General features: G+C 39.5%; 1 protein-coding gene, 1 non-coding gene and 2 pseudogenes across 2 annotated transcripts; 2 read left to right on the top strand and 2 right to left on the bottom strand.

Moving 5' to 3' along the window:
- Positions 1-20839: 20839 nt before the first annotated feature.
- On the top strand, positions 20840-21766 carry LOC118677487 (olfactory receptor 5K4-like). The gene has a single exon (XM_036352622.1). The coding sequence runs from the start codon at positions 20840-20842 to the stop codon at positions 21764-21766; it is 927 nt and encodes a 308-aa protein (XP_036208515.1).
- A 7517-nt stretch (positions 21767-29283) lies between these two features.
- Positions 29284-31516, bottom strand: LOC118675268 (annotated as a pseudogene).
- Positions 31517-40091: 8575 nt separating this feature from the next.
- LOC118678043 lies at positions 40092-40222 on the bottom strand. The gene has a single exon (XR_004974719.1).
- A 7909-nt stretch (positions 40223-48131) lies between these two features.
- LOC118675700 lies at positions 48132-56286 on the top strand (annotated as a pseudogene).
- Positions 56287-72089: the final 15803 nt, after the last annotated feature.

The following is a 72089-nucleotide window of genomic DNA, read 5'->3' as shown; positions in this document are numbered from 1 at the left end:
ATTGTCTTTAGTAACATTGGGCAGAGAAAAAGTGTGTTCTTTTTCTAGTTCCTTGAGTTATAATGGTAGGTTATTTGATATTTTTTTTGATATTTCTTTTACTTGATATATACATTTATTGCTACAAACTTTCCTCTTAGAACTGCTTTTCTGAATCCCATAAGTTCTTTTCTGTGTTTACATTTTTATTCGTCTTAAGATATTTTTAATTTCCCTTGTAATTTCTTTTTTAATCTATTGATTGTTCAGGGGTATGTTCCATAATTTCCATGTATTTGTAAATGTTCCAGGTTTCCTCCTCTTAGATTTCTAGTTTAATACCATTCAGGTCAGAAAAGATAGTTGATATAATTTCTATATTCTTGAACTTGTTGAGAGATTTTCTGTTACCTAAAATACAATCTATCCTAAAGTGATCTGTGTGTACTTGAGAAAAATGTGTATTTATTGCTGTTGGATAGAATGATCTGTATATGTCTAGTAGGTCCACTAAGGCTATAGTATTGTTCAAATCCTGTTTTCTTATTGATTCTCTGTCTGAATGATTTATCTATTGTTGAGAGTCAAGTATTAAAGTCCCAACTATTATTGTAGTACTGTTTATTTCTCCATTTATGTCTGTTAGCACTTGCTTTATATTTAGGTTCTGTGATGTTGGGTGCATAAGCATTTACAGTTATTACATGTTTTTGATGAACTGATTGCTTTAACATTATATAATGACCTTCATTGTCTCTTGTGACCATTTTTAGCTTACATTCTATTTTACCCGATGTAAGTATAAATACCCCTGATTTATTTTGTTTACCATTTGTTTGGAATAGTATATTTTATCTCTTCACTTTCCACTTATTGCAGGCAGCCTATCATTGGATCTTATGTTTTATTCATTAAGCCATTCCATGTCTTTTGTTTAAAGAATTTAATCAATTTATGTTTAAAGTAACTATTTACTGTTAAGATCTTATTATTGCCATTTTGTTAATTGTTCCATGACTGTAGATCCTTTGTACCATGCCTACTTTCTTTCTGTCTTCTTTGTGATTTGATTACATTTTGTGGTGGTATACTTTGGCTCCTTTATCATAATCTTTTTTGTATCTACTACTGGTTTTTCCTTGTGGTCTCCACACGTCTTACATAAAATGTCTTTTGTTATACATCCTATTTTAAGATGAAAACAACTTAACTTTAACAGCATAGAAAACTTTATACTTTTCTCTCCCTTCTATAATGAGCATTTCCTTCTGTGATTGTATTTCCTAAGTCCTTTAGGCTTTCTTCATAATTTTTCACACTTTTTCTTTTTGCTCCTCCAACCAGATAATTTCAAATGATTTGTTTTCTAGTTCATGGATTTTTTTTGATTTTTTTTGCTTAGTCATGTCTGTTGTTGATGCTCTCTAGTAAATTCTTTATTTCTTCACTCATTGTACTCTTCAGCTCTAAAATTTGTTTTTTAATAGTTTTTATTTCATTGTTGAATTTCTCATTTTGTTCATGAATTGTTTTCCTAATTTCATTTAGTTTTCTGTCTGTGTATTCTTGTAGTTCACTGAACTACTTTAAGAAGATTATTCTGAATTATTTGTCACATGATTTATAGATTTCCATTTCTTTAGACTCAGTTACCGGAGTTTAAATTATTTCTGTTGGTGTGCCATGTTTACCTGATTCCTTGTATCTTTGCATTTGTATCTATGTATTTAAGTAAGTGGTCCTCTTTTACAGAATTTATAGGTCTTTTGGTGAAGGGAAAGACCATCCCCAGTAAATTCATCTTGGGATACTGGATGGATCAACTGATAATATCCATGGACAAGTGGAGCTTGTTATTGGGGTCTCTAGTTGGGTGAGGCCACTGTCCATGCTTTGGGGTGGTGGTGGTGGTGGGGTGCTATTGGCTGGTATCTGTGGTTGGGTGGCCTGCAGCTGGGTTCTGTGATCAAGTGGTTCAACTAGGTGAGCTCCCTGGTCAGGTGTGGCTGCTGGCTATATTCCATAGTCAAAGCTACTAGCCGGGCTATGCAAATGCCTCTAAGCAAGCAAAGTCTCAAGCTGTGTTCCCAGGCATAGCAGTACCACTAGTTAGATTCTATGATTGGTCAGGGCTGTGGGCCATGCTCCATAATCACTACTGGTCAGTAGGGGCATGAGACTGCACTCCTCAAGTGAATAGTGCATGCCTGGTCTCCATGTTGATGTGGGTCCAAAGGCTGGACTTCGAGTTAGATGAGTACTTTGTGCTCTGTGGTCAGGAAGGCTCAATGTCAGATTTCTTGGCCAGTTGGTATTTCAGGCTATGCTCCACGATGTGGCAGGATTATTGACGGGCCCCTTGTGTAGGTGAAGCTGCAGGCTACGTTTAGCAGCAGGCCAAGACTACATGCTGGACTTTGCTGCCAGGCGGGTTGTAGGCTGCACTCCGTGGCCGAGTGGTACTGTAGGATGGGCTCCAAAATATCCAGGCTCACTATTCAGGTTCCCTGGTTATGTGGGGCCAATGGCCATGCTCAACAGTAAGACAGAGCTGCTGGCTTGGCTCTCTGCCTAGGCAGTCCGTAGGAAGTGCTCTATGGCTGACAGGGTCAGTGGCCACATTTCCAGGAGGGTTGAGAATGCCAGATCACATAGTTATTTAATTAATATAATAAATGTCAAATGTGCTTTGGATTTGGTGATTAGGATATGAGTAGTGAGGTTGGTGAGAGAGAAGTGCCAGTGAAATGGAGGGGCAGAAGCAGAATCAGTACAACCCAAACTCCTCCTTCTATTCCTAGTATCTCCCAGGCTCTAGCTAACCTGATTTAATCTCCATTCCTTAAATATTCCCTATTTTTAAAGCTTCCATGCCTTTACCTTTAATCATGCTGTTTCTTCAGCCTATGATATCTTGCCACATATTTTCTGTTTACTGAAATCTACTTTATCCGTCAAGAAAAATAGGGAGGCTTCAAAATAGCAGCAGACTAAGTGAATGTTTCCTGCAGCTCCTCTCAGAGCCAAACTGCAATTAAACCTGAATTTGGGAGCATTCACCCTGAATTACCAACTGAAGACTAGATGAAGAGGAGACTTTTAACAAGAAAGGGCAGAAACCACCTTGGGACTGGTAGGAAGGGCAGGGCTTTGAGAGAGGCTGGCCCAGTTCCCATGGGCAGCAGGCTGAGGATAGGAAGGGATATCTTGGCTGCAGGGGTGGTTTTTCCTAAGAGGAGTGAAGCCTGTACTCCAGACTGGGCTTCCCAGGCTGCAGCACCAGAACAGTGAACAGCAGCCCAGTAGCACCCAGCCATGAAAGGCGGCTGGGCCTCTACCTGCCAGGGAGAGATGGAGCCTGTTAGAGACAAAGCCACTTTTTTTTTTTTTTTTTAACAAGAGTAGAGGATTTTTATTTGCAATCACTCACCCAAGGCTTCAGTGGATGGAAAAATAAACAAACGGGACTATATTAAACTAAAAAGCTTCTGCACAGCAAAATACAAAACAAAACAAATAAAAACATACACCAACAAAATGAAAAGAGAACCCACTGTATGGGAGAACATATTCACCAACGATACACCTGATAAGGGGTTAATTTCCAAAATATGTAAAGAATGTATACAACTCAACACCAGGAAACAAACAATCCAATTAAAAAATGGGAAATGGATTTGAATAGACATTTCTCCAAAGAGAACATACAGATGGCCAATAGACATATGAAAAATGCTCAACATCACTAATCATCAGGGAGATGCAAATTAAAACTACAATGAGGTACCATCTCATACCTGCCAGAATGGCTACCATCAATAAATCATCAAATAACAAGTGCTGGTGAGGATGTGGAGAAAAGGGATCCATAGTGCACTGCTGATGGAAATACAGACTGGTGCAGCCACTATGGAAAACCTTATGGAGTTTCCTCCAAAAATTGAAAATGGAACTGCCATTTAACCCAGCAATCCCACTTCTGGGACTGTATCCTAAGAATCCAGAAACACCAATCAGAAAGAATATATGGGAAGGGGAGAGTGGCTGTGACTGGGAGCCCAGCCTCACCTCTACCGAGGGAGACCTTGGACACCACTTGGGACCCTATAGCCACAACTCCCAGGGATCAGCTTCCTCAGCTACGAACCCACAAACACTGAGACCCCAGCCTCCCCGGCCATGGGCTCCTAAAAAGTTTGTCCAGGGGGAGACAAAATGGTGGCCGAATAGGCAGATGGGTTCTGCGCTTTCTTATGGAGCAGATAGAAGAAACAGCTGAATCAAATAACATCTACCAGGCATTAGCAAATTAAACACAGCTGGAGAGACAATCCATGGATGGAAAGGTCACAGATCACCCGGAGAGAGGTGGGATTGGGGATCTGAGCTGGAAGGAGAAACGCGTGCAGCCGGAACTAGAGTCTCAGAGGCAGACCGTGCTACACCAAATCCAGTGTAGCGCTCCACTGTGGAGGGGGCTCCACAGGGCTGCTGGCAGCAGGGGACTCTAGATCTAAGCCCACAGCCGTGGGAGGCTGCGCCCAGAAAGGCAGCCTGAAGTTCTGCACTGGCTGCTCAGTGCCAGGGAAAGAGATGAGCAGTGGCGTGGCGGCTCTGTCTTTATAATTTCCTTGCTTTTACTCTCTAAACCCAGTGCATAGGCTCTCTCAATTACAAACACTCGCCGAATCTGCAGCGCAGGGGAAGGCGGTTCTGTGGAAGCTGGGTAGCGGAATAGGAAGAGATGATCAGGAGGCCAGCTCTGGACAGGCTGATCTCTCCAACCCTGAACAGACATTTCTCTCCTGAAGACTAGACCCCTCCTAGCAATGCAGCCGCACCCAGCCTTGAGCTCGGCAGGAAAACAAAGATTCTAAATATCCCCAGGGAGCCCTGGGCACTGGGTAGAGGGGCCATTTGGTACCAGAAACTAATACAGAAACACTGCCACTTAGAGGCCGTGTCAGAAATAGATGCTTGTGTAAATATGACTGAAAGCAGGCAGAAAAACAAAGTGGGCAGATTGATCCCGCCTGTCTGAAGACAAGGGGATGGCATCTGACACAGAGGAGCAGTGGATAGTTGGGAACTTCAACACAGTGCTGACTACCTAACAGGAAACTGAGACATGGCAGGCAGAAGAGTAGAGAGGGGTCTTAAACAGCCTCCATGGGACATTAAAACCAAGCTGAAGCAATGAACTTCACTTTCTTATTTTTTACTTAAGAAACTAATTTTTTTCTCTTTTCTTTATTTTATTATTTATTTATTTATTATTATTATTATTTTATTTTTTTGGAATAGTGTTCTACATTCTACTTTTATTTTAATTTTTTATCATTATTTTACACTATCTCATTTTTTCCTTTATGCCAACCCTTTCTTGCTCACTTCTCCCTTTTTCATCCTGTTTCTCTTCTCCTGTTCCTGCTTTAGCTTTTCTCTCTCCTTTCTTTTTACTCCTTGTTAAAATTGATCTTCTTTATCTGCTTTATCGATGCATTACTATTATAGTAGTCTCTTTTAGCTTACTCATATATCTAATTTCCTTTCCCCTGCTTCAAGTCCATGCACCCTTATCTTTTCTCTTTCTTCGCTAGTCAATTTTTTTCTCTTGTTGTTGTTTGTTTGATTGTTAGTTTGTTTTTTTGTTTTTATTTTATTTTTTTATTTTATGCTTTTGTTTTTCCTCTTCTTGCTTGTTCTCTTCTTTTTCTAAAGCTTAATTAGTTTCACTCACCAAACTCAGGCCTATCTGCTCTCTACTATATTTTTTCCAAAAATAGATGAATATATATATACTAGAGGCCCGGTGCACAAAAATTTGTGCACTTGGGGGGAAGGGGGGGCCCCTCAGCCTGGCCTGTGCCCTCTCGCAGTCTGGGACCCCTCGGGAGATAACACCCTGCTGGCTTAGGCCTGCTCCCGGGTGGCAGAGGGCAGACCCAATCCCTAGGTGCAGCCCCTGGTCGGGCTCAGAGCAGGGCCAATTGGGGAGTTGGGGCGCCGCCCCCTGTCATGCACAGAGCAGGGCGGATCGGGAGGTTGCGATGCCACCCCCAGTCACGCTCAGGGTAGGGCCGATTGGGGGGTTGGGGCACCGCCCCCTGTCACACTCAAGGCAGGGTCGATGGGGAGGTTGCGGCGCCACCCCCTGTCACGCACAGAGCAGGGCCAATCAGGGGGTTGGGGCGCTGCCCCCTGTCATGCACAGAGCAGGGCCCATCAGGGGGTTGAGGAGCTCCCCCCTGTCACTCAGAGAGTAGGGCTGATAGGGGAGTTGGGGCACCGCCCCCTGTCACACACAGAGCAGGGCGGATCAGGGGGTTGGGATGCCACCACTCTCACACTCAGGGCAGGGCCGATGGGGAGGTTATGGCTCTACCCCATCACACACAGAGCAGGGCCCGTGGGAGGGGTGGGGGTTGTGGCGCCACCCTCTATCACCCACAGAGCAGGGCCGACCAGGGGGTTGGGGCGCCGTCACTCTCACACTCACGGCAGGGCCTATGGGGAGGTTATGGCTCTACCCTGTCACACACAGAGCAGGGCCCGTGGGGGGGGGGGGGATTGGGGTGCCACACCCTGTCACACACAGAGCCGCAGGGCGATTAGAGGTTGGGGAGCTCCCCCGTATCAGGCACAGAGCAGGGCGGATAGGGAGGTTGTGGCCCCACCCCCTGTCACACACAGAGCTGCAGGGCAATCAGGGGGTTTGGGCGCTGCCCCCTGTCACGCTGATCCCGGTGCTGGGAGGCATATTACCCTTTTACTATATAGGATAGAGGCCTGGTGCATGGGTGGGGCTGGCTGGTTTTCCCTGAAGGGTGTTCTGGTTCAGGGTGGGGGTCCCCACTGGGGTGCCTGGCCAGCCTGGGTGAGGGGATGATGGCTGTTTGCAGCTGGTCACACACCCTTCAGGGTTGGGGTCCCCACTGGGGTGCCTGGCCAACCTGGGTGAGGGGCTGAGGGCTGTTTGCAGCTGGTCACACACCCTTCAGGGTGGGGGTCCCCACTGGGGTGCCTGGCCAGTCTGGGTGAGGGGCTGAGGGCTGTTTTCAGGCTGGCGGGTGACGGAAGCTCCCAACCGCTCCTTTTTTCTTTTTTTTAAAAATTCTGGGCCAGTTTTAGCTCTGAGGCTCCAGCTCTTAGGCCTCCGCTGCTGAAAGTAGGTAATTGAAACAATGTATAACTCCAGCTCTTACTCCAGCTCTGAGATCCCAGCTCGCTAAAAGCTGGTTTCTGGGCTTTTTTTTAGCTTCTATATTTGTTAAAATGTTTCAAACTGCAGGCTCAGAGGCCATCAAGGCAGGCGGGGAATGTTGGAATCCTCTGTCACTGAAGCAAGCAAGCCTCATGTTAGTTTCAAGCTGCCTGGCTGCCGGCCGCCAACTTGGCTGACCGTTAATTTACATATCTCGCTGATTAGCCAATGGGAAGGGTAGCGGTCGTACGCCAATTACCATGTTTCTCTTTTATTAGATTATATATATATATATATATATATATATATATATATGAACTTTGTATATATATATATATATATTTTCTTATATATTTTAATAATTTTTATTTTAAATTATTATTTATTATTATTATTGATTGAGTACTTTGGTTTTTACTTTTCTTCTTCTACACTCATTCTCTTTCTACCTCCTCTATACTGAATCATGGCCATTCCCCCATTCATTCAATTCCTTTACCTTACCTTCTGGAAATAAGCTCTGCCTCTTCAGATTCAGTTTCCCTCCTTTTTTTCTGGGTGTTTGTTGTTTGCATTTTTTTGTTTTGCATAGTTGTTGGTTTTGTGGAGTTCTCTTGCCATATACATATATTTCTTTCCCCTTCTTTCTTCTTCTTTTTCTTTCCTCTCTTACATTTTTTCCTTTGCTCAATATCATTTTTGTGCTCTTTTCTCTCCCCTAATTCTCTTTTCTCTGGTGGTCACCTTTATTTTGGATTATTGGTATTGTGAATACATTAGTGTTGGATACATTGTTGTATTATTGAATTGTCTTTTGTGCCTTTACGTCAATGTGGTAGAGAGTGAGCCACATGAACAGACATCCTGAGAGGAATGAAAATGAGAAGACAAAGAAACAGCCCCCATATGAAAGAAAAGGATGAATCACTGGAAAAGGAAGTAAATAAAATGGAGGCAAGCAATTTGTCAGAGAAAGAATTCAGAGCAATGGTCATAAGAATGCTGAAAAGGATGGAAGACAAATTCAACAACTGTGTAAGAGCCAAGAGGAAATGAAGAAGAACCAAGAAGAAATGAAGAATGACATAGCTGCAATAAAGAACACAATAGAAAGCATCAACAGTAGACTAGAAGAAGCTGAGGACCACATCAGTGTGCTAGAAGACAAGGTAGGAAAAAACATCCAAGTAGAGCAACTGGAAAAAAAAAACCCAAAACTTAAAAAACAGGAGGAGAGCCTAAGGGAGCTTTGGGACAACACAAAACAAAACAATATCCGCATAATAGGGGATCCAGAAGGAGAGGAAACTGAGCAAGGAATAGAAAACCTCTTTGAAGAAATAATGACAGAAAACTTCCCTGATATTGGGAAGAAAAAACTCACACAAGTCCAAGAAGCTCACAGAGTCCCAAATAAGATGAACCCAAAAAAACCGACATCAAGACGCATCATAATTAAATTGGCAAACACCACCAACAAAGTAAGAAGCTTAAACGCTTCCAGAAAGAGACAGAAAGTTACCTATAAGGGATTTCCCATTGGACTATCAACTGATTTCTCAACAGAAACTCATCAGGCCAGAAGGGAATGCAATGAAATATACACAGTGATGCAAAACAAGGGACTGAATCCAAGAATACTATACCCATCAAGGCTAACATTAAAAATTGAAGGTGAAATCAGGAGCTTCACAGACAAAAAAGGCCTAAGGGAGTTTATTACCACCAGAACAGCAATGCAAGAAATCCTAAAGGTACTGCTGCAAAAAGAAGAAATAGGAAGGGAAGAAGGAACACAGGCATAAAGAATAAAAATGATGACAAACTAGTACCTATCAATAATAACGTTTAATATAAATTGATTAAATGCTCCAATCAAAAGACATAGGCTAGCTGAATGAATAAGAAAACATGACTCATATATCTGCTGTCTACCAGAGACCCACCTCAGGACAAAGGACTCTCACAGACTGAAAGTGAAGGAATGGAAAAAAAAAAATTTCAGGCGAATGTAAATGAAAATAAAGCTGGGGTAGCAATACTTATATCTGACAAATTAGACATCAAAGTGAAGGCCATAACAAGAGATAAAGAAGGCCACTTTTTAAAAAATATGTTTTATTGATTTTTTTTTTTTTTTACAGAGAGGAAGGGAGAGGGATAGAGAGTTAGAAACATCGATGAGAGAGAAACATCGATCAGCTGCCTCCTACACACCCCCTACTGGGGATGTGCCCACAACCAAGGTACATGCCCTTGACCGGAATCGAACCTGGGACCTTTCATTCCTCAGGCTGATGCTCTGGCCACTGAGCCAAACCAGTTAGGGCAGAAGGCCAGTTCTTAATACTAATGGGAACAATTCAGCAAGAAGGTATAACTCTGGTAAACATGTATGCACCCAATACAGGAGCACCCAAATATATAAAAATACTTCTGGAATATATCAAGGGAGAGGTAGACAGCAATACAGTCATAGTAGGGGACGTTAATACCATATTGACACCACTGGATAAATCCTCTAAACAAAAAGTCAGCAAAGAAACATCAATCTTAAATGATTCAGATGGAATTAATTGGCATCTTGAGAACATTTCACCCCAAAGCCACAGAATATACATTCTTCTCAAGTGCACCTGGGTCATTTTCAAAGATAGGCCACATATTGGGACACAGGCAAAATCTCTTCAAATTCAAGAAGATAGAAATTATATCAAGCATCTTCTCAGATCACAATGGCATAAAATTAGAAATCAACTACAATAAAGACAATGAAAAAATTCAAACACTTGGAGGCTGAATAGCATGCTATTAAACAATGATTGGATTACCAAAGAGATCAAAGAAGAAAGAGAGCAACAAGAAAAGCCCAAGGTAAGCAGAAGGAAGGAAATAATAAAGATCAGAGCAGAGATAAATGACATAGAGACCAAAAAGAAAAATAATACAAAAGATCAATAAAACCAAGAGCTGGTTATTTGAAATGATAAACAAAATTGATGAACCTCTAGCCAGGCTCACCAAGAAGCAAAGAGAGAGGACCCAAATAAATAAAACCAGAAATGAAAGAGGTAAAGTAACAACCGACCCCACAGAAATACAAAGGATTATGAAAAAATACTAGGAACAACTCTATTCCAACAAAATGGACAACCTACACGAAATGGACATATTCTTAGAAAAATAAAAGCTTCCAAAACTCAATCAGGAAGAATAAAAAACCTGTATAGGCCGATAACTACCAAATAAATTGAAGCAGTAATAAAAAATCTTCTAGCAAACAAAAGCCCTGGTCTGGACAGCTTTACAGGAGAGTTCTACCAAGCATTCAAAGAAGAACTAAAATCTATCCTCCTTAGACTATTCCAAAAAATTCAGGAGGAAGGCATACTTCCAAGCCTATGAAGCCAGTATTACCCTAATTCCAAAACCAGATAAAGACACCACAAAGAAAGAGAACTACAGGCCAATATCCTTGATGAGCATAGATGCTAAAATCCTCAACAAAATTCTAACAAATTGAATCCAGCATTACATAACAAAGATCATACACCATGACCAAGTGGGATTTATTCTGGGGATGCAAGGATGTTACAATATCCACAAATCAATAAGTATGATACATCACATAAACAAATTGAGAGAAAAAAATCACATAATCATATCAATTGATGCAGAAAAAGCATTTGATAAAATCCAACACCCTGTCTTGATAAAAACTCTCAGCAATGTGGGTATAGAAGGATCATGCCTCAACATAATAAAAGCCTTATACAACAAACCTACAGCCAACATCATACTCAATGAGAAAAAACTAAATCCATTTCCCCAGGAACAAGGATGCCCACTTTCACAACTCCTGTTCAATATAGTACTGGAAGTGCTAGCCATAGTGATCAGACATGATGAAGAAATAAAAGGCATTCAAATTGGAAAAGAAGAAGTAAAACTGTCCTTATTCGCAGATGAAATGATACTGTACATAGAAATCCCAAAGAGTCCATCAAAAAACTACTAGACTTGCCGTAACCAGTTTGGCTCAGTGGATAGAGCGTCGGCCTGTGGACTGAAAGGTCCCAGGTTCAGTTCTGGTCAAGGGCATGTGCCTTGGTTGCGGGCACATCCCCAGTGGAGGGTGTGCAGGAGGCAGCTGATCGATGTTTCTCTCTCATTGATGTTTCTGGCTCTTGGCTCTCTCCCTTCCTCTCTGTAAAAAATCAATAATATATATATATAAAAAACAAAACAAAAAAAACTACTAGACCTAATAAATGAATTTGGCAATATAACAGGATAAAAAATTAACAGGATAAAAAATTAATTGCCTTTTTATATACCAATAATGAGTTCATAGAAAGAGAAACTAAAAAAAAATCCCATTTACCATTGCACCAAAAATATTAAGATACCTAGGAATAAACTTAACTAAGGAGGTAAAAGACCTATACTTGGAAAACTATAGAACATTGGAAAAAGAGATGGAGGAAGACATAAACAAATGGAAGAACATACCATGTTCATGGATTGGTAGAATCAACATCATTAAAATGTCCATACTACTCAAAGCAATTTATAGATTTAATGCAATTCCCATTAAAATACCAATAGCATATTTCATAGACCTAGAACAACCTCTCCAAAAATTCACCTGGAATTAAAAAAAAGACCCCGAATAGCCACAGCAATACGGAGAAAGAACAAAGTTGGAGGGATCAGAATACCAGATATCAAGCTATATTCCAAAGCCACTGGTCTCAAAACTGCCTGGTACTAGCACAAGAACAGATATATAGACCAATGGAACAGATCAGAGAATCCAGAAATAGACCCAAGCAATTATGCTCAATTAATATTTGACAAAGGAGTCAAGAGCATACAATGTAGTCAGGACAGTCTCTTCAATAAATGGTGCTGGGAAATTTGGTTAGATACATGCCAAAAAAAGAAATGAGATCACCAACTTACACCAAACACAAAAACAAACTCAAAATGGTTAAAAGACTTAAATGTAAGATGGGAAACCAGAACAATCTTAGAAGAGCCATAGGCAGCATAATAGCAGATATATGTTGTAGCTATATCTTTACTGATACAGCTCCCAGGGCAATGGAAAGTAAGGAGAAAATAAACAAATGGGACTACATCAAAATAAAAACCTTCTTCACAGCAAAAGAAACCATCAACAAAACAAGAAAGCCCATTGCATGGGAGAACATATTTCCCAATACTATGTCAGATAAGGGTTTAATCTCTAAAATTTACAGAGAACTCATACAACTTAACAAAAGGAGGATGAACAATCCAATCAAAAAATGGGCACAGGACCCAAATAGACACTTTTTAAAAGAGGACATACAGAAGGCCAAGAGACACATGAAAACATGCTCAAGGTCACTAATCATGAGATGCAAATCAAAACAACAATGCAGTACTATCTCACACCTATCAGAATGGCTATCACCAACAAACTACAAGTGCTGGTGATGTGGAGAAAAAGGAACCCACTGCAGACTGGTGCAGCCACTTTGGAAAATAGAATGGAGTTTCCTCAAAAAGTTAAAAATGGAACTCCCATTTGACCCAGTAATCCCACTTCTAGGACTATATCCCAAGAAACCAGAAACACCAATCAGAAAAGATATATGCACCCCTATGTTCATAGCAGCACAATTTGCAGTAGCTAAGATTTGGTAACAGCCTAAGTGCCCATGAGCAGATGAGTGGATTAGAAAACTGTAGTACATCTACACAATGGAATAATATGCTGGTATAAAAAAGAAGGAACTTTTACCATCTGCAATTGCCTGGACGGAACTGGAGAGCATTATGCTAAGTGAAATAAGCCAGTTGGAGAAAGATAAATATCACATGATCTCACTCAGATGTGGGATAATAATGATCAACATAAACTGATGAAGAAAAGTAGATCCAGAGACAAGGTGCAGGGGAGGGTGGGGCTGGGGGTTAGAGATCAACCAAAGGACTTGCATGCATGCATATTAGCATAACCAATTGACACAGACACTGGTAGAAACAGCGAAAAATTACCTATTACCACAACACAAAACCTATTTTTTGTGGGGTCATGACCTCGGGGATGGGAGTGGCTGGGGGGGTTGTCAATGGGGGAAAAAGGACACATATGTAACTTTAAACAATAATAAATAAATAAACAAATAAGAAATAATATATGCACCCCTATGTTCATAGCAGCATTTTTTACAATAGCTAAGATCTGGAACAGTCCAAGTGCCCATCAGTATTGAATGAATAAGAAAGCAGTGGTACATTTACATAATGGAATACTATGCAGCTATAAAAAAGAAGGATCTCTTAGCTTTTGCAACAGCATGAATGACCTGAAAATTATTATGTAAGTGAAATAAGCCAGTTAGAGAAAGACAAGTATCACATGATCTTACTCATATGTGGAATCAAATATATAGAATAAACTGATGAACAAAATATATCCAGAGACATAGAAGCTTAGAACAGAATGCAAATCTCAGAGGAAAGGCAGGGGACGGTGTGTGGTGGGAAGTGATCAACTAAAGAACTTTTATGCATATATGCATAACCCATGGACATAGACAATAAGTGGTGAAAGCCTGAGGTTGGGGGTGGTGGTGGGCTAGAAGGGGTCAGTGGGGGAAAAAGGAGACCTCCCATATAATAAAAGCCTAATATGCAAATCAACCCAAAGGCAGAACGACTGGTTGGTGGGGAGTTGGGGCTGGCGAGCGGGCAGCGCCAGGCCAGCCAAGGTGCGTGCCAGCAGGCAGAGGGAGGGGACAGCGATTGGGGGATAGTGACAACCAGTCGTGGCGGAGAGGTGATCAAGGTGAGGGGCCAGTTGGCGCTGTTTCCCCATCAGCCTGTTCCCCTGGGGAACGGGCCTAAGCCATCAGTCAGATATCCCCTGAGAACTCCCAGACTGTGAAAGGACGCAGGCCAGGCTGAGGTTATACACCCCCGCCTCTGAGTGCACAAATTTCATGCAATGAGCCTCTAGTCTAATCTAATGATAGACAAACATGGTAATTGACCATACCTTTGCTACACCCCATTGGCTAATCAGTGCAATATGCAAATTAACCGCCAACAAAGATGGCGGCTAATTTGCATAATGCAGGCACAGTGGGACAGTGCCATCCCACCTGCCCCGCTGTCATCCGGGCCTGCTATCTGCGACCTGGGGCGGCGGGCGTCCCATGTGTGACACGACCCGGGGCTGGTGGGCTGGACCACGGCGATCAGGCACCCACCCCGCCCTCATCCGGCTCTCCCGCGGGGGACCCGGTGAGGCAGGACGGCAGTGCGCACAGGGGTGGAGCAGCCAAGGTTGGGCAGGGCAGGACACCAGGCTTCCACCCAGCCCCAGTCACTCCGGGCAGGTGAGCAGCATGCACTGGCTTCCCGCCCTGCCCAGTCCACTCCGGGCCTATGGGCAGCACGCAGAGAGCCTCTGGACAGGGGAGGCAGGCCGGCAGAGGGCGGCCTGTACTCCCCACATAGCTGGGGTGGCAGCCCTGAGCACGCCAAGTGGATCCTGCAGGCCGAGCTGAAGTAGCGCCTGCAGGCCATCAGCGCTGAGGAGTGGCTGCACAAGTCCCGCCTCCTGGCCCAGAAGGTGCAGGATCGCAGGGACAGCCACCGTGATGGGCCAACTGACGTCCTCCTGGCCACACCATGGGGGTTTGGGGATGTGCAAAGCCAGAGGCCTCCGGTGTGCACATCCCCCCCTGGCATGCGAACATTCCCCAGCACACTGTCACACTCCTGCGCCTGCAACAGTTGCAAACCAAGGCGTGCACAAGTTCCCCCCGCCTCTCCACTGCACTTCCATCAACCCGGCATGCCTAACACCCCCGCAGGATGTGCACACATCCCCTCTGACACGCTCACGTCCTTTGGAGAGTGTCTGGGTGTTCTGGGTGCTTGAGGGTGGGCGCCTATGAGAAGACAGTGAGAGGGCGGAGTGATGACACCCTGTTCCCGCAGGAGGCCAGTGCAGTGATGAGATCACCTCTCAGGGTTTAATGCAGGTGCTGAGGCAGGAGCAGGTGCAGACAGACACACCTGGTGGGCGCGGGCGGCCCTCACTGAGGTGCCTTCGGTCAGCATTCTAGATCAAGAACCCAGAGGCAGAGAGGAATTCCGTCCTCTCAGTGAAACAGTGGGATAGTCGGGACGACTGTAGAGGAGGAATGTGCACTTTGGGTGCCAGCACCCATGAGCGAAGGCTGCCCTGACTGAACCTCGCTTGCTTGGGGCCTAGCGTACTCCTGCCAGGCAGCGGGTGACAGGATGTGCTTTTCCGAATTAATGAGAGAAAACGTTGATTCTCCTGCTGCCCACGAAGGTGGAAAGTGAAGTGGGGAGACATGTGGGGAGTGAGAGAGGTTCCCTTTCTGGGGGTTCCAAATCTGCTGTTGGTTTCTTTCACCACTGGCTAGAGATATACAGGGTGTCTCCCCAAAATGTATACACACTTTGAATACCTACTAATTCCAATGGTTTTAAGGATGAGAAGAAAGAAACAACAATGGAGCTGTTATATGTTAAAAGTGTGGGCATAAACAGGCAGTCAGACATTCCCTGAGGGGTCTCAGATTGGAGAGGGTGGAGGCCAGACTGAGGGGCCCCCCCCCCCCCCCCCCCACCACAGTGCACGAATTTCGTGCACCGGGCTACTAGTATAATCTAAGAGAAACATGCAAATTGACCGCACCTCCACTATGCCCAAGCCACACCCACCAGCCAATCAGAGTGATTATATGCAAATTAACTCAACCAAGATGGCAGCCAGCAGCCACAGAGCTGGAGCAAGCAGGAGGCTTGGTTGCCCCGGCGATGGAGGAAGCAAAGCTTCCCGCCTGCCCTGGCCGGCCCTTGCCTCTGCTCAAGGCTACAAAGTTTCAATTACAGAAGACAAATAAATCCCAGATACCTGCTTCCAGCCAGCCTCCACTGGGAGCTTGGGTGGCTGGGGGCTGTGGCCAGCCTGCAAACAGCCATCAGCCCCTCACCCAGGATGGCCACACCCTCATGGGATGAGGGTCTCTGCTGGGGGGCTTGGCCAGCCTACAAACAGCTGGACCCAGGCTGGACAGGCACCCCAGCAGGACCCCCCTCTCTGAAGGGGGTGTGGCCAGCCTGAAAACGGCCCTCAGTCCCTCACCTAGGCTGGCAAGGCACCCCAGTGGGACCCCCACCCTGATCCAGGACACCCTTCAGGGCAAACCAGCCGGCCCCCACCCATGTACCAGGCCTCTATCCTATATAATAAAAGGGTAATATGCAAATTGACCCTAACAGCAGAATGACTGGGAATGATGGTCACTATGACACACAATGACCACCAGGGGGCAGACGCTTAATGCAGGAGCTGCCCCCTGGTGGTCAGTGCACTCCCACAGGGGGAGCTCTGCTCAGCCACAAGCCAGGCTGATGGCTGCCAGTACAGCAGTGGTGATGGGAGCCTCTCCTGCCTCCTCAGCAGCACTAAGGATGTCCGACTGCAGCTTAAGCCTGCTCCCCGCTGGCAAGTGGACATCCCCCAAGGGCTCCCGGGCTGCCAGAGGGATGTCTGACTGCCAGCTTAGGCCCAATCCCCCAGGGAGCAGGCCTAAGCCAGCAGGTGGTCATCTACCGAGGGTTCCCAGGCTGTGAGAGGGCACAGGCCGGGCTGAGGGACCCCCCTGAGTGCACAAACTTTTGTGCACCAGGCCTCTAGTAAATAAATAAGAATCATAGGAAATCTCATTTCTTTGCAAAGTCTTATCCTGGTCTCCTAAGTTATGTCCTTCTTTGTGTTCCTATATACCCTGTATACCAGCCGTGGGCAAACTACGGCCCGCGGGCCAGATCCGGCCCGTTTGAAATGAACAAAACTATTGAAAAAAAAGACCGTACCCTTTTATGTAATGATGTTTACTTTGAATTTATATTAGTTCACACAAACACTCCATCCATGCTTTTGTTCCGGCCCTCCGGTCCAGTTTAAGAACCCATTGTGGCCCTCGAGTCAAAAAGTTTGCCCACCCCTGCTGTATACAGTAGGTCCTCGCATTATGTCTGTGTTCTGTTCCTAAGGCGTGACTTAACATGATTTTCACTGTAAGTTGGAACCCATTTACATAATCACCTATGTCACTCACATGGAGCACATACACAGCAGTAATGAAGTGAAACAGTAAAAAAAAAATTAAAAGAAAGATAACAATTCTTGACCTTTACTTGTGGTAAGTAAATAATAAAAAACATAAACATATATGTACATGAACTGTACATATGAAATGATGGAACTTTTTTTTTATAAATAAATGGGGGATGGCAATGTAACCACGAAATGCTGTACATTGAGTCTGACGTAACCTGAGGACTGTCTGTATAGTTCTTTTTTGATATTTAACTCAGTCTGAGCTGCTGTATACTAGTATATAGTTGTTTGAGTAATTTACTCTCTGGATTGGTAGTTGTATGATGGCAGGATTATTTTTGTTTTTGCATATACTGTATATGCAACTTCCTGCCCAACTCCACCTCTATGGAGGGGTTCTCTCTACTTAATGTCTGACCCAGTGACTTGTCTTTTTATAATCACTCTATGTTAAATTTAATTTAAACGAAATTTCTGCATCCAATTCAAGACACATTTTTTGAGAGCCTACAATGAGAGGTTTGCAAGTATGGAACGTCAAAAAGAAAATTCAGCTGAGAATAAATAAGCCTTTCATACATAGGAAAATGGAATGAATGATTATACAAGTGAAGTATGATTAAGAGCTCTTTGTATGATAAAGGCAGTTAATTATTTTGCAGATCAGAAAGTTAAAGGTATCTTCATGAAGGGAATCAGACCTCATATAAAAATTAAATAGGACTTGGGTAGAGGAATAAGTTAGGGAGGTCAAGGGCCTTTTAAATGAGAAGTGGATTGTAAGAAAAATATTCTGAGTTAGGATTTAAATTTAGTGCATCAAGGAATAGAGAAGTGATGGGTATGTTTTTGGAGATAGATTCTTAAAGATTAATGGTAAAAAATAAAGTTATATTGGAAATAAGCCCAGTCCCTGGAAGCCTTGAAATACTAAGATAAAGGACAAAGACTTGGTTTGGAGAGTAATGAGGGTTCCAAACAGTTTCAGTCCATAAGAGCATATCTATAGTAGGAGAAGGATGGATATGGAAGACTAGTTAAAAATTTCTCTTATGATACATAAGTGAAGCTAAAAAATACAATGTTAGAGTTGTTTCAGAGGATGATTCAATAGGATGGTCATATTCATCAAAGGGATTATAGGAGAAGAATGTAATCACATTTTTGCCCCTTTCCCACAAATCCAAATCTCCCTTCACATTTTGGTTTGAATTCCACTTCATCCACTAAGTGATTAATATGATTTTTTTCTCCACTATAATTTTCAAGTAAAGAAGATGAGAGAGAGAGAGAGAGAGAGAGAGAGAGAGAGAGAGATCTCAAGTGTGTAAAAAAAGTCAACATGATCCTTAGCTGACTTTAGTGATGGTCATTTGATTTAACCCCAGAATCTCAACGAACATTTATCATTAATTGATGCTCTTTGGTTTACTTGTGTTTTGGAAACCACGTCTCTCAGGTTAGGAGTCTCTGCTGAAATACCATGATGCTAATGCCAAGGAAATCCCTTTAGAATCAATGGAAAACTTTAACTTTGCCCTGAGGCTAACATAATTATTGTCACTGACCTATTGGTAGAAAGAATATCCTAGACTGACATAATTTATTCCCAAATGTTTTAAAGACCAAGATTTTTATTCTTAATTTCTCTAAAAACAAACAACATCAGGTGGCCAATTAGCTACTATAAAATGTTTGATAGTAAACTCAAAATACGAGGACTGATTTCTAATTTATTTATCTTATAGCATTAAAATGCAGAAATACACATTTCCCTAAAATACTTCAGCATTTTTAATTGGTTTTGTATTTTATTCACTTAAATCTTTTCTTGGCCTGTCTCTAAACTGAAGATACTATGGAAAGCCATATGAAACATAGTAGTACATCGGATCATTCTGTCCCATTCTGAGTTAAAAATTACCGTTGTCTTATCAGTAAATATACAGGTAAGGCTGTACCTGACTTTGTAAAATAAATATGGGATGTAAAGTAAAATTGATTTCTAATTCAGTTGAATAATTTGTATTTTACATTGGGGGATGGAGAATGAAGTTTTACTCATTATTCTGATACCTTTATCTTCCACATAAAATAGTGATTATTAAAAGTTAAACCAATATGACAAGTATTATCAATTGATTTACCATTATGTGTTGCTAAAGTAATAAGCTGTATTTGCATACTTTTACTAAGTTTTTCCAAAGTACTATAATTCTAAAAGGTATTTTTAAAGTGTTATGGACGTAAAATACAAAGGACAAACTTATTTTATTCATTTTATTATAAACCTCTATGATAAGAGTCCAGAAGATTATACCATACTATGTAAGCAAATAGAAAAATAGTATATTAAATTCAGTGTAAATAATGATAAGAAACAGAAAAAAAACCTAACCAAAATATATTTGAAAAACAGCATATTTCAATTAACCATTGTATACTTTTCTTCAAAATTGTCTATTTAAAAAATGAGGCCAAATATTTTTAGCAATATCTGGAAGAAAAGAAAAATGATTTTGGCATTCTTAAAATCCCATGTTTCTTGTAATGGTTGCTAAACTATCATAAATTTATAAGAAACTTGGGTGATCATTGAATTCCAATGAACATATGGTGGATTAGGAGTAAATGAGTTTATAAATGTAAATAATCATATAATAAATGCAGAACCTCCATGGAATTCACCAAAAATGCAGACATTAGTTATTATATAAGAAGTTTGAGAGCATACAAGATAGGAATATGAACACTGTAATTGGAGACTTAGTTTCCAAATCTCATAACCATAGACATCCATGTACCATTCTTAAAACAGAGACAGAAAGTATTAGAATAAACAGATAATAATAATAATTTCTTGGGGAATGTGTTATATTAATATAAGATTTAGAATGTTGAAATGAACATAAAAATGGTATAAATAATAACTTATATTCTTATCCTGTATTAAAGATGAGTAGGTCTTTCTTTAAAATATTCCCTGATAAATCTAGCTGTGAAGAGATACTAAGCTAGAAAACTATTTAAAAAGCTTACAGTGATTCTGTGTAGTTTTTAATATTAGACATTTAAAATGTCTAAAGAGCAATTTATTTTCAAACACCACATCAGTCCCATAGGAAAGTATTTTAAATTTATTGTTTTCCTGGAGAAAAAGACATCATAAGGAAATGTCTTTTAATTTTGTAAATGCCAAATTATATACTCTGACTAGGAATTTTCACATCAGCATTGGATAATTCATGCAGAAAAGCTACTCTGTCTTGGGAATCCAAGCAGGCATTTCTAGATAATCCTGTGTACACTATCTGTCATATTTTTCTTCTCACAGACTTGACCTACTGTGTGTGTGCTAGTTTTCAGGAGACAGCGTAAGAGGAGTGAAGAGAGTTTTTCCTTTTTGTGTACGGAAATATTAGACGGGAGAATTAGACCCCTCTACTTCTGAATCTAATTTCTCTATGATTTCTATCTCAGCCAAGAAGCCAAGAATGGCTAAGGAAAATCACTCCTTGACAACTGAGTTTATCCTCATAGGATTTACGGATCATCCAGTGCTGAAAAGTCTTCTGTTTTTATTGTTCTTTGCCATCTATCTGATCACCATGATGGGTAATCTTGGCCTGGTGGCATTGATATTTATGGAGCGTCGTCTTCACACACCAATGTACATCTTTCTGGGCAACCTGGCTCTGATGGATTCCTGTTGTTCCTGTGCCATTACCCCCAAGATGTTAGAGAACTTCTTTTCTGAGGACAGAATGATTTCCCTCAATGAATGCATGGTACAATTTTATTTTCTCTGCCTTGCTGAAACTGCAGATTGCTTTCTCCTGGCGGCAATGGCTTATGATCGCTATGTGGCCATATGTAGCCCACTGCAGTACCACACCAGGATGTCAAAGAAACTCTGCATTCAGATGACTATAGGGACCTTCATAGCTAGTAATCTGCATTCTATGATCCATGTAGGGCTTCTTTTAAGGTTAACTTTCTGCAGGTCTAATCAAATTGACCATTTTTTTTGTGATATCCTTCCACTCTATAGACTCTCCTGTACTGACCCTTACCTCAATGAATTAATGATATATATTTTTTCAATGCCAATTCAAATCTTCACCATTGCCACTGTCTTAATTTCTTATATTTGCATCATTTTTACTGTTTTCAAGATGAAATCCAAAGAAGGGAGAGGTAAAGCATTTTCTACTTGTGCATCCCACTTTCTATCTGTCTTGATATTCTACATTTGTCTTCTCATGTATATTCGACCATTTGAAAAAGGGGATAAAGATATACCTGTGGCAATTTTTTATACAATAGTAATTCCTTTATTAAACCCCTTTATTTATAGCCTCAGAAATAAGGAGGTGATAAATGTTCTGAAAAAAATTATGAGGAATCATATTCATAAATGAACATCCTCAATGGAAAATATTTTAATTTATTAAAATAGTTTTCTAGATATGGGACATAGAAAAAGGAAAATAGGTTTTTATATAAAATAATAATCTCTAAATCACTAGATCATTTTTCCTAAAAAGATTTATGACTGGAATTTCAAAATCATCTGTCAAATCTTAATCCAAATTCCACCATTACCAAGTAAAGCAGGAGGAAACTCAAGAAACTTTCATTATCAACCCTCATTACTCTCATGGAATTGTGTCAGACTATTGTTCCAAACCTCAATAAATAAACACAGCATCAAATTAAATGTTTAAATGTATAGAAGAGTCTGCCTTGATTAACTTTGTCTAATCAACGGAAGACATTATATCTAATCCTATGTAAAGTATTTGAAACATTTAAAATTTCCTGGCAGGAGTCTGACCATTTTCATTCAGAAAAATGATCTGGCAGACACTCATAGATTAGTTTGAGGGGAGAGAGACAAGAAGCAAATTAATTGCAGAATCTATTTTTAAAGTAATGAAATTTAATCTAGATAAGACCCACAAATGGGGAGAAACACACACACACACAGTCATATATATACATTTTATAGAATAATTAATGAATTATATATAACAAGTTGGCTATAGTAGATTAAGATCTACTTTAGCCTAAAGTATGATTAAGGTCCTTTACCTTTTTACAAGCACCAATCAAGTTACGTATTATGGAATATAGAACAGCTACTTACATAGTAAACACTCAATAAGCATTTAAAAACATTAATAAGGTCATTGTTTATTTTTTATATTTTTAAGTAATAGTGAAATTAATTTTTTAAAATATATTTTTATTGATTTCAGAAAGGAAGGGAGAGGGAGAGAGAAATAGAAACATCAATGATGAGAGAGAATCATTGATCGGCTGCCTCCTGCACCGATCCGGGGGTTGAGCCTGTAACCCAGGCATGTGTCCTTGGCCGGAATAAAACTCGGGACCCTTCAGTCCACAGGCCGATGTTCTATCCACTGAGACAAACTAGTTAGGGCTGAAATTAATTTTTTCTGTGTTTATCGGCCATTTTTACTTCTATGAATTATCTGTTCATTTCCTAATTTATTTGTATAATTATTTATAGAGAAAAATATTAAAGTGTTGAAGCTATTTGTGGAAAATTATTTCTGTGTATTAATATTTGTTATTTAGATTAGAATTGATAAATATTTGATATAGTCATATATGTTGATTTTTGTATTATATGATCTTTAAGGTTTTTGTTTAGAATTTCTTAATCTGAGATTTACTATTAATCAATATTTATTTTTCTCTTTTTTTCTTTTCCTCCTCCTGCTCCTCGCTTTTTTTAATATATTTTAAATTTTTGCACTTTACTTCTGATTCTGCCTGAAATTTATTAACATATGGCATGAATTGAAGATGTAACTTTATTTGGCTTGTTTCTTCAAATATTATCCACAGATTAAATTAACTCAAATAAATATTCAAGCAGGACTTTTTTGAGAACCTGGCAAAATAATTCTAATTTTTTCTAGAAAAAATAATAACCAATAAAACAAATAGACCTGATGTATGTAGTTTAAAATATGACAAAGTTCCAACAATTAAAGCAATTTGATTTTAAGTCAAAAATCAGTAGATAGATAAATTAAAAATACCAGATTATCCACATTTTATTACACCCATATAAAATAAGAAGAGCATCACTAATCAACGAGGAAAGAAAATGTTGATAAGTGAATGGTCCTAGATAAATTGGTTAGCTGTTTATCTCTTCTGTTTGAGTTAAAATTTATGTTTCCCCATTCAGAGATATTTGATAAACGTAATTTTATTTTTATCTTTCCATAGCTTAAATTTTTATGCACAGCACTCTTACTCAATTGGGATTTGTTTTAGAATTTCTTAAGTGAGCCCAGCTGGCATGGCTCAGTGGTTGAGTATTGACCTATGAACCAGGAGGTCAGGATTTGATTCCCTGTCAGGGCATATGCCAGGGTTGCAGACTCGATCCCCAGTGTGGGGCGACAGGAGGCAGCCGATCAATGATTCTCTCTCATCATTGATGTTTCTATCTCTCCCTTTCCCTTCTTCTCTGAAATCAATAAAAATATATTTTAAAAAAGAGAATGCTGTTAAGTGAGAATTAAAATTTTATTTTTTTATGGCTCACCATTAGTTAAAAAACATTTAACTCTTTCTTTACTCGCTGATTTCTTATGACTTCTTTTTGCTCATAGTCATACACTCACAGGTCTTGCATGTGCAGAGAGGTCTATTTCTAGTTGATTAGTTTGCTCAACAAAAATAAAAATAGACAGTCCCAATATCTACACTTATATTTTACTAGGGAAGAGAGACATTATAAGAAGTAATTAAACTAAGCAGATATGACTTTTATGATTGGAAAAGGGTCTTCTGCTCTCACCATAGTCTGAATGTTAAGATTCTGTAAGTTTCAGATATAAAATTCTCTAGTCTATCCTTTTTATTCTCTCCTTTCATGTGACTCCATATATTTTTTATGGCTTTTAATATCATCAATATGAAGATGACTCATAACGTACATTTCCAGTTCTGACATGTTCTCTAGTCTCCTGACTCATGGATCCAGCTGACAAGCAGGACATAGTTATTCAAATGTCTCAGACATCTTAAGATTAACATGATCAAAAAGCAACTTTTGAATTCTCCCCAAAGGCTGGTTCTTCCTGTCTTCTCTGTCTTGATGGCGGCAGCCTCCAATCAGGTGGGCAAGGAAGAAATTCGGAGTAATTTTCCATTTCTCTTTGCTATCACATTTAAACTTTCACAACATCTGTCAACTCTGTCTCTAAAATATATCTGGAATGTGCCCGGATCTCTCCATTTACATTACCTTCACACAACTCCATGATGCCATGCCCCCTGCACCTGCATATTCCCAAATGATTCAGGCTAGTCTCCCTCTCTGTTGCTCCTTTTATTTTATTTTTACTTTAACACTGTTAGTCAGAGACCAATTTTTAAAGTAATAGTAAAAGGTGCATCCTAAAGTGGCTAGTCTCTGCTCACCAGGACCTCTGCATTTTAGCTACAGCCACTTTGTAATTGTTTTAGCTATTTCTCTAAAAATTTGCCTTTCTATTTCTTAGTTACGGTAAATTATATTTATTTATTAATTAATTCCTCCCTATTTCTCTTATCCTTGATGGTATATCACAATTTTCAATAATTAAATAATCAATTTTTATTAGGGACATGCAAATATTTTTCACCACTGAAACAGTGTATACCATGCTCATATTTTCTTTTCTGTATGATTCTTGTGGGACTTTTTAAAAGTTAGTAAAACTTTATCTGCCCATTTGTTCAATTACATCCATCATGCATCTATCAAATATCTCAAACACTCAGCTGTATCAAATAATTTTTTTTTTTAATCTTAGAGACTTTTTCCTGGTCCCCTATTCTCCTGTTCTGGTCTAGAGAGATTGTTCTCTGGGCCCAGTGCATTAGCTGTCCTGCTGAGACTTCCCTTAGCTCATTTCTTGTGTTAAACTGTTCTCAAGGTCTATTTCCTCTTCGGGGTTCATGCTCATGTTTTGCTAAGAAATCCTAGTTGCCCTCTTGCCAGTCAAGTTTTGGAGTCTGGACATGTTGCAAAAAGATCTTTATTCTTCCTTCACACATGATTAATAATTTGGTTTCTACAGAATTCTAGATTTGAAATAATTTTCCTTCTAACATTGAAGGCATTTTCCCTTTATATTTTAGCAAGTTGTGCTACTTTTGAGAAATTGCATGTCCTTCTGTTGTCTCTCTGGAAACCTTTAGAAATTTCTTTATATCTGGATTTATACAATCTCAGAATACTTATCTTTGGCAATTTTTTCATTCATTTTTCTACATAGTGATGGAAACTTTATTTTTTTTTATCTTTGCCTTCTTGGCTCTGTTTTTTCTTTTCTTTTTCCATCCCTTCCCTTTTCCATTTGTTCTCTTCCCCTTTCCTTCTCTACCCTTCCCTCTCCTTTCCTCCTGTCCACTTCACTTTCCTCTACTCCTTTTCCCTCCCTACCTCACTCCCCTGCCTTACTCTTTCGTTCCCTCTTCCTCTCTTTCTCTTTCACTGTATAGATTCAAAGCTTTATTTCCTCAATGAAGACAAAACCAAAAGTACAACAAAATAGATTCAATTCCCACAGAAAAAGCAGAATTAACATATCTAAGTACCAGTTTTCAAAATAAATTCTTTTTCTAATATCCTATGGGGATTATTAATATTTTAAGTATTATCATTATGAACCCATTGATTGTATTATGTTTTATCAGCCTAAATGCATTATAATTATTATTCCTTATCTCAAATTTGGTATGTAAAAACTTAAAAACTTCAAGATGGTTTCTGAGACCTTCTGATATGACTGCAGTAGTCTCTGATTTCTTGTTCTCTGGTATAACATGTCTAAGCTAAACTTGTACATTTCCTGCCTCAGAATGGGAAATAGATATTTTTCTGAATAGGCCCAATAAGCAATAATGTTCACTAGTTTCTGGTCCATACTTCCTCTGTTATTTTTTAAAAATAAAAAAACACACAAACATACATGCATATCTACAACATTTTATTTCCCCTTCTTTCTCACTCAAATGATAGCACGCACACACACACAAACAGGCGCACATTTTGTGCCTTAAATTTTTTTCTTTTACTTTACAACATGATTTGGAAATCATTCCATATCATAGGTACTGATATTTCTCCTTTTTAAATATGGTTACAAACTATTTCATTGTGAATTTATTCAACTGGTCTCTTATGAATTAGTTTTTAAATTATTTCCTATACTTTATCTGACACATCTTTAGTTATACATTTATTTGGAGCTTTTTAAAATCACTTTTAGTTTTATGTAAAATATAGAGCTGAGTTTCCTTTTGGCTCAAATCTGAAAATCTTTTCATTGTAATAGTTAAAATTATCCCTTCACATTAATTTCCATGACTGGTGTGTTTGGTCTAAATGCTCATATTATTTAACTGGTATTTACCAATGGTATTATGTTATCTTTATTGTTTACTTAAAGGCTTGTTTTATTTACGTTTTATATTCCTTTTTTGTATTTCAGATGGTTTGAATTATTGTTACCTTTATACATTTATTGCATATCCAATAAGCTAATAATTTCGTTTGTTAGCTTTAAATAATGTCATTTGATTATGAATAGTATTTGTGTGGTAATCAATGAACTTATTCTGTTCTTCTACTGCTTATTTTGAAATTTATTATTTTTTTTACTTTTGGGGTGAGGGCTGGATGGAGGTGGGGGAAAGGGAGGAAAAATAGGGGGTATCTGTAATATTATCAAAAATCCTATATAATAAAAGCTCAATATGCAAATCAACCAAACAGCAGAATGACTGGTCGCTATGATGCACACTGACCACTAGGGGCTGCCCCCAGCCTGCAGGCTCCAGGCCATCCAAGGTGGGTGCCAGCGGGGGCCCCCCTGATTGCCCCACTGGCTGGTCCCACAGATTGGCCCTGATTGCCAGCCAGGCCTGGGGACCCTATTCATGCACAAATTTTGTGCACTGGGCCTCTAGTAAATAAAATAAAATAAAGCAAAAAATATATCTTTTTTCTCCTTAAAGTTTTGCTCACTATGGATCTTGCTCACAGCAATTATTACTGTGGTGTACTAATAGCTATTTTCTATTTCCCTGATGCTTTCTACATGTATTAATTGAAAAGTAAAGCTTACTTAGATATAAAATCCTCAACTCACTTTTTTCCTTGAGCTTATTGAAAATATTGATCTTCAGTTATCTTGCTTTGTATGTTGTTGTTGAGATGCTATTCTGATTTCCTTTCTACGTGAAGGTGCAGATATATATTTTTTAATTTGAAGTATAATGCTTTTACTAGGATATATCTTGGATTTTCTTTTCTGCATTAAGTATCATAAGTATGTTTCAAAATGTATATTAGTCTTCTGTTATTCCCCAAATTTTCCTGGTTTATAATTTTAAATATTATTTGTATTCCATTATTTCTTTTCCTTTTCAGGGACTCCAATTTTATGTGTGATATATCACCCTTGCTAATCTTCCATACCATTATACTCTAATTCTTTTCACCCATTTATTTGTTTCATGTTCATTCTCTTAGTTATTTCCTCTCTTTAATGACCCATATATAATAGAATCTTTTACCCTTTGAGAATCTTGCAATTTAATTTTAATTTCTGAAATGATTGTCTTTTACTCCATTGTTTAACACAATTAGATAATTTTCATTTTATATATTTCCTTTAGCCCATGTGTGTTTTCATTTTTGATAAAAGGCATTTTTTCAGATCTGCAACTGATGGTTTAAAGAAAATGAGTTTAGGTTGAGATGTTATGTTAGAATTGTTCCTTTTCTATGGTTGTCTTTCTTGGAAGAATTTTAATCAAATAAAATATTTCTATTTCTATTTTCAGTTTTATTCTTTTATTGGTTTTGTGTGAAGGTAGCCTATCATATTTCTGAATTTTTGGGGGAAATACCCAATCTTTTCTGGATCAGCAATAATAGATAATCTATTTATGGAGGAGTGAGGGATATTATAGTTTACTAAGTTGTTAGTGAGAGTACTCTCCTCTACTGGTGCAGTGATTTGCTACTTAACACATGGTTTATCTTTGAGGCATATGGTTAGATGTGTCTTCTGACCTTGCGATTTTTCTTTGTTTTTTTTGTTTTGTTTTTTTTTTGTTTTTTTTTGTAGCAACTTGTTTGAAATCCCAAGAAACAGACTCTGAAATACATATGTGCATGTAAAAAGCTTGTTGAGAAATACCCTTAGACTCTTTACTTATTGAGGGAGTGGAAAAAGTAAGATTGGGCAGACAAATTGAATGTAATCACAACAAAGACCGTAGCCAATCCCTCAGAGAAGTGAGGGTTCAGGATTTCCCTTTAGAGTTCCTATGCCTTAGGCAGGAGCCTGGAATTTATACTTTCTATTGGACTGTCATTGGATGGAGGCTGCCCTCAAGGACAGCCTTGAAGAAAATTCTTTTCAGCTAAAGATATTTCAGAGAGATGGAATCAGTTGAAAGCTATCAGCTATTCGCCCTCTTACAACTGGGGAAATAAAAGTGGTGTCTGGGCTACAAACCACAGATCCATTATAGGCAACCTCTTACGTTGTTCAGAGGTACTGTTTCTTATAGTAAGTTCTGGGGAAAGTCCCTCCCTTCCCCACTCCAAGACACATTTCCATAAAAAGTGATACACAAATTGCTTAAAAGGATGAATTTGTTGTAAGGATACATGGGAAACAGAATGGGGGTTCTTAGAAGGACAATATCCTGCTCAGAAATATGTGCAGACTACATAAGAAACTGGGAAAATCTGCCTAATTTTGCATGGAAGAGATACTAAATAAACAGAATGCTTCAGCCACTTGAGGTCATACAGCTTTGTTCTTTGGAGTTGTCATTTGGAATTGGTTGTTGACCCTAGAAAAGAGGATTCAGTGAATTGGCAGGGGCAAAATAAATAAATAAATAGGAAGAAACCAAATAGAACAATTTCCAATCTATTTCCCATTCCCTTCATATTACCTGTATGTTTCCTTATAAGTATAAGTAAGCTTCAGTCACCCCAGGTTACTATCCTTTTTAAAATTTTTATTATTAGATTTTGTTCTTCCAAGCTTCCAGGCTATTATCATGCACTTCTCCCAGGCTTCTTTTCCTTACGTTTTCTGCCAGTTATTATTCTACTTACCTTGCAAGGTTCATCCGAGATGACACTTCCATTTGGGAAATATTTCTTCCTCCATTCACTTCTTTCACTACTAGAGGCCCAGTGCGCAATTGAAATTGCGTGAGGAGGTGCCCGCCTCCTGCCTTCTGCTGCACGAGGAGGCTCCCAGTGGGGCGCTGGCCCAAGAGGTGCTCCATGCACCTCATGGTGACCGGTCATTTGGTCATTTTGGTCATGATGCCTCTTGGCCTTTTATTATTATGATGCTTTTTGTGTGTGGGTGCCAGGTGTTTATCTTCCCCCACAGCCTCACACCCCAATGGGACTGCTCACATGCACAACACACATAGGCATTGGCACCAGTAGTGAGAACAGCACCCTTGACCTCTGAGGAGAAGACAGGGCTCTCTCTCAGTCCTTGGCTCCATGGTGGGAGATGGGAGAGGAGGATGGCTTCTCTTTCCTGCCTTCAGTGGAGACTGAGGGGACCCATAAGCAAACTCCACCTCTTCTAGCTGTCAGCGAAAGAGAAACCACTCTGGTGAGGTTTCATTCTAATTACTAAAGTAAGTGGAGAAGGGATTGGCCTGGTCCTGACCAACACAGGGGAAGGCGTGAATGGGTAAAGAAAGAGGCCATGAAAGGGGGCAGGTGACACCATTAGATGTACGTGCAGGGACGGGAGGGCAGTTATTAGGCTTCTGAGCTTTGTAATCCCTTGTGGAGCATGAAAGGTAGGGAAGATGAATGAGGCTTATTGTTTGACTTTGATGATGTCCACGAATTTGAGTTTGAGAAATGCACCACCCACTAGGAAGCATCCACACAGACTGGCTTGGCAGCTCCTTTCAGGCTGCCCCAGCCACATAAATATGCAGGTGGTCTGAGTGATTGCATCAGAGATATTGGACTTAAGCCATCCCCAGAGCTTTCGGTGTACTTCCTGGGCCTGTTGGGGTGCTGCAGTCTTGCCTGTACCAATGGCCCACTCAGACTCATAGGCCAGAAGAACCTTGTTTCAGCCCTTCATGTTATCTGCAATGACCTTGGTTTGTTCAAGTCGACCTTCTCAGGATGCCAGCTTTCCTCTCAGCTAGCTTCTCCCCAGTGTAGGTGATCACTCCAAGTCTCTCAGCCAGGGCATGGGCCACTTTCTGCCCAATTAGCTCATCTGATTCCCCAAACACAAGCCTTCTTTCCAATTGCCTCAAGACCATCCTGTAGCTCCACAGTCTTGGATCAAGCTAGAACTGGCCTCTCCAGTAAAGGCCCCATCAGTCACTTCGTAGCAGTTCTGAGCAGTCACGGCAATCTCGGCATCTAGCTGCTGCGTGGTGAAGTCAACGTAGGTGGTGGCTGGTGCACAAACCTCCTCGGTGTGGGCCACGTTCAGAGTGCTGATGAGTTCCCCCAGACTCATCTTCCATCCAGTCATCTTCCAGGTTCCCCTCATGAAAAACCTAGTGGGGGGTGCCATGGCACCGGAGCCAACACCCTGAAGGTCAGGATCCTCCTTTACTATGGTTTCATATAACGTGTTTGCACTTTTTAATGTCACAGCCTCAACTGCACATTATTTAGCAATGTAAGTTCTTTCTCTCCATTAGATTATGAGCTTCCTGTCAGGAGCCAAAAGTAAAAACAAAGAACTTTCTATCTTCACCATGTTCACATTCTGTGTCCACTCTACCCGTTGTCTTTTCCAATACCCTGTGTATTGTGAGTACTTGATTAAAAGTAAACAAAATTGAAATTCTAGCAATCCGCGTAGCATATATTGAGGATCTAGCTCAGTGTATTGTCAAGAGTCCAAAAGTTATAAAACGTGATCAGTGAGTTAAGCAAGACTTTTACAATCAAGTGACATAGAAGTGACACTGGATAAAGTTGCAAATGTATTATAAAAGCAGATAAGTATCATGTAGTTCAGGGGAAGGGTAATACGGTACTTAGACCAGACAGACAAACAACCTTCCGGACGTCCAGACGTCCTTCCGGACAAAGCCGGGCGAGGCAGGGCCAGCTGCTGTGGTGGCAGCGGGGGCTGAGGCAGCCGGGGCTGCGAGTGGGACCCTCTGCCTCGGTGAGCCCACAACCCGCGCCAGCCGCCAACCCTGGTTGGTTCCTGGTCCCACAGCGCAGCCCCCGCCTCTGCAGACCCGGCAGTCCCAGCGCCACCCTGCACCCCGGCCTGGCCTGGAGTCCTTCATGGGCGTCCGCAGGACCAGGCACCCACTCGGCGGGAGTCAGCGGCCGTGGTGGAGCAGCTTTCCCTCCCGAAGTCCTGGTGGAGAGCCAGGAGCGCTCGGCGCTGGCGATAATAATAGCTCCTGTTTATCAGCCGCTCACACTGCCAGGCTGTGTGTTGAACCCTTCGCGTGCAGTCACCCTCGCCTCAGCCCTGTGAAGTCGCCACGATTGTTAGCCTTATTTTTCAGAGGCAGCATTTGAGATACAGAAAGGTCAAGCGACTCGCAGTCAGAAGGTGGTGAAGTCAAAAGGAAACCAGAATTTTCTTGACACCCAGCAGCTGCTGAACATAAAGCTGTGACACTCACCGAGGCCTCCCCATGTCAATAAATCGCTCCCCAGTAGAAATAAAACAGCGGTAAAGAAGAAGGGGAGCGTGTGGGTGAGAAGTGTGGAGGAAGCGCTGGTGGGGCACAGTATTCTCTGCAGACTCCCTGGTAGCGGGACAGCTGCCGGTGGTCAGTCAGATCAGCTCCCCAGAGGATCATGAGGGGGAAGGTTACCATCCAGAAACCCTCTCATAGCTCATTAAGGCAGAGACTTTAATTTATTGTAGCTGCTAACCATTGCACAGCTCACTGGAGATGCCCTCAAGTAATTAAAACTAAAGGTCTGAAATCAAAACTTATTCTGTTATCCCCGTTATTGATCTTTGAAGAACTTTCACTGGTGTGAAAAGAACCCTCTGCAAGCCAGCCCATGCACATGCGCATTCGAGTCTGATGCAGCTCCACTCCATCCACCCCAGGGAACCGCACCACCATCCACTGGTTTGCTTCAGCCAGAAACTTCAAGATCATCTTTGACTACTCTTTTGCTTGACTTTAGGTGAACATAAATGTTTTCACTTTTTATTATGAAAAATTTAAAAATATAGATGAAAGGAGAAAGAACAGTGTAATGAACCCTACTTATATACCCATCACTCAGTTTCAACAATGATCAACTCCTGGACAAGAGTTTATTATTATTTGACTAATATCTATGATATATGAGTCATGTACCAAGTTCCAAACTAGGCCTTAGGGATCCAAAGATGTATCAGATTTGACTGTAACCCAATCTGGAGGATATAACATCTGGCTTTGGTCCTTGATAGGTGAATGAGTTACCCAGAAAAAGAAAAGTTGTCCTTATTCATTTATTCTCTTTCAACAAATAATTATTATGTGTGAGGCACTGTCCTTGGTGCTAGGAACACATAAAGAAACAAGGCTGTGTTTCTACTTTCTTGAAGCTTGAATAATGGGAAAGAGACATTAAGCATGTGATTAGGAATGTGATAAGTATCTTTTTTTAAAATATATTTTTATTGTTGACAAATTTACAGATATCTCCCATTTTCCCCTCTTACTTCCCTTCCCCTACCCTCTACCTACCCACCCCCAGGTCTTCACTACTCTATTGCCCATGTCCATGGGCAATGCATATTCTATATAATAAAAGAGTAATATGCAAATGGACCAAACGGCAAAACAACTGGTCACTATGATGCACACTGACCACCAGGGGGCCACCGCTCAATGCAGGAGCTGCTCCCAGCCAGCAGGCCCGATTAGGCGATCAGGGTCTGCCAACCAACCTCTTGGTCCCTTCCCTCCCCTCCCCCACCAGCCAGCAGGCTCCAATTGCCTGATGGCGAACAGGGAACTGGCGGTGGATGGCCCTGATCTCAGGTCAGGCCTAGGGACTGTACCTGTGTACAAATTTCATGCACTAGGCCTCTAGTTTTCATATAACAACAAAATGGCTGTCATTAAGGAGACCAGAGATAAGGGTTAGCAAAGGGAATGGAGAAAAGGGAATGCTAGAGCACTGTTGATGGGCATATTGGTACAGCCCTATAGAAAACAGGATGAAGGTCTCTCAAAAATTAAAAATAGAACTATTATATGACCAAGCAATCCCACTTCTGGGTACCTATCCAAAGAAAATAAAACTATGATTTTGAATAAATCTGCACTCTCATGTTCTTTGCGACATTATTCACTATGGCCAAGACAATGAAACAACCTAGGTGTCCATCATGAGATGAAGGGATAAAGAAAATATGATATATAAATATATCTTTCTCACATTTTGTACTCCCCCCCCCCACACACACACATAGTCCTCATTTAACATGGATAGGTTCTTGGAAACTGATTTTAAGCAGAACAATGTATATTGGAACCAATTTTACACTAGGCTAATTGTTATCAATAAGAATTTAAGTTCTTATAGCATATTTCTGGTCACAAAAACATCAACTTCTAAATAATGACCCAAAACCCTTCTAATATTAAACACTGAAATAAATGTGAGCTCTCATACATTTAAGACAGATTAATGAAAATACTTAGTCAGTTCAGCTTACGAATAGCTGAAGCCTCTCCCAGCCACTCAGGGGGTCAGGTGGGACCCCACTCTGGACAGGACGCCCTTCCATCGCAGGACAGTCACACACCGACACTCTCTCAGACTGGGACAATTCAGACGGGCCAGTTCACCTCATGTGCACATTTTTGGGGTGTGGGAGAAAGCCAGGTCCCCCAAGGAAACCAATGAAGACATGGGAAGAACTTGCAAAGTCCACACAGACAGTGGCCTCCACCAGAAATTTTTTCTCATTAACATGATAAGGAAATGATGTTGGATGAAATGAATTTAATTGAGGACTTGCTGTGGGTATTATATATAATTATATATAATAATTACATATATGTAATATACACACAATGGAGTATTATTTAGCCATGTAAAAGAAAGAAATCCTGCCATTTGAAATAATATAAATGGACCCTGAGGGCATTATGCTATGTGAGATAAGTCAGAGAGAAAAACATATACTGTATGAGATTGCTTACTAGTATATGTAGAATCTAAAAAAGTGAACTCATAGCCCTGGCCAGTTTTGCTCAGTGGTTACAGCCTCGGCCCCCTGTGCAGGTTTGATTCCAGGTCAGGGGCATGTGCCTCTGTTGGAGGGTGCCTGAGGGAGGCAAACAATTGATGTGTCTTTCTCACATTGATGTTTCTCTCCCTTCTCCTCCCCACCCCCCTCTCAAAAAAAAAAAAAAAAAAAAAAAAAGGAAAAAATATCGTAGGGTGAGGATTAAAAATAAAATAAAATAAAAAAAGCTGAACTCACAGAAACAGAGTAGAATGGTTGTTGTCAGGGGTTGAGGATTGAAGGAAATGGGGTGATGTTGGTCAAAGGGCACAAACTTCCAATTACCAGATGAAAATGTACTGGGGGGTCTAATGTACTGCATAGTGGCTATAGTTAACAAAACTTTTATATAGTTGAGTGCTGCTAAGAGAATAAAAATTAAAAGATCTCACCACACACAGGAAAAGGGTAATTAGGGTAAATGGAGGTGTTAAACAACCTTATTGTTGCAATCATTTCACAAATACGTATTGTATCGAATCATCATATTAGGCAGCTGAAAACTATACAATGCTGTATGCTGCTTATAAAGCTGAAAAAAATATAATGGTACATACAAGTATGCATGCTCCTGAGGCTGTTCTTCAGGGGAGAGGCTCCAGGAACAGGCAGCGGTGGTCTCCTGAGATGAATTCTAGCGACCTCACTGCTGCCAGGAGGAACTGGCCTCTCGGGTTTGCATAGAACAGCGCGTTTAGGTTACGGTGACCTTGGACCTTGGCAGACCTCCGAGCTGACCCGGGCATCTGCCTCCTGGCAGGCCAGGGACTGGGCGGCCCTGAGCATGCGCAGTTCATTCCCGGTTTGGCCCGCCCCTGCACAGCCTTTGGGCTCAGCCTGATTCCCCACACCTGGCAGGGCCCCAGGGGTGAGGTGCTTCTGCACTGTGACTCTAACTGGGATGTTGGGGGAGGCCTGAAGGAGGATTGGGTTTTGCTTGATAAGTCTGTCTCACATCCACAGGCTGCTTACAGAGGGTCTGGGAGGAAGGGCCTTCCATGCCTAGGGCACCCAGGTGTTTCTCAGCCCAGGCATTTGTCACTCTAATCCAATTCCCAGTTTCTAAGGGCCAAACGTCTAACCAAGTCTCCAGTGAGAACAATTACATTTTACTAAAAAATTCACTGGATGTTATTAGATCATGCAAATCTCCCCAGCTAACGAGTTAGTTAAAATTAACCAAGTCATACATAGACATTAATAATTTTAGCAACATGCTCTGTAAAATGAAAAGACACAAATGCAGGAAATAAGAAAACAATAATTATAACAAAATTACTACTCTAGTACAATAAAATTTTATAAAAGTGTCCACTATTAGTAAAAAGCGTTTTTTGGTTGCCTGTCATACAGTGTTTCATTTCCTTCCTTACTCCCTTCTTTCCTTCCTTCCTTCCTTCCTTCTCTCTCTCTCTCTCTCTCTCTCTCTCTCTCTCTCTCTCTCTCTCTCTCTCTCTCTCTCTCTCTCTCTCTCTCTCTCATTTATTCATTGCTAATCCTCATCCCAGGATATTTTTCCCATTGATTTTTTTAGAGTGGAAGAGGGGTGGGGGAGAGGGAGAGAGAGAGAAACATCAATGTGAGAGAGAAACCTCAATTTGTTGCTTCCTATACATGTCCCGACTGGGCTGGGGATCAAACCTGCAACCCAGGTATGTGCCTTTGACTAGGAATGGAACCTGCGACCCTTCAGTGCGTGGGACAACACTCTAACCACTGAGAAACACCAGCCAGGGCTCACATGGTATTTCTATTTTGAAATAACTGTTCACTGGTTTGACCAACCTCTCTTACATATTAATGAGGCAAAATTTTTACATTTTCCTGTGGTACCAGTTCAGTGTTAATGGTACACTTCTAACCACCTATTTGCTGCAAGCAACACCCTACTCTACACTGCCACCGGACTCTCTCAATTAATACTCCATCTGATGGTAGTACCATCTCAGAATGGATGGTCAGTTGTAGAAAAAGTAAATTTTACATATTAATCAAAATATGGAAAATAATTTGAAAAAAATTGACTTTACTGATCTCAGATCTGTGGCCCCCTTGTGCAAAGTCTAAAACATATGAGCTGAGAATCACAGGATACAGTCCTGAGTGTAGTAGGAGGGACTGACATGAGAGGTGTTATAAGGGAAGAAGCCATGAAGCTTGATGGCAACTTGCTGACGAGTTGGATATAGAAAGTGAGGATAATGGCAGGTGTCATAGGTGGCCCTGAAGGTTTGAAGCTGGGTATATTGCAAGTCTCCCCGTTGCTCTTAGGACACACTTGGGAATTTTGACCATGTGATATCTGATCCCTGACTCCTCACTTACCACCACTATTCCCCCTAACTTACTGTGCTGCAGTTCTCAGAAGCCACTGGGCTACTTCCCAACTCAGAGCCTTCAGAAGCCACTATGGCATAAATGTTATTTGTCTCACTTGCTCCCTGTTATCTGGTTAATTCATATACTCAAGGCTTTGGCTTATATGCTGTTTTCTCTACTCCCACCCCAGACTAGGGAAGACCCCTATTTTAGGTGCCCATAGCTTACTGTACTTTTCTTCATAGCACTTAATACAGTTGTAATGATTTGTTAATGTGTCTCTATTCACCACTAGATGATAAGCTCCATGAGGGCAGGGACCATGTTTGACTTGCTCATTGTCTATTCCAAGAGATTAGCATAGAGCATGGCACTTAGGCAGCTGACACGGTTCACAAAGCATGGGAGGATATTTGAGTGAACACGTGGTACCTACAACCTGGAGTACTGTCCCCTTCCTTCCTCCCCTGCCATCTGGGTAACTCCTGTGAGCCTCCAGAACTCGGTGTATGCGCTGTTTTCTCAGGGATGCTGTTTCTGACCAATCTCTTTCACATGGTGTGACAGCAGAAGGGAGTGAGGAGGAAAAGCTCCTTCACGTTCAAGGTAACTTCCCTTTCAGGTATGGCTAGTTTGAGGCGAGGGTTAGATACTAGGCCCACAGACCTCATTTATGTGGAGTGATTAGAGCTGCCAATGAAGACTTGGGAGCCAGTCCCATCCAGTTGTGAGTTACTAATTTCTAAGAGAGAATAAATGATTAGAGACGGTCAACAAAAGATGCCTATATTGAGATGGAGAGAAGCAGTTTTAAGAATGAGAGAATGTTTAAACTTTCAAATATTTTAGATAGGTCAAGGAGAACAGAGGTCCTGGAAAGATAATTGGACTTGAGGGATGAAGCACTGGGGAGTGCAGCTTTTACAAAATGATGAGATTGAAATGTAGGTTGTAGGCAATTAAAGAGAGATAATGAAAATAGCAGGTATAGAATGCTTTTTAAGAAGTTTGATGTTAAAAATTGGGAAAACCAGGAACTAAAGAGTATAAGGTCAATTAAGGTTTTCCAAAATAGGACAGAACTTCACTACCTTTTACAGTGGCAAAGTCTGAAATCAGTTGAATCTTTTGATCAACTGTTTTTTGTTTTGTTTTTAAGAAATACTATCTCTTTAGCTTTTACTGCATTACCCTATCTCTCTTCCTCTCTCTTTTGCTCCCTCTCCTCTCTTTTTTCCCTCCCTAGCCCTAGACTTGTGCTGTCCGTAGGTAGCCACTAGGCACATGGCTACTGAATACTTAAACTGTATATAGTCTGAATTACATGCACTATAAGTATTAAAAAATCACAACAGATTTTGAGGACTTGGTATGAAAAAGTAATGTAAAATATTTTATTAATAATTTTATATTGATTATCTGTTGAAATGATATTTTAGATGTATTTTACTAAATAAAATATATATTATTAAAATTATCTCACATTTCTTTAACTATCTTTTAATGTGGCTACTAGAAAGTTACCTATTACATCTGTGGCTTACATTATATTTCTCTTGGCAGCCTTGCTCTAGACCAGTGATGGCGAACCTTTTGAGCTCAGCGTGTCAGCATTTTGAAAAACCCTAACTTAACTCTGGTGCCGTGTCACCTATAGAAATTTTTTGATATTTGCAACCATAGTAAAACAAAGACTTGTATTTTTGACATTTATTTTATATATTTAAATGCCATTTAACAAAGAAAAATCAACCAAAAAAATGAGTTCGTGTGTCACCTCTGACACTCGTGTCATAGGGTCGCCATCACTGCTAGGCTCTATTGCCTGGGTCCTCTCTCTCAGCTTCAGAAACCACCTCTAGGTAATTGACACATAAATATATATCTTTACATTAATGTATGTTCAGACCTCTCCTCTGAGCCCCAGACCCTAATATTCAGTTGACAATTAGACATCTTCTTCTGGAAGTCTCAAGAGCACCTCAAACGCAGCACATGGGAAATCAGACTTATCTTCTGCTCTCCTTTCCCCAAACTTGATCTTCTTCCAGTATTTCCAGACTCAGTGATTACCATCATCACCCTGCTGCATAAGCCAGAATTTTAGATCCTTCTTCTTTGAACCTTACGTCCACTCTTTCATGAAGTCCTGCTCATTTTATATCCTAAAGATTTTTTCAATTTGTCCATTTCACTCATTCCACCACCTAGGACAGGTCACCGTAATCACTTTCCTGCGAAATTTCCATACCCAATTTTGCCAGTTTCCAATCTATTCTTCATGCTTCTAGCAAGAATTAAGTTATAAAATGTGAATCTGATCATGTCAGCCTTCTTTATAAACACTTCCCATGGATTCTTATTGCTGTTAGAATGAAAACCAAAATTTGTAATATTGTTTACAATAACTCCACATAATTTGTCCCCTGCCCACCTTGCCACCCTCCCTTGTTTTGCCTAATTCGTTTTGCCTCACTGACCCTCTTTTAGTACTTTGAACTGGTCATATTCCCTCCAGAAATAGGGCCTTTGTATATGGTCTCACAGCTCTCCCACTTCTTCCCCTGATAAATGCTGTTCAGCCTCCAGATTTCAGCTCACTCATCACTTCTTGAAGGAAAGCTTTCTGTCACCTCCCCCACTCCGCTACCCACCACAAGTAGTAATGACAGTGACAGTGGCAGTGATGATAGCATTTATTGAGCATGTATGTAGGCCCCCTTCTAGTGCTTTACACACAATTCATTAAGCTTTAAAACTACCTTTTAGTTCCATTTTCAGGGTATAATCCATTATAATACCCATTTTTATGAGTAAATTGATGCACAGATAGATTAAATAATTTTCTTATGATCAACTAGAAAGTAGTATAGCCAGCATTCAAAATTAGGTATCCTGGTTCTAGAGTCCACAGGGTTAACTACCACATTATATTGCCTTTTAAGACTAGGCTAAACCTCCCTATTATAAGTTTCATATCTCCAAAAACATTGCCTTGATAATAGTAAAGTTGTAATTTTAAATTCATCTGGGTGATTATTTGGTTAATGTCTGTCTCCTATAACTGCCCCCCCATTTTTTATTTTACAAATGTCTAAGGTAGGAAAACAAGGCTGCCCAGCTCGTTGCAGCCCTGATAATTATTCTCAAGGGTTGATCTTGGCTTCCAGCCCTAGCTGAGGAGAAAGAAGCTCCATGCAGCCCCATGGAAGAGAGGCCCCCCCCCTAATTTTTTTAAGGGGAGAAGAGGCAGGTAACATATATGCTTTTGTTTATTGCTTAACCATAGTGCCTAGTATTGTAGCTGGCATAAATTAGAGACTTTATGGGAGGGAGGGAGGGAGGGAGGGAGGGAGGGAGGGAGGGAGGGAGGGAGGAAGGGAGGGAGGGAGGGAGAAAGGGAAGAAGGGGAAGAGAAGAAGAAAGCAAGTTCCATGTCTCACGTTATTTCTCTATTGAGTATAGCTTAGCCAACCACTTTCTATCTCTTAATTCCTACATCTCTCTTAGGAATTCTGACTTTTACTCTGACAACAAATTCAGAGATCCAGTGTGATATGTGCCAAATGATTTTAGCAATTACTTGATTAAGAATAGCTGATTTGCCCTAACCAGTTTGGCTCAGTGGATAGAGCATTGGCCTATGGACTGAAGAATTCCAGGTTCGATTCCAGTCAAGGGCATGTACCTTTGTTGTGGGCACATCCCCAAGTAGGGGGTGTGTAGGAGGCAGCTGATCGATGCTTCTCTCTCATTGATGTTTCTCTCTATCCATCTCCCTTTCTCTCTGTAAAAAATCAATAAAATATATTTAAAAATATTTTTAAAAAAGAATAGCTGATTCATTCTATATTTATTTTAGGCAGAGGATGTCAAAATTGGATCAACTGTTGAGTAATCTATGTATAACATAATTATGAGTGCCAAGTTCTCTAAATACACCCTATGCTGCAGCCATACTGGAGACTATTTTCTTACTCAAGAGCTTTCATGACTGACACTTTGCTTAGCATTCCCTTTCAAATCCTTCTGAGAAAATATCTACATATTTTTTAAGGTCAGGGTCAAATGTCTTCTCCTGGGTAATCTGTAACAAAACAACCACTATTGTTTTTTTGTTTCATGTGTGTGCACATGCATGTTTCTTATATACATGCTGGGCCTAATTATAGAACATTTTGACATGATTTCTCTTTTGAGGGTATGGTATATCCTTGTAGTTAAGTTTGGAAGCTCCCCTGAAGGAGTGGGCATTTCTAGTGTGAAACCCGTCTTCTTTCTCTCACACTCTTGGAAATGGATCTCCCTGGGCTGGGCCATGCCTGAATTCCCCCATGTCTGGGAAAAGACAGCATCTGCTTTTCAGAGATAGACTTGGAGATATGTAAGGAGGCCTTGCTATTGGGAACCATAAAGGCAAGATGAGTAATTCATTCATACAAACCAGATTGTCGAGATCAGCAGCCTTCAGACTATTTCAACACCCTGATCTGTCACAATCAGTTATGAGATGCATGGTAATTAATGCATTCCTAAGGATAAAGTATCATAGTTTAATGTGATTTACTTTTTTATATGACTAGAGTGAATTACAGATTATCTTAATAATACCTTCCTCACTCCTTTGCATTGTAATATGTTATCTTGAATGGGAGAAAAATTAAGAGAAATAATAGTTAAGCCAGTAGAAAATTGTTCATTCATTACATGAAGAAGTCCATGGAAGTGTGTCACAGTCAACATCATCTGCCAACTTGCTTTCACAGTGGAGAGAAAGGCTTGACAACTACTCTTCTAGCTGTATGTTACTACATTTTTTTTCCATGACTAGTAAATTCATGTATAGATGTTCCTTCTTAACCTTCGCTGTGTTTTAGGGAATTACTTGGGCCAGAGTGAATGGGAGAGCAGTGCTTTCTTGAAGTCACCATGACTTGGGCAGCCGTGTTGACTACTTCCCAAGGGGAAAAATGAGTATCTGGGAACAGGTATATGGGCTGTGAAGATTTGCTTTTCCCACAAGAAGATTTGCTCTCCACTGCCAAACTAAAGTGTTATTTTATTATGGAAAAGGCATTTTTTTTTACAGAAAGCTTTTTAACACTCCCCAGGCAAATTAATTCATTCCCATCTGTTCTCCGTAGTTCTGAATGTATGATTATACTGTAGGTCCTATCACTTTGCATAGTGATATTTGAAAATTATTTGTTTACATGACTGCCTCCCAGTATATTGAGAAGTCGCAGCAAACATTGATGGGACCTTATACTGCTTTGATTTACTATTGCTTAATCAGCATATGCTTGGCATTGTAATAATCACTATCAACTCTTGATCACTGAGTCAAACGTGACCAGAAAAATAGACAAGCATTCATCACATTAAATTTGGAGTGTCTTTTGTTGTCTTGTTGTTTTTCTTATAACAACCTTAGTTTAAGATGCTATTCTTTATTCCACATTTTTAATCATCCATGGATAAGGGGTATTCAAACATTTGTTAATTAATTTATCATTGATGCCATACCAACATACAAAATGTAACATAGGGAATAAAGCAATGAGTCACACTCAGAGTTGTTTTTTTGAAACAGATTTGATAGCATCAGCCCTGGACAAATTTATTCTGGGCCTACTAAATAAAATTCAAGCTCTTTGATTTGGCATTTGGACCTCATCCTTTTTAGGAATCTTCCTGTAATTTCTACATTACGGCATTCTGCTCCCATCAGGTATTTTTTATGCTAGGTAATTTGGCTTAATATAAACCAGGGAGTCCCAGAGGCTTCTCGCCCAGTACCTTCTCTTTTCTGCCTTCCTAATATTTCTAGATTATTTTATTCAGTTCCAAGTCTCTCCTCTCTCTCTCTCTCTCTCTCTCTCTCTCTCTCTCTCTCTCTCTCTCTCGTAACGATTCCTAATCTTTAGCTATGTCTTTTATATTCAATTGCCTGTTCAACATCTCCACTTAGATAACTGATAAGCATCTCAAACATAGCATGGATAAAATAAAACATATTTCTAAATCCAGAACTTCCTCCCCCACACCCTCCTAGAAAGCATTCCTTCTCTAGTCTCCTTCAACTCAATAAATGCTAACATCTTCCTTTCAGATGCTCAAGGCAAAAAATCTAGGCATTTTCCTTGCTAGCTCTTTTTATCCCCTCACATCTGCCTCTCAAATGTAAATCATCAGCAAATTCTATTGGCTCATCCTCCAAAAAATAACCCAATCCCATCTACATTTCTCCATATCCACTACTAATTCTGAACTACTGCAATACCCTCCTAGCTGATCTCCCCACTTCCACCCTTACCATTCACAGTCCATTTTCTGAACAGTTGATGGAGCGTTCCTTTTTAAAATGTTAATAAAGTAATGCTATTTCTTTGTGTGTGTGTTTTTTTTTTTTTTACATTTTTAAAAACAATATTTAAAAAAAAACAAACTTGAACATCAAGAGCAAAACTCTGGCTATTAAAATAATAACAAAACAATGCCAATGCAACACAGCAATAAGAGAGAAATCAAACTACTAATTTGTTAACATTTTTAGCTACTAAATGAAAGTTTCTTTTGCTGCTGGTGTGTATCTACTCAGAGTCCTCAGACTTGGCTGTGCAAGACTTTGCAGAAGACTGGCAGCTAACCAATGCTAGCATAGCCAGAAACGTGGTTGAGGAAGTAGCTTCCACTTCTTGCTTTTCTACTATCTGCTGGGCTTCAGTCGTTAACTTCTTCAGATGATCCCATGTTGGCACCTCGGTTTCTTGCATAGCCTTCAGTTTTCTTCTTCTTCCACTTTGCTGTCATTGGGGCAACTTTCAGTCTTTTGAGTGAAGGGACAAGGAGCTTCTCTGGGTCCATTGTCGTGACACACGTAATGCTCTGGTACCCAAATTGGCTGCACTGCTCATTCTTACTACTTTAATCTGTTGCACAGGGCACTTCTCGGAGACACCCCCTCACATGACTTCCAAGCGTTCCCCTGTACTCAAGTCCCTGGATCTGGGTTGCCAGATGTAAATATGTCTCTCTTCTCCATGCCCAGTGTGGCTGGAGAGTGGTCTGGTTCTTGAGTAGGGGCAGCTGGGATTGAGAAAATGAAAGAAAGAGACAGACACAGAGATGGAAGAAAAAAGCTGGGGCTGGGTGGGACCACTGTCCTCTGACTGGGACAGAGATGGAGACAGGGACCCAGAGATATTTCCTTGTTTTAAAAAATTCTGTCTTGGTTGGCAGAATAATGGCCCCCCCCCCCCCCCCCAAATATATTCTCATCCTAAATCTCTGGAAGTCATCATATGCTATGTTACATGGCAAGAGGGAATTAAATAATCCTGGATTACCCAGTGGGCCCAAAGTAATTTTTTAAATGGTGAGAACAGAAGCAGAAGAATCAGAATCAAAGTGATATAATGTGAAAAATAGTTAACTGGCCATTTTAGTCTTTGGACAGGGGCATGAGCCAAGAAATATGGACAGACTCAGAAGTTGTAAAAGGCAAGGAAATTTTCCCCTACAGCCTCCAGAAGGGATGTTGACACTTTAATTTTAGCCCACTTCTAATCTTCAGAATTGTGAGAGAACAAATTGATGTTTTAAACACTGAGTTTATGGCAATTTGTTACAGTAGCAACAAGAAACTAATACCCCTCCCAAGGCTTATCACACTGCAAATAAAATGCAAACTCCTTACTCTGTGTTACAAACCCTACAAGATCAACTTTTCAATCTCATCACCAACTATTTTTTCCTGCCTTTTATGGGTTCCTCAAACAAGCAATGCTTATTTCTGCCTTAAGAAATTTTCACTACCTCCACTCTGTCTTTCTTTATTTTTAAATTTATCTTTATTGTTAAAAGTATTACAAATCAACCAAAGACCTTGGATGCATATATGCATAACCCATGGACACAAACAATAGGGTGCTGAAGGCCTGGGGTGGGGTGTGGGAGTGGACTGGAGGGGGTCAATGGGGAAAAATACTTTTAACAATAAAGATTTATTTTTTTTTAAAAAGAAAATATTACAGATGTCCCCTTTGTTTTGTTGTTGTTTTTCTTTCCCATTTACCCCCTCCTTCCCACCCCTCTCCCAAGCCTTCACCACACTATTATCTGTGTCCATGGGCTATGCATATATGCATACAAATTCCCGAGTTAATCTCTCCTCTCCCCCACCCACATCTTCCCTCTGAAATTCATCAGTCTGTTCACTCATGGATCAACTGAGGGTGATGTCATTCTAGATGACCTCCTCCAACAACAGTAGGCACGATAAAGTATTTATTGTATGAATATGAATAGTGGTCTAATAAATGGCAGCTGTTTTGCAGTACTGAACATAAGGAGTTTTTTAATGTTAAGAAAACATAAAAGTCTTTATAAATTTGTAAGTAACTTTGAATAACAAGAAGTGAGCTACCTGATTTTTTTTTCTGAGTCCATAAATTTTCTATGACCCCACATTGTTTCATGGATAAGAGGTGAGCTAGGAGCAAAATTCATCATTTTTCCACAGTTCCTTTGGTAGACCCTTTTCCCCAACAATTCTTAGCAAGCTCTCATTATAGGAAATAGTATCCCCATGGTACCATATCAGCACAGATGTGTTCCTGCATTATCATAGAAATGTGTTCCTCACCTGAAATAATCATATTGGTCTAGATAGAATTTAATTCTGAGGGAAGGGATTTTTTTTCCCTGCTTTGTTCTTTCCTATATCCTCAGAGTGCATCTCAAGAAATGTGCATAACCTGATATTAATGAGGTTGTAATCAAATTGAAGAGAATAAGACATCCATGAAATGCCAGAGGACCATACAAGGGAAATATTGATACTTGAGAGGTGTTACATGGATAATAAGAGCTTGTGAGGTGGGAAGAAGACAGATGGGTTTGTTCTAGGGAAGTTGGATAGATCTTGATGAGAGCATTAAAGAAGGGGTAGGATTTGATAAACAGAGGGGCTTGGTGAAGGTAATACAGATTGGGTAACAGACACCAAACAAAGAAAGTAAGTGACTTATTCAGAGAACCATGAAGAGAAGGGCTGGACTTAGGGGTGATACATGGTGAGTGTACCACATAATGAGATAAAGTGAACTCAAATGATGTAGAGTTAGAAAAATCAAGATAATTAACCAAAAAAATTGAAAGTTGAGATTGCTGGGCAATATGAATTCATAACACTATAAATTATAGAGAAGTCCTAAATAAGAAAGTATCTTGAGAAAAAAAGAAGTCTTTTAAAAAGCAAGAACTATGTAAAGGTATCTAAGGTATCTATTAAAGGCATTATAAATATAATTTCAAAGGAAGTTTCTAGGAATTATATAAAAGAGGTGGGAGCTCTTGCTGGATGCCTCAATGGGTTGGAGTATTGCCCCTGTACACCAAAATGTTGTGGGATCGATTCTGGTCAGGGAACATACCTAGATTGCAGGTTTGATACCCGGTCAGGGTGCATTTGAGAGGCAACTGATTTATATTTGTCTCTCTTTCTCTCTCTCTCTCTCTCTCTCTCTCTCTCTCTCTCTCTCTCTCTCTCTCTCTCTCTCTCCTTCTCCCCTGCCCCCCTCTCTCTCCTTTACTTTCTAAAAATAAAAATAAAAACATATCCTCGGGTGGGAAAGGTGCTACTTTACCACCTCTGCTCACATCACACCTCTCCTCTAAGACAACAAACCTAGCTCAGTGCCCATTTTCTCTACAAAGTCTTTGCTGACCAATTTTGTGGGAATTTTTTCTTCCCACTTAAGACTTTATATTCAAGTTGTTGAGAAGAATAAATGGTATTAACTCAAATAAATTAAAGTAAAAACACGGCTCTTAACAATTGCTTAGAAATGGGCATTTGCTTTGTTCTTTAGGTCTCAAAGGATGCATTGAATTATTTCAGTTTAATACATTTGTAATGTGTAGATGATTAGGTCTCTCAGGCTATCCTCTGATGTCAATGCCAAATAAATCTCCTTAGAATTATTTAAAATATTTGAACCATTCCCTACCAATGGCATAAATATCATCAATGACCTGTTGATAGAAATAATCTCCAAAACTATCAAGAAGGTAGGGTTTTGTTTCTGGATTAAAAAAAAAAACCAAAAAACTTCAGGCAACCAACCAGCCTTTATAAAATTTGTGTCAGAGAAATTCAGGTGAGAAAGTACATATATAAAGTTTTTATTAACCTCTGAGAAATTTAAGTTCTTTAAAGTTTTTTCTTTTTACAATTCTTATTTTTCAAGTTCTTAAGTTCCTTAAATTATTTCCTTTAACCTAAAGTCTATTGTGTAAGCACTAGTCAAATTATTCTAACTCATTTGTATCACTTCTGAATTCAAGTAAATTTAATTTACTAAAAATAAATAAGCATTAGTGAAGTTTTGGAAGCCTCTTTGAATAATGTTTGTCACATAATTTAAAAATTAACAGATTCAATGGGTTATTAACCTCTATAACAGGTGTCCTCAAACTTTTTAAACAGGGGGCCAGTTCACTGTCCCTCAGACCGTTGGAGGGCCGGACTTTAGTTTAAAAAAAAACTATGAACAAATTCCTATGCACACTGCACATATCTTATTTTGAAGTAAAAAAACAAAATGGGAACAAATACAATATTTGTATTTGCATGTGGCCCGCGGGCCACAGTTTGAGGACCCCTGCTCTATAATGAAATGGTGTTTAAAATTTATGGGTTGGACATTCTCTATGTATTAAATTATATGAGGAAGGAATATAATTTCAAAACATTGTTTTAAACTCCTGAAGTAATTTTAGGGACCTTTCTAGTTTCTTTTTTGGTTTTTAGAGAAATTAAATATCAATGTAAAACATAACTGTCTGATTAATTATAATCAATTAGGAAAACTGAAGGGAATAATACTATGCAATATTACTTCAAGCTGGTAAGTATAAGGCATTCTATGAAAAAATTACTCAAATTATACTTTTATAGATTTCAAATGTTCATTTAAAAATATTGTTCCTAAAAGGATCAGTACCAAATAGTCTGAGATTTAAAAGTTAGTAATATTTTCAGGAAGCCAAAAGGAAAGAAATCTTTCTATAGCTCTCTAAAATGCTTTTCCTCTGTTCCTGGAATACAGAGTATTTATGGTCAATGAATATCGAGAAAATTATCAATGGGGAAATGTCTAGAAGAATCAACTGGTCTTCTGAGAAAGTATGTAGCACAGAGCAGGCATTTAATAAGTACGAGGTGAATAAATAAATGATTCTTGAATTAACTAAAATCAACAAAGGTAGGCTGAAATATAGCATTCCCCAATACATTAGAATTCCATCTTTAAGGAAAAGTCCAGGAGATAGATAATTCAAGGTTTAATAAATAGGCTGAAAGTTTAATAAATGTGAGCATCATAGCATCTTAGAATAGCATGGATAAATACAACATTCAAAAGAGTAAAACAACAACAAAGAGTTATTGTTTTACACAGAGGAAAGTGACCTTAAGAATGCATTGCCACACAAGATGTGAATATATTCCTGAATGGTTTGAGATATATGTAAGATATTCAGTAACTATTCTGATTTATAACTATGAATAAATACCATTATCACAGGGATGGCACATCCTCAATACATCCAACGTGACGTTATTTACTATAGAATTATAAAGTGCAGAAAATATTAGTTGGATCCCTAATCATTATTGTGGACTTATCAAGTTATAAAACATAGTAGACCTAAGAGCATGTCATTTTTATCTATTTAAAATTTTTTTCTGATTATAAAAATAATACTCATTATAGATAATTTGAAATAGAGAAAAATACAAAGAAAAAAGTGATCTATAATTTCCATTGCACAGAGCAAGTTAGTATTAAGATTTTGGTGTTTCTGTGCTTCCTTTCCTTTACATTTATATATGAATATTTATTTAGAAAATTAGGGTTATTCCATATATAAAACATTATATTTTTAATGTCTTATATAATGTTTTATTTTCTTATTTTTTTAAATATATTTTTTATTGATTAAGATATTACATATGTGTCCTTATCCCCACGTTACCCCCTACCCGCCCCCCCCGCTCATGCCCTCACCCCATTTTCTTATTTCTATATAGTATTTTATTATGTCTAGTTTACCATTACATTAAATATTCCAAGTAAACACCATTTTTATTGATTACACAATTTACTGACCAAATGTTTACCTATTAGGTGTTTTGAACTTTTCACTATTATAAATGAAATTACAATGAACATTATTATATGTAAATCTTTGTTTGAGGTACTTATTATTTCTTTCTTCTGGATTCATGGTTACTAGTCATAGATTATGAACATGTAAGAATTTCCTTTATCTATTACCAAATTTATTTTTCAGTGATTGCATCAACTTATATTTCTGCTGGAATGCAATTAGGTTCCCATTTTAGTGTTTTAGAGAAGACTGTATATTATCATTTCTTTTCTATTATGATTGATAAAAATAAAAAAGCCCTTATAACTGTTTCAAATGATGTCTCTCTAATTAGTAATAAAGTCAAATATTTTTAATTTGTTAAAAATTGTATTTTTAATATTTTGCTATTCCTGTCCTTTACCTATTTTTCTAGGGATTTTTCCTAACTTGTATAAGCTTTTTATATAATAAAACTATAGGAAGATTATCATATTTATTGCAATAATTCCCCATTTTATGCTTTAAATTTGACTTTATTCATGTTTTTGACATGTAATTGAATTTACCAAATTTTATTCCTTTTGATTTCTCCAAATTGTTTTGATAGCATTTAAATTTCTTAAAATTTCTTTATGAACATGCACACATAAATAACTTCATGTTGCATGCATAAATGGTATTATAAGTAACCTGGAAGGTTGTTTATATAGCCTTTTAATTTTTTTCCCCTCCTTTCTCTCTTTCTTCCCTATTTCCATCCCCATCACTCCTCGTCTCTCTAACTTCACCCCCTTGATATAAATACCTTGTAAATAGCCTTCCTTTGCCCCAAACCATTTTATTTTTAAATATATACTTAGCTAGCACTGGAGATTGTAAATTGCTAAGAATATGCAAATGAAAACAACCTTTAAAATTTTTTTTCTTGTGGTAAAATATACATAACATAAAATTTACCATTTTAACCACATTTAAGTATATAGTACAGTGGCATTAAGTACATTTATATTGTGCAACCATCATCACCACCCATCTCTAGAAATTTTCAACTTCCCAAACTGAAACTCAGTTCTCATCCTATATAATCAAAGTCTAATATACTAAGTGTCCAACCATTCATATGACTGTTGACCAGTTGCTATGATGCTCTGACTAATAGGTTAGCTTGCGGCTGGGGTCCAGTGATCAGGATTGGGCGAGACAGGCTGGACACGCCCTGGAGACCTCTCACAGTCCCTCCCCAGCCCCTATTATGCACCAGTGGGGGCCCTCGGCCTACCTTGTGCCCTCTCACAATCCAGGACCCCTCAGGGGATGTCAGAGAGCCAGTTTCAGCCAGACACCCAAAGGTCAGGCTGAGGGATAGCACCAGTGCACAAATCCGTGCACCAAACCTCTAGTTAAACAAAACCCCATTCCCTCTCTCCCTGACAACCACCATTCTACTTTCTGTCTCTATGAATTTGATTACTTTAATTCACGTAAGTGAAATCATACAATATTTATCCTTTTGTGTCTAGTTTATTTCACTTAGCATAATGTCACCAAAGTTCATCTATCTTTTAACATGTATCAAAATTTCATTCCTTTTTATGGCTGAATAATATTCCTTTGCATGTAATAGCATATAACACATTCTGTTCAACCATTCATCCATCAATGGACATTGCAGTTGGCTATTGTGAATAATGCTGCTGTATATGAAAATAGTCTTTTAGACAACATTGTTAATCAGGATATATACAGTCATTGAAATTATTTGGCAATGCTCTACCAATTGCTGATACTTAAATTAAGAGTCAGCTTTACCTAAACCGTATAGAAGAAACCATATAGAAAAACATTTCTTCCAAGACCTCCAATGTATCTTTGTGCATCTAATCTGATGTTTTTCTTGAAAATATGCTGGAAAAAATGTTAAAGTAGCTAAAAAGGTAATAGCTTCAGGAAATTAATACTTCCCCAGAATTGGTTCTGCACCAAAATCCATGTGACATGTGAAAGCAAAATGGAAGATGTTCCTCGTCCTTCTGGGCTAGACAGAGATAAATGGTTCAACTAGGCATATTATAAGTTAGTATCTCATTTCTCCACAATATTTTTTCTCAACAGAGAGGTCAGTAATGGCTGGAGAAAAATCATACCATGAACAATGAATTTATCCTCACAGGATTTACAGATCACCCAGAGTTAAAACCCTTCTCTTTGTGGTGTTTTTGCCATCTACCTGATCACCATGGTAAGGAATCTAAGCCTGATGATATTAATTTCAAAAGAGCATAGTCTTTACACACCAATGTACATCTTTCTGGGCAACCTCGCTCTTGTGGATTCTTGCTGTGCCTGTGCCATTACTCCTAAGATGTCAGGGAACTTCTTTTCTGAGAACGGAATGGTTACCCTTTATGAATGTATTTTATTTTCTTTGCACTGTTGAAATGGCAGACTGCTTTCTTTTGGTGGCAATGGCCTATGATCGCTATGTGGCCATATGCAGCCCACTGCAGTACCACAACATGATATCAAAGAAACTCTGCATTCAGATGACCACAGGGGTCATGATTCATAGAGGGCTTCTATTCAGGTTAGCTTTCTGTGGATCTAACCACATCAACCACTTTTATTGTGATATTCTTCCTTTATACAGACTCTCCTGTGTTGACCCTATGTCAATGAACTGGTGAAATTTGTCTTTGCAGGCTCAATTCAAGTCTTCACCATAGGTAGTGTCTTAATATCTTACCTCTACATTCTCTTTACTATAGTCAAAATGAAATCCAAAGAGGGAAGGGTTAAAGCCTTTTCTACTGTGCATCCGCTTTCTGTCTGTTTCGTTATTCTACGGGTCTCTTTTTTTTCATGTACATTAGACCAAATTTGCTTGAAGGAGGAGACAAAAATATACCAGCTGCTATTTTGTTTACAATAGTAGTTCCATTACTTAATCCTTTTATTTATAGCCTGAGAAATAAGAAAATAACAAGTGGCTTGAGAAAAATTCTGAGGAAAAAAGGATCTCAAGGAAGTTTGAAAAAAAAAAAAAAGCATCTACTGCAGCATAATGACAAGTGCAGAAAAAAACTTCCAGGTGGAATTGCACAGAGAAAATCACAAATCCTATCTAATAATAGACAAACATGGTAATTGACCATACCTTCACTACACTTCACATTGGTTAATTAGGGTGATATGCAAATTAACTGCCAACAAAGATGGTAGTTAACCGCCAACAAAGATGGCGGTTAATTTGCATATGTAGACAAATGCTGGGAGGCGAAAGGAGAAGGACGGAAGAAGCCGCCTGCCGCTGATGGTGATCGGAAACTCAGGCAGCAGGCAAGAGCCAAGTGCAGGGCAAAGGCACTAAGGAGTAACTGTGCTAAATCTTAACTAAAAAATAACAAAAAATGAGAATCAAACTGAATTCATTCAAGAAACAACTTAGTATGTTGCCAAGCTCATAGAATGGGTCAGCTTCAGGGATTTATCAGAATCTAGAAGAACACTAAAACAAGGAGAAAAAATAAAATAATTGTCAGACCAAAAAAAAAAAAAAAGAAAGAAAGAAAGAAAACCAACAATCTTGGAGCATGAACACTCCAAAATCAAGGGTTTACTATACTTGTGATTTTAACCCGTCTAACTACAAAACCTACACTCTTGATTATTGCATGAAAACTCACAAAAGGTCATCCAGGATTGCACAGAAGTGTTTTGCTCATGCATTACAGAACAGCAAAGTACTTTTTAAAATTTATCTTTATTGTTGAAAGTATTACAGATGTCCCCCATTGACCCTCTCCTCCTCACTTGCACCTCCTCCCTAGGCCTTCACTGCACTATTGTCTGTTTCCATGGGTTATGCATATATGCATATAAATTTTTTGGTTAATCTCTTCCTGTTCGCCCCCCCGTCCCTCTTTCCCTCTGAGAATGGTCAATCTGTTGCATGTTTCCATGTCTCAGGGTCTATTTTGTTTTTCAGTTTATTTGTTCATTAGATTCCACATATAAATGAGATCATGTGATATTTATCTTTCTCTGACTGGCTTATTTCGCTTAGCACAGTGGTCGGCAAACTCATTAGTCAACAGAGCCAAACATCAACAGTACAATGATTGAAATTTCTTTTGAGAGCCAAATTTTTTAAACTTAAACTATATAGGTAGGTACATTGTTATTAACTTAATTAGGGTACTCCTAAGCTGGCCTTTGCTAAAAACATCCTCAATCTGATTGAAGTACTTTCGCTGAGGTCAACCCCTTCCAACTCTCCCATCCACACTCGTTTTGTATACTTGTTTCGTCTATCTCCTTTCATTCATCCTCTCTATATGTCCAAACCATCTCAACATACCTTTCTCAATCCTTGACACTACATCTTCTTTCACTCCACAACGTTCCCTAAAATTAACTTAATAAACTTTACTTAAAGTTTTAAGTCTTAGTTAAACTATAGGTACATTTAATAAAACTTGATATCATACTTAATAATGATGTTATTTATTGATAAAATTAAATTCCTTACAATTTACCTTACAATATCCATAAAATTAAATCATGACAATGACTGACAAACACTAATGTGAACAATGGCCTTGCATCTCCTTGGAAAGTTTGGGTAAGTCAGGTTTGTATGTTGTTGCCCGCACGTGGGATTTTGTGGAAGAGCCACACTCAAGGGGCCAAAGAGCCGCATGTGGCTCGCGAGCCACGGTTTGCCGACCACTGGCTTGGCATAATTCTCTCCAGATCCCTCCATGTTGTCTCAAAGTGTAGGAGATCCTTTTTTTTTTTTTTTTTACTGCAGCATAGTATTCATTGTGTAAATGTATCACATCTTTTTTATCCACTCATCTACTAATGGGCACTTGGGCAGCACAGTACGTTTTAAAAAAATTAATTTCCAAGATTTAAAAATCAGGAGAATATTTATAAAAGCAAGTTTTAAGTTCTCTTAACAAGTAGGGAGATCTGACAACAATTAGGTTTTTTCTTTATGCCACCTGCCTGGCCCCTCTGAGCATTTAAATATGTAAACTTATGTGACAAAATACTGCCTCTCATCATTTTTCATTATTTCAATAGTCAGTTGCAGTAAAAACATTTACTAAATTGCTATTATAAACTAAAAAAATAACGCTGATTTGAAAAATGTCTTACTGTCTCAGCTCACCTTTTATAGTCAAAATACTAAGCAATGAAAGAAATGACCAAAATAGCCCAAAAGAGGTAAATACATTTAGTTTTTAAAAGGAAAATCTTATACAGTAGACAGTTGACTATTGAATGTCAGTGTTTTAAAAAACAGTATTAAAAAGCTATTTCAGTTTTACTGGGCAGGAGGTTTAGGTATGAACTTCATAGAAATATGGTGGGACAAGAGTTAATACAATTTATCTTAAACAAATATTGTTATCATTTTATTAACTATGAACTTACTATTTTACCCAGCTTAAAGTATCTTCATCTCTTTGTATTATAATTTTATGTTTTGTTTTTCTTGGTGATTTAATTCAATCCCAGGAGACAGAGAACAAAACTAGTTAGTCCTGTTTACATTATTAACAAAAAAGGCAATTCTTTTTCCATACAGGAACAAAAGCCAAATTCTAATGTGGGAAAGAGTGTATTATCAAATTAATATGTTAGTTTAGAAGAAATGCATCATTATATAATGATATTACTTACAGATATTTTCCCTTTAATACTTCCTTTAGAAGATAAGGATAAAAGAAGATGTATGAAATAAAGGAAAATTGACCAAGATAAAAATGTAAAACTTTCTATGAAGAGAAAAGAACTTCTGGGAATTTATTTTTTAAAAACAGGATATATGCACCTGAGTTGAATTAGTTCCTCATAAAACCAGAGAGGGAACGTGAGAAAAGAACACCCTTTGGTTGTGACATTCCTATAGGGCAAGTTAGTTCATATAACTTAGTGGTACCTAAGTTTACTAGTATGTACACGTAGGGGGAGGGGAGAGATGTTGGGCATGTTTACAATAAATCTGGAACATAAATGAGTTACTTGAGATTACCACAGGATAAAAAATTAAAAAAAAAAAAACAGGACAAAATTGATCTATTCATCCCTTGAAGACAATTATATTTAGACTAGCTCTATGAGTAGACAAAGTATTATAATTTGAGGGGCCCCAAACTATTCTCCTGATCAAAATATTTCTTCATCTCTATAGCAACGACATATTCCATCATTAGAATGTTGAAATAAACATGTTGAATAGATTTTATTTTTCTTGCCAAATTAGCAAGAGCATGATTGATGACTAAGTGCATTACTCATGGACTAAAAATGAAATGTGTTACTCTTCCATATTAAAGAAAATGATTTGTGTTTCTGTGCTTTGAGTGGCAGCCCATGTTCCACGTGACTCTCGTGAGGGCAGGAGTCCGATGTGCGTACTAGGGCCAATGCAATTCCTGACACCAGCTGAGATGCTCAAACCTTAGGCTGAGAAAGAAAGAAGGGATAAAAGCAAGAAGAAAAAATTAAGATTAAGGTCTTAAAAGTCTAGGTGTTAAAACAGAAACAACTTACTTGGAGGTTATGACTCCTTATCTCAGTAGCACAAATCAATTCAATAGCTGTTCAGTAGGGAGGAGCCCAGAGGAAAGAGGCACAGATCTAGGAAGCCATTACTCTCACACACTCCAAAGGCCAGATAATGCCCTAAATGTGAATCTAGAAATCTAGGGGCAGACTGAGAACCTTGAATTGTACAGGAAGAGGCAGAACTAAAAGTGGGAGGGCCCCAACACTAGTTATCTGCTCAGTTTTATGTTGACTAAACTAGGAGTGTGACTCTCCAAAGAATGCATCACCTGAGCACTCTCTTAGTCTTACACTGGGACAAGAAACAAATGTGAAGACTGAAATTTCTCATGACAAGAACTCTTGCAGAAGCAAGCTCTGAGCACCAAAGAGATGAAATCTTTGGCATAATTTCCTCATTCCCCTGAAGGCTGTCCTCCTTTGTAACACTCTCCACTGTGTACTCCTCATCCCCTCCTACGAAGCGAGTCAACTTTTTTCCTGTCATCCCAGGAAAGTATGTACTGAGTTTTGTTCCTCTTAGTGTAAGAAATGACATGAGGTAACACAGTAAAAAATATTTCATAAGATTCTTAGAAATTCATCTAATATATTAAAAAGAAAAGAAAATTGTATAGGATATTTATAGTGCATGCAATATAATTGGCATAGTGAACTAAAAGGAACTTCATTCGCTACAGTGTTCCTCACTCTCATAATTGTTGTTTATTTAACTTTATATTTAAATATGAAGTATATAGGGAGATACTAATTTTTTGAGCTAGATTACTCTCTTCCTGAGGAAATATACATCAAGAATATAACTTATTTCTTTGACGCTCAAAATATATTAGAGATGTGTACATGCATGTATTTACATCTGAAAAATGAGTATTGTGGGTAATCAGACTTAAAAGATTAGCTCATACAGCCAACAAAATATTCAATGGGCAAATCTAAAACCATTTTCCCTAAGAACAGGAACAAGACAGGGATGTCCACTTTCACCACTCTTGTTCAACATAGTTCTGGAAGTCCTGGCCACAGGGATCAGACAAGAAGAAGAAGTAGAAGGCATCCAAACTGCAAAGGAGGAAGTAGAACTCTCATTATTCGCAGATGACATGATATTGTACATAGAAAACCCTAAAGACTCCATAAAAAAACTACTAGATTTAATAAATGAATTCAGAAAAATAGCAGGATACAAAATTAACACCCCAAAATCCATAGCATTTTTATACACCAATAGTGAATTCTCAGAAAGAGAAACTAAGAAAACAATCCCATTTACCATTGCAACAAAAAAATTAAGATACTTAGAAACAAACTTAACCAAGGGGGTAAAAGAGTTGTACTCAGAAAACTATAGGATGTTAAAAAAACAGATAGAGGAGGATATAAACAAGTGGAAGACTATACCATATTCATGGATTGGTAGAATCAACATCATTAACATGTCCATACTTTCCAAAGCAATCTATAGATTCAATGCAATCATTATTAAAATAGTAATGGCATATTTCACAAACCTAGAATAAGCACTCCAAAAATGTATATGGAACCAAAAAAGACCCTGAATAGCTGCAGCAATCTTGAGAAAGAAGAACAAAGTTGGAGGAATCACAATACCAGATATCATGTTATACTACAAAGCCACTGTACTCAAAAGAGCCTGGTACTGCCACAAGAACAGACATATAGATCGATGGAACAGAACAGAGAACCCAGAAATCGACCCAAGCCACTATGCTCAATTAATACTTGACATAGAAGGCAAAAGCATACATTGGAGCAGAGACAATCTCTTCAATAAATTGTGTTGGGAAAATTGGATAAGTACATGGAAAAAATAAAACTACACACCAACTTACACTATTCATAAGAATAAACTCAAAATGGATAAAAGACTTAAATGTAATATGTGAAACCATAAAGGTCCTAGAAAAACCATAGGCACCAAAATTTCAGACATCTCTTACAGCAATATGTTTATTAATACATCTCCTAGGACAATGGAAACTAAGGAGAAAATAAACAAATGGGACATTAAAATAAACAGCTTCTTCACTGCAAAAGAAACAATCATCAAAATAACAAGAGAGCCCACTACATGGGAGAACATATTTGCCAATGATACATCTGATAAAGGGTTAATATCCAAAATATATAAGGAACTTATACAACTTAACAAAAGGAAGACAAACAATCCAATTAAAAAATGGGCAAAGGACCTAAATAGACAGCTCTCCAAAGTGGACATACAGAAAGTCAAAAGACATATGAAAAAATGCTGAAAGTCACTAATCATCTGGGAGATGCAAATCACAACAACAATGGATATCACCTCACACCTGTCAGAATGGCTACCATCAACAAATCAACCGACAAGTGTTGGAGAGGTTGTGGAGAAAGGGGAACACTAGTACTCTGCAGGTGGGAATGCAGACTGGTGCAGCCACTATGGAAACAGTATGGGGTTGCCTTAAAAAATTAAAAATGGAACTCCCATTTGACCCAGTCATCCCACTTCTAGGAATATATCCTAAGAAACTTGAAACACTCATCAGAAAGAATATCTGTACCTCTATGTTCATAGCAGCACAATTTACAATAGCTAAGACTTGGAAACAGCCTAAGTGCCCATCAGCAGATGAGTGGATAAAAAAACTATAGTACATTTATACAATGGGATAAAAAAAGAAAAAGAAATGTTACTATTTGCAACAGCATGGATGGACCTGTAGAGTATTATGCTGAGTGAAATAAGCCAGTGAGAGAAAGATAAGTACCCCATGGTCTCACTCGTATGTGGAATCTAATGAACCAAATAAACTGATGATCAATAATAGACCTAAAGTCATAGAAGCATGAACAGACTGTTGAACCTCAGAGGGAAGGCAGGGGAGGGTGGATGGGAAGAGATCAACCAATGAACTTGTATGCATATATGCATAACCCATGGACACAGACAATGGGGTGGTGAGGGCCTTGGGGGGAAGGGAAAGATGGGAGCAGGCTGCAAGAGGTTAATGGGGAAAAAGAGGACTTATCTAGTACTTTCAACAATAAAGATTAAAAAACATCATAGAGGCCGAAACCGGTTTGGCTCAGTAGATAGAGCGTCGGCCTGTGGACTGAAAGGTCCCAGGTTCGATTCCGGTCAAGGGCATGTACCTGGGTTGCTGGCATATCCCCAGTAGGAGATGTGCAGGAGGCAGCTATCGATGTTTCTCTCTCATCGATGTTTCTAACTCTTTATCTCTCTCCCTTCCTCTCTGTAAAAAATCAATAAAATATATTTAAAAAAAAAAAAAACATCATAGAGGACAAAAAGTCAGTTACATAATCTAAATATAAATAATATAAATAATAAATATATTTATTATTCAATTAATACTTACTGAGCATTTTATTATATACAAAGCACTGGCTAAGCATATTGTGTACTATGATCAAAGCCAGACAAGATTTCTTGGCTCAGGAGTGTTAAGTAGCCCAGTGGAAGAAGAAGATATTAAACAAAAATCATAAGATTTAATAATGTTTAACTAGACTTAAATGTAATTCATCTAATTATCAGTTAAATTTTATCAGAAGTTCCACATTCCAAATTGAGATGTTAGACCCCTGTGCAGGATCTTGTCTAAAAATGGATTTGTGGTTTTTAGCTCATCATTCTCTTCAAGGAGCACCTCGGGGATTTATCAGAGTTTGGAGAATTAGGAGACAGACATTCTCTGGAGAGATTTACTGAAGGCTCTGGGCTTTTTCCAAGGCCCAGCCACTGTGGTGAGGAGGGGGCTTGCCTCTCCCTTTACTAAGACAGGTGAGAGAGGTTTTACTAAGAGAGCTTGACACATGACCCTGGAGTTTGAGAAACCCATGGAAGAAAATCTAACTCACTTTTGAAATGTCAGTAGATGAAAGGACTTAGCTAGATGGTCTGAAACAGAACCAGCAATACCCCAGGGTGAGTTGGGAGAAACCTACATTCTTTTTTTTTTTTTTTTTTTTTTAGTGATCTTAATATTTATTTATTTATTTATTTATTTATTTATTTATTTATTTTTATTGCTTAAAGTATTACAAAGGGTATTACATATGTGTCCATTTTATCCCCCCGCCCTAGACAGTCCCCTAGCCTCCCCTACCCCCCAATGTCTTATGTCCACTGGTTATGCTTATATGCATGCATACAAGTCCTTTAGTTGATCTCTTACCCCCCTACCTCCTGCCCCGCAACCCTCCCCGGCCTTCCTGCTGCAGTTTGACAATCTGTTTGAGGCAGCTCTGCCTCTGTATCTATTATTGTTCAAAAGTTTATAATGGTCTCTATTATCCATGAATGAGTGAGATCATGTGGTATTTTTCCTTCATTGACTGGCTTATTTCACTTAGCATAATGCTCTCCAGTTCCATCCATGACGTTGCAAATGGTAAGAGTTCCTTCCTTTTTAGAGCAGCATAGTATTCCATCGTGTAGATGTACCACAGTTTTCTAATCCATTCATCTACTGATGGGCACCTAGGTTGTTTCCAGATCTTAGCTATGGTGAATTGTGCTGCTATGAACATAGGGGTGCATATATCCTTTCTGATTGGTGTTTCTGGTTTCTTGGGATATATTCCTAGAAGTGGGATCACAGGGTCAAATGGGAGTTCCATTTGTAGTTTTTTGAGGAAACTCCATACTGTCTTCCATAGTGGCTGCACCAGTCTGCATTCCCACCAGCAGTGCACAAGTGTTCCTTTTTCTCCACATCCTCTCCAGCACTTGTCGTTTGTTGATTTGTTGATGATAGCCAGTCTGACAGGTGTGAGATGGTACCTCATTGTTGTTTTGATTTGCATCTCTCGGATGATTAGTGACTTTGAGCATGTTTTCATATGTCTCTTGGCTTTCTGAATGTCCTCCTTTGAAAGGTGTCTATTTAGGTCCTTTGCCCATTTTTTGATTGGATTGTTTATCTTCCTTTTGTTAAGTTGTATGAGTTCCCTATAAATTTTGGAGATTAGGCCCTTATCAGATATGACATTGGCAAATATGTTTTCCCACACAGTGGGTTTTCTCGTTGTTTTGTTGATGGTTTCTTTTGCTGTGCAGAAGCTTTTTATTTTGATGTAGTCCCATTTGTTCATTTTCTCTTTAGTTTGAAGTGCCCTAGGAGCTGTATCAGTGAAGAAATTGCTTCGGCATATGTCTGAGATTTTGTTGCCTTTGTATTCTTCTAGAATTTTTATGGTTTCCTGTCGTACATTTAAGTCCTTTATCCATTTTGCGTTTATTTTTGTGTATGGTGTAAGTTGGTGGTCTAGTTTCATTTTATTGCATATATCTGTCCAATTTTCCCAACACCATTTATTGAAGAGACTATCTTGGCTCCATTGTATGTTCTTGCCTCCTTTGTCAAATATTAATTGAGCATATTGGTTCGGGCCGATTTCTGGGCTCTCTATTCTATTCCATTGATCTATATGCCTATTCTTGTGCCAGTACCAGGCAGTTTTGAGAACAGTGGCTTTGTAATACATCTTGATATCTGGTATTGAGATCCCACCTACTTTGGTCTTTTTCAGGATTGCTGCAGCTATTCGGGATCTTTTTTTATTCCAGATGAATTTTTGGAGAGTTCGTTCTAGATCTCTGAAGTATGCCGTTGGTATTTTAATGGGAAGTGCGTTGAATTTATAGATTGCTTTGGGTAGTATGGACATTTTAATGATGTTGATTCTACCAATCCATGAACACGGTATGTTCTTCCATCTGTTTATGTCTTCCTCTATATCTTTTTTCAACGTCCTGTAGTTTTCTGAGTAGAGGTCTTTTACCTCTTTAGTTAAGTTTATTCCTAGGTAGCTTAATTTTTTTGGTGCGATGGTAAATGGGATTGTTTTTATAATCTCTCTTTCTGAAAGTTCACTATTGGTGTATAGAAATGCCTCGGATTTCTTGGGGTTAATTTTGTATCCTGCTACATTGCCAAATTCATGTATTAAGTCCAGTAGCTTTTTGATGGAGTCTCTAGGGTTTTGTATGTATAATATCATGTCGTCTGCAAATAAGGACAGTTTTACTTCCTCTTTTCCAATTTGGATGCCTTTTATTTCTTCTTCTTGCCTAATTGCAATGGCTAACACTTCCAGTACTATGTTGAACAGGAGTGGTGAGAGGGGGCATCCCTGTCTTGTTCCTGTTCTTAGGGGAAATGGTGTTAGTTTTTGTCCATTGAGTATGATGTTTGCTGTGGGCCTGTCATATATGGCTTTTATTATGTTGAGGTATGATCCTTCTACTCCCACCTTGCTGAGAGCTTTTATCAAAAATGGGTGTTGAATTTTGTCAAATGCTTTTTCTGCATCAATTGATATGACCATGTGGTTTTTTTCTTTCAATTTGTTTATGTGATGTATCACGTTTATTGATTTGCGGATATTGTACCATCCTTGCATCACTGGGATAAATCCTACTTGGTCATGGTGTATGATCTTTCTGATGTACTGCTGGATCCGATTTGCTAAGATTTTGTTGAGGATTTTGGCATCTATGTTCATGAGGGATATTGGCCTGTAATTCTCTTTCATTGTGTTGTCTTTACCTGGTTTTGGTATTAGGGTGATGCTGGCTTCATAGAATGAGCTTGGAAGTGTTCCTTCCTCTTGAATTTTTTGTAGTAGTCTGAGGAGGATAGGTTTTAGTTCTTCCTTGAATGTTTGGTAAAACTCCCCTGTGAAGCCGTCTGGTCCTGGGCTTTTGTTTGCTGGAAGCTTTTTGATGACTGCTTCAATTTCTTCCATAGTTATTGGCCTGTTGAGATTTTTAGATTCTTCCTGATTGAGTTTTGGAATGTTGTATTTTTCTAGGAATTTGTCCATTTCCTCCAGGTTGTCTAGTTTGTTGGAGTAGAGCTGTCCATGGTATTTTTTAACAATCATTTGTATTTCTGTGGGGTCTGTTGTTATTTCGCCTCTATCGTTTCTGATTTTGTTTATTTGGGTCCTCTCTCTTTGCTTCTTGGTGAGTCTGGCTAGAGGTTTGTCAATCTTGTTTATCCTTTCAAAGAACCAGCTCTTGGTTTCATTGATTTTCTGTATTGTTTTTTTGGTCTCTATGTCATTTATTTCTGCTCTAATCTTTATTATCTCCTTCCTTCTGCTCACTCTCGGGTTTTCTTGTTGCTCTCTTTCTAATTCTTTGAGTTGTAGAGTTAGATGATTTACTACCATTTTTTCTTGTTTGTTGAGATAGGCCTGTAGAGCTATAAACTTCCCTCTCAGGACTGCTTTCATTGTGTCCCATAGGTTTTGGATTGTTGTGTTTTCATTGTCATTAGTTTTCAGGATGTTTTTAATTTCTTCTTTGATTTCATTGGTAACCCAATCAATATTTAATAGCATGCTATTCAGCTTCCAGGTGTTTGAGTATTTTGGGTTGTTTTTATTGTAGTTTATTTCTAATATTATGCCATCATGGTCTGCGAAGACGCTTTTTATGATTTCAATTTTCTTGAATTTGGGGATACTTTGCTTGTGACCCAATATATGGTCTATTTTTGAGTATGTCCCATGAGCACTTGAGAAGAACGTATATTCCCTGGCTTTGGGGTGAAGTGTTCTGAAGATGTCTATTAAGTCCATCTGATCTAGTGAGTCATTTAGGATTGCTGTATCTTTGCTGATTGTTTGTCTATAGGACTTATCCAGTGCTGTTAGTGGTGTATTAAAGTCCCCTACTATGATTGTATTGTTGTCGATCTCTCCTTTGATACCTTCCAGGAGTTTTTTTATGAATTTGGGTGCTCCTGCATTGGGTGCATATATGTTTACCAGGGTTATATCTTCTTGTTGTATTGATCCCTTTAGTGTTATGAAGTGGCCTTCCTTATCTCTTGTTATGGCCTTCACTTTGAGGTCTATTTTGTCCGATATAAGTATTGCTACCCCAGCTTTCTTTTCCTTTCCATTTGCCTGAAAGATATTTTTCCATCCTTTCACTTTCAGTCTGTGTGAGTCCCTTCTAATGAGGTGGGTTTCTTGTAGACAGCAGATGTATGGGTCATGTTTTTTTATCCATTCAGCCACTCGATGTCTTTTGTTTGGAGCATTTAGTCCGTTTACGTTTAAAGTTATTATTGAAAGGTACTTGTTTGTAGCCATTTCTGTTTTTGTGTGGCTGTTTTCTTTCTGAGCTTTTTATTTCTTATTTTTATACCAGTCCCTTTAGCATTCCTTGCATTGCTGGCTTGGTGGTGATAAACTCCCTTAGCCTTTTTTTGTCTGTGAAGCTTCTTATTTCCCCTTCAAGTTTGAATGATAGCCTTGCTGGATAGAGTATTCTTGGATTTAGTCCTTTGCTTTGCATCACTTTGTAAATTTCCGTCCATTCTTTTCTGGCCTGATGTGTTTCTGTTGAGAAATCATTTGACAATCTAATGGGAGATCCCTTGTATGTAACTTTCCGTCTCTCTCTTGCAGCCTGTAAGATTCTCTCTTTGTCCTGAACATTTGCCATGGTAATTATGATGTGTCTTGGTGTGGGTCTTTTTGGGTTCAACTTGTTTGGGACTCTCTGTGCTTGTGTGACTTTTTTCTTTCCCACCTCAGGGAAGTTTTTTGATATTATTTCTTCTAATAGGTTTTCTAATCCTTGTTCATCCTTCTGTTGTTCTGGTACCCCTATTATTCGTATGTTGTTTCGTTTCATGTTGTCCCAAAGCTCCCTTAGGCTCTCCTCCTGTCTTTTCATTTTTTTCTCCAATTGCAGTACGTTTTGGGTGTGTTTTGCTTCCTTGTCTTCTAAATCACTAATTCGGTCCTCCGCTTCTCCTAGTCTACTGTTGATACTTTCAATGGAGTTTTTCATTGCAGCTATATCACTCTTCATTTCTTCTTGGGTCTTACTTAAGTTGTTGATTTTTTCATCTGTTTCTTCTAGCTTCTTGCAGAGGTTGTCGATTTTTTCCTCCATCCGGTTTATGCACTCTAGGACCCTTATTCTGAATTCTTTTTCTGTCATGTTGCATGCCTCTGTATTACTTAGCTGCTTTTCTGGAGAGTCCTCCTTCTCTTTTCTTTGGGGGTTTCTTTGTCTACCCATGTTTGATCTCGCTGACATATCTAGGCGTTGAGTCGTTCAGTGGCTGCTCCCTTGGTGGCAGTGACTCCTTGGTCTGTGGTTGCTCTTCTGGCGGTTGCGGTAGCAGCTGCTCTTCAGTTGGCAGCAGCTCCTCTGGTGGGTGCTGTTCACAGCTGTGGTGGCTCTTCTGGCTGGTGGGGCAAGGTTTCACGTACAGCTGCTGTTCCTCAGCAGAGGGTGTGGTGCTCAGGAGGTTGCTGTTGCTTGGATCTGCTGCGTTGATTTAAAGGCACAAAATACAACACAACAAGGCACCACGTACCAGGCACTATACACAAATATATTCACGATATGAATAACCCCAAATAAAGGTGACCACCTGAATTAAGAGAATTAGGGGATAAGGAAGAAGGAAGAGAAAAAGAGAAAAGAGAAAAAAGAAAAGAAAATTAGGGACCAAAAAAAGGAGTGCAAAAATGAAATTGGGAAAAAGGAGGGGGGAAAATAAAAGCGAGAAAAGAAAAGAAAAGAAAAAAAAAAGAGCGAAAAGAGAGAATGAAGTGGAAGAGGGGAAGAGACTTTTTTATATGAGGAGAATACTCCTATAGAACAGCCATTAATCCCAACAACTTCCAGCAACAGCTCCCTGGAGATGAATGCAAACTAGAAACAACCAATAATATAACGATGAAAATAGAATGGAGAACACTAATCCCAAAATAAAATAAACAGAAAATAAAATGGCACTTTAAAAAAAAAATGGTAAAATGGTAGCAGTAATAATACTGGTTAAAAATAATAAGGTAGTAATTAAAAGGGTAAAATCAGGTGATGGAAAAAAGAAGAAGAAAAAAAAAAGCAAAAAAAAAGCAGAAGAAAAGAAAAAAAAAAGAAAAAAAAATTGGTTTCTTAGTTAAAAGGTGAAAAAAGAAAAAAAAAATATTGCAGTAGTGAAGGTCCTTCGGTTCTTCTATTCTTCAGTGTGGCTCGCCTTAGACCTGCCAGGTATTCAGGAGAGTGTTGAGTTTCCCTGCGATACACTGTTCCTCTGTGTTGTAAACCACAGTCCTTATTTTAAAGCAAGCCGCATTTGTTTCCCAGACTGCCTTATTTTGTGTTTAGCAAAGAGTCAGTTTGTGGGTCAGCCTCTGGGTGGCAGTGTTCTGGGGTTGGCCTCTGAGGCTATAGGGCCTCTCTGTCCAGTGGAAGTTCACTGCCCAGAGCTGGCTGTGTAAGAGTTACCAGTGCTGTGTTGTTGCTGGGATTGAAAATCCCTCTATAGGCCAGACCCTGTTAACTCCCAGGGACTGATCAGGTTATTTTAATCCTTGATCTCCTACAGGGTGGAATCTGGGTGTGGCTGTGCTCCTTTCCTGGGGGCTGGGGGGAGGAGTCTCACTCTCCGGAGAGAATGGCTGCCTCAGCCCTGGGCTCAGGGGTGGCTCAGCACTCAATTCGCTGCCACCTCTCCCTGCCCCCCTTCTCTCTTCAGTCTCTCCCCAGATTCCACTCCTCCGCACACTCTCCCTCTCTTCAGCACAGGTGAGTGTCTGTATCCGACATGTCCCATGAACAGGGTTCAGTGAAAACAAACAAACAAACGCCGGCCGCGGAAACGGGGAAGGCTTGGTTTCTGTAAGCTTCTTCTCTTACCGGGACTGCATGGTCTGGTCAGCTCTTCAGGCTGCCCCCTTTAGGCTCAGTCCTCCGTGATCACAGACCCAGCTCTCAATTCCCCCGGCGGCGCCAGGAATCCCGCGGTTCTCCTTTCCCCTGTTAGGGGCTGTGCCTGTCCCAAGGGACGCGGCTGTCTGCCACGAGGTCTGCCTCCGACTCTCTGGGCTCAGAGGTCTGGCGAACTTTCCTGCCCAAATCCCTGGTTTTTTTACCTTTCCAGGGGAGTTCTGCTCTTCCCGGCTGCAAACCGTCTCGCCAGCTGAGGAATTTCGCCAATTCGGGGTGGATGTTACTAGTTTCAGCTGCTCACTCCATTTGCTCAGGGACACGACCTGGGACGCGTCTGCCTATACCGCCGCCATCTTCCCGAAACCCACATACTTACTGTCCAGGTACCTATTAGCCTCTTGTTTCTTGGAAGGCTGAATGTCTTTCCCATAGAAGGAGCCAATCAAGGTCCCTGTAAAAGAGAATTCCTGAACAACCTGAGAGTAATATGATCTCAAAACAGAGGAAACGGCCTGCCAGGAACCCTAGGTTTCGAGAGGAGTGGTAAGCAACAGGTGAAGGAGAGACATTGCTTTCACTTGTTAAAAGAACTGCAGTCTAAAGGTCTGTAGAGAGGTCTAATGAGCAGACAGACAAATAGATGTGATAGTAAAGAGTATATGCTGAAGGGAGTGTTTTCACAGTGTCTGACCTAAAAGACTCCCCAAAGTAGCCCTTAAAAGAATCTTTGTAATTGAGCCTGGGCCCTCTATAGCCTCAAGGTGAGATGACAACTGTACCAGACACATAAATAAAACTACCTTCCCCTAATCTACTCTTCCCAGAATTTGACCATAGAGGGGTCAGAAACAGTAACTGTCCATGTAGAAGAAAGGGACTGAGGAAAGAAGAAGCTGGCCAAGTCCCCTCCCCTATTGTATGTAGGCCTCCCAGCTAGAGGCAAGCCTACCCCAAGAGAGGAGGGACTTTTAACTTTGGTGTTTTCATTTTAATATTCCACTAACTGGCCTGAGAGTGACTGTTAGACTGGACTGAACTTTTTCACATCCCCCTTAAAGAAGACAACTTCATTAATTATGAAGTGACCCCAAAACCTACCTTAGATTTTATTAAAATTTGTGAAGACAGGATCCATGGAGTTAAAAAGGAGTGATGACAAATAGAGTCACTCTCAACCAAATATAGTCACTCTCAACCTTGGACTTTACTGCCTATCATACTCAAGAACTTCAGAGTTGCTGTGAAAAAATATGAGGGAGAACTAACTCAAGAAAGATGATCAGGGAAGACTTTGCTAAGGAAATACATGTTAAACTTTGATTATAACAATAAATAGTGCCGGAAGCCGGTCCATCCTTGCTGCTTGACACAGTCGCTGCAGGATAGAAACATCTGCACAGCATATGTTTCAAGGGACCTGGTGTATATAGCATACTGTTCTTAATATGTTTGCTCCCCTTAGCGCTGTGTGTTTTAACCAAGGTCACCTCTCTGAGAAAGGTTGTTTCCCCAGGTAGGAATTTTTCCCTGAAGTCAGGGAGGGGATGCCTCTCCTAGAAAGGTTGTTTCCCCAGGTAGGAATTTTTCCCTGAAGTCAGGGAGGGGATGAAACTCCTTAACTAAGTGCCAGGCGGGTAGTTAATCACTACAAACAATCATGCTTAAGCTACATAATCTTTACTCCCTGGAATGGAGATAAGAAACGCCCTAACCTTTGTAATAGAAATTGACAGGATTAAAATCAACTGGTATAAATACGGATGTAACAAAACAATAAACAGCAGAACTTCGCTGGAGATCCAGACCAGAACTTGGCTGGAGATCCTGGCTAGAGATCCTGGCTAGGCTGCTGATCAACTGAACGCTGTCTCCGTGTCCTTCCTTCTTCGCCGACTCCGTCTACGCCTTTGGGGACCCCTGGACCTGCTGGGGTTGGACTCCGGCATCTGGCGCCCGAACAAGGTTCCCTTAGGTAAGTCCCCCCATACTTGGGACGGATAGGACTGCACCGTAGGGTGCTGCAGACCCCCCCCCCCCCCCCCCATAGAGAATAAGTAGGGTAAGCGGGTAGTTAGTACAGAACTTAGATTGACAAGATGGGTCATACTGAGTCTAAAGAAAAAAGACTCTGTATTAATCTTTTAACGCATATGCTTACTAGCAGAATTGGAGTTGAGGTTTTTCCCAGTGAGACAGAAAGTTTTATAGAAGAAGTATGTCAATGGCTTCCAGAGGATGGAACTGTTAATTTAAAAACTTGGGTTGAAGTAGGAAAGCAATTAAAGAAACACCATGAATCTGACAAGGTCCTGCCATGTTTCTTTTCCCTCTGGGATTCAATCTGTGACACCTTGGCACCAGAGGCAAAAACGGTTGAACTTTCTCAAAATTTAAATAGTCCCTCAGCTCCACCCAGAGAGGACACATCATCATTGTCTTCAGCTCAATCTAAAAGCAATTTAGCTATGCCTACTGATCGGGAGGAGAATAAATATCATAAACATGACCATTGTTCCTTTCCAGTCAGTAAAGAGGAGAATGGCCCTCCCATTCAAAACAGGCTCCCCAAATTAGAAAGGAAGCCTAAACCAGGTCCTGTGGCTCCTATGAGCTCCATGTCTAAATTTCAAAGGGCAATAAGAGAAGCTGAAGCTAATGGAGATCTTGAATTCTCACTCTGCTTCCCAGTTACATATGAGAATGAGTCTGGTGGGAATAGAAACCCCACCTTGGAGCCTATACCTTACAAAGTACTTAAAGAATTAAAATTGGCCTGCTCTGAATATGGACCTTTAGCTCCTTACACACAAACCTTGGTAGAAACCCTAGCCAGTAAATGGATGACTCCTTATGATTGGTCACAGGTTTGTAAAGCCTGTCTCTCAGGAGGCGATTACTTATTATGGAAAACTGAATATGAAGATCTTGCTAAGAAAGCTGTAGCCACTAGCGAAAAAACCAGAAAAAGAATAACCCTAGACATGATATTAGGAGAAGGTGATTTTAACACGGCTGAGGAGCAAATGAATATGCCCACAGAGGCACTTACCAAAGTAACCAGTTGTGCAGTAAGTGCCTGGAAATCCCTACCTTATACAGCAGGAAAAACCACCACCCTTACAGAGGTTAAACAGAAGGTCGAGGAACCATATCAGGATTTCCTTTCTCGCCTCATGCAGGCAGTCAAGAGAGTAATCAATAACAAAGAGGCAGCCGATATCCTAATCAAACAACTGGCTTTTGAAAATGCTAATAATACCTGTCAGGCTTTATTAAGGCCGATTCGCAGAACAGGAACTATAAATGATTTTATAAAACAGTGTGCTGATGTAAGTCCAGCATTTATACAGGGTGTAGCTATAGCTGCAGCTCTCAAAGGGGAGACATACCCTCAATATGTACAGGCTATAGGACAAGCCAGCAATACTACAGGTAATAAAAGAAATATGAACTGCTACTCTTGTGGCTTATCTGGGCACTTTAGCAGAGAATGCCCAAATAAAAATAATAATAATACTCAGGCCAGATGGCAAGCTCCTCGACAGCCTGGAAATACATTATGGAATAATATTAATCCTCCAAAAACAGTTTGTCCCCGATGTCAGAAAGGATTCCATTGGGCAAAGGAATGTAGATCAAAATACCATAAAAATGGTCGGCCTTTAAACTCTACAAATAGCTCCCAAGGAGGTTATATCCCATCACCTCAATCGGGAAACTTGAGAAGGGGCCAGCCCCAGGCCCCTGCAATAATAGGGGCATCAACCTTCAACCCCTTTGCAAATTTCGATCAGTCAGTGACCTCTTCAGGGCAACCCCAGGCAGTGCAGGATTGGACCTCCACTCAACCACCCATGCAGTACTAACCCCAGACTCGCCAGTAGCAGCCATTCCTACAGGAGTGTCTGGGCCACTGCCTGAGGGAACTGTAGGTTTAATATTAGGACGGAGCTCCACCTCGTTACAGGGGATCTTAGTCATCCCAGGAGTTGTTGATGCAGACTACACAGGAGAAATACAGATTTTACTTTCCCCACCCACCACAACTATACAGATTCAGCCCAACCAGAGAATTGCCCAATTAATCCTGTTACCAATACATAAAATAGGGACAGCTGTTACCCAGGAAGCTAGAGGGGCCGGAGGCTTTGGATCTAGTGATGCAGCATTTTGGATACAAGAAATCCATGCTACTAGACCTACAAAAATTTTACAAATTCAGGGAAAACCAATTGAAGGTCTATTGGATACAGGAGCAGATGTTTCCTGCATAGCAGGGAAGGATTGGCCCTCTTCATGGCCCACGAACACCACCTCCACTTCCCTAGTAGGACTAGGCAAGGCATCTAATGTAAAAAAGAGTTCTCAGATTCTAACTTGGGCTGAAGTTCAACATTCAGGAACGTTCTGTCCCTATGTAATTACGACTATCCCCTTTTCATTATGGGGAAGAGATATCTTGTCTCAAATGGGAGTTGTATTATATAGCCCCAGTGATAGAGTAACATCACAGATGCTAGACACGAGATTTAATCCAGGAAAGGGATTAGGAAAGGAAAGTAATACCTCACACTCCTCGACAGGATCTGTAATTGGGGCCATTGCCCTTAGGACTGCTGATCCCATAGTCTGGAAATCGTCACAACCAGTATGGGTTGAGCAATGGCCCTTAACATCTGAGAAAATATCAGCAGCCCGACAATTAATTGATCAGCAATTAGCAGAGGGACATATAGAGCCATCAAATAGTCCCTGGAACACACCCATATTTGTAATAAGAAAGAAATCAGGCAAGTGGAGACTTTTGCAAGATCTAAGAGCCATAAATGCCACCATGGAAGATATGGGCTCCTTACAACCTGGATTGCCCTCCCCTGTGGCAATTCCACAGGAGTATTGTGTTGTTGTTATTGACTTACAGGATTGTTTTTTCACTATACCTCTTCACCCAGCTGATTGTCAAAGATTCGCATTCAGCATACCATCAGAAAACTTTAAACAGCCTTATCAGAGATACCAATGGAAGGTTCTTCCACAAGGGATGAAAAATAGTCCTACATTATGTCAAAAGTTTGTAGATCAGGCATTGCAAGTTATTAGAAAGAAATTTTCAGATCTATATCTTATTCATTATATGGATGATATTTTATTAGCTCATAAAGATCGGGCTACTTTACAGGAAATTCTTACTCAGACCATCCTTGCTTTAGAAGAACATGGTCTAAAAATAGCCCCAGAAAAGATTCAGACTGAACCTTCTTTTTCATACTTAGGCAGAATATTACATACCTCTACTATCACCCATCAGCCTCTACAATTAAGAAAAGATCATTTAAACACATTGAATGATTATCAGAAACTATTAGGTGATATCAACTGGGTCAGGCCATACCTAAAAATAACCACTCTTGACTTAAAACCTCTATTTGACATTTTAAAGGGAGATTCTAACCCTAAGTCTCCCCGACAATTAACTGTAGAAGGAGAAAAGGCTATAGCAAAAATAGAACAGGCCATCAATAAACAGCAACTACAGTATCTAGATTATTCCAAATCTTGGGCCTTAATTATTCTAGCCACTAAATATACTCCTACAGGATGCTTGTG

Source organism: Myotis myotis, unplaced genomic scaffold (genome assembly GCF_014108235.1).
Source record: "Myotis myotis isolate mMyoMyo1 unplaced genomic scaffold, mMyoMyo1.p scaffold_m19_p_2, whole genome shotgun sequence".
Classification (NCBI taxonomy): Eukaryota; Metazoa; Chordata; class Mammalia; order Chiroptera; family Vespertilionidae; genus Myotis; species Myotis myotis.
The sequence above is the reverse complement of the archived record's forward strand: the minus strand, read 5'-3'. Positions and strand labels throughout refer to the sequence as shown.

Coding starts and splice junctions, on each gene's coding strand:
- LOC118677487 (XM_036352622.1), top strand. CDS start 20,840: ATGGCTAAGGAAAATCACTCCTTGACAACTGAGTTTATCCTCATAGGA.